A 71,286-nucleotide genomic window follows, 5' to 3' on the forward strand; every position below is an offset into this window, starting at 1 on the left:
TATCGTGTGTACACTGCTGTAGGCAAAGGGAAAGTACACCTGGGTGAGTGGTAATACTGTAGGTCGTCTTCAAACTGATTTTCCATGACTCATAACTTAAACTACTTAGGTGGCATTTCAATGTACACTAGATTGAGTTAAACATGAACTTGACCTCCTGTTGACCTTTAGAACTGCGGGGAAGGCAGAGCGACATGACTAGATCATACATGACATGGCTGATGCATATCGTGGGTCAGCATTAAATCAAAATGGTCTTAAACAGATACAATTAAATCAATTTATTATAAATGTAAATCATGTCACCCTGTAAAGCAGACAATTTACATGCTTTAATAATACCGAACGTTTTGCACATTATTGACAGATAAAAAAAAAAAATCTTTCAAAACAAATGTCAACAGAAATGCCATTGGTGAATTTTCCCCAAAATAACCCATCTCTTTTTAACACTTGAATTATCCAATCCTAGAAATACAGGTATTGCAAACCCTGTAAGACAAAATATACACTACAATATAAATATACACTATTTAACAGTCTTAAATGTTTGAGTGAGGATAGATGGTATAAGACAACATCTTATGTTTTAGTGTGATAACACAAAATGAGAAAATATACCCCAGATTATTTATATACAAGCAAGGAAACAAGACTTTGCCATAACATAGGCTGATAACCAGAAGCCCCAAAACAGCCTTTAATTTCCTTTAAACTTATAATATTTAGATATTGTTTTTTATTTTACTGTGCCACATCATCTTTGATTGTAGGTCAATATTGGAGACCATGTCCGGTTTTAAGATGAATATAATTTGTGATACAGCTTGAATACACGATATAACCAGTCACCCATAACCTTTCAAAATGACAGTCAATGAAAATGACAAAAGGAGACACCGTAAATCCTGCCATGCTATTTAAAATACACATCTTAGCCAAAAACTATGGTACAATAATACAACGAAAGGTTCATAAAACCAAGACACAAGAGTATTTACAGTTCGCATCTGAAAAAGAATTGTGCTTCAAGCTTTCTGTAAGAGCTGGGTGCGTTGTGGTTTTAACAGCCATACAAGTCCATGCTTGTGCTTAAATCAACAAGTTATGTTGATATGTATGATTCCTTCCCCTGTTACCAAACATAAAAGTATAATAAATAAAATTATATTGGGGGTTATTTCAACAAGACGCTACTATATAACCTGCTGACAGTTCCTGATAAGAATATGAAGTTGTCATTATTTCTCTGGATTTTAAACAGAATAACAGCAACAAATGTACATTTTTCCAGGAAAATGCCCAACATTAATGATATAGTCCTGTTCTGTGTCTACGAAACCAGGTCCCCTTGAGTTGGTACCAAACGGTTGGGGGGAGGTGGGGGGGAGGAAATGAAACTGATATCACGAGACATAGGTGTGTTCTAACTTCCTCAGTTATGACTTACACAAAGAGCAATGACAGTTTGTGAGGTCTTGTGACGCACAAGAATAAAAGAAACTGAAACTGATTTGGTCATGTGCTGTTAAAAGCCACGCATCCATGACTGTTACCAAGCTCACATACATCCACAACATCCTGTTTGAACTCATGAGTAACTTATCAGTTCAAACTTTGACAGTAAACACACATGATTTATCAAGTAGCGTGACTGAATTTAAAATGATGAATTGTTGGTCGGTCCACTTGGGTTGTGAACAACAGGGAGAATCCGAATACAAGTTGTAGGAAAACAAACAAGTTCGAGTGCAACTACAAAAGTACTGTAGTGTTCCTACAGTTAAAAAAAATACAGCATTTTTAAGGAGAAATGAAAGGCCCTCTAAAAGGTGAACCTCTCCACCAAGGTGGTAGTATCGACCCGTGACAGATATGGATGGTCAGAGAAAGGGAATGAAAGCTTTAAAAGGCAAGTGAGGGTAAACAAAGATCACATTTCAAGAGTACGGATTTCCGAGTGATAGCTCCTTATACGTGTGAAGCCTTCTTTCTGAAGTCTTTGTTAGCACACTTCTCTACTCGGGGGTTCAGATTCTGTTTCCAGTTCTTATGCAATCACACCAACAGTCTTGTCAAGTTCACGGTGAAAGATGCAAAAGCCTGATTGTCGTTTTTTTCTGAGGTCTAGATAAATGGATACACACAGCAGTAACAAAACTCAACCAACACAGACCACAAACGTTCTGCATTGCATTTCACACAGCACCTGTCAACACACAAACCCCACGCTAAGCCGTCCAAGAGTCCATAAAAAAGTATAAAAGTGAACAAACAAAGCCTTTAGATCAGTCTCGTCAACACTCAACTGAAAGAGGCGTGCTTGTTTGAGCTTGTTGTGGAGCACATGTGCCACCAGTCCACCAGGAGCACATGTGCCACCAGTCCACCAGGAGCACATGTGCCACCAGTCCACCAGGAACAGAGTCACACTGAGCTGCTGGGAGCACAGTCACTGGGTTTGCGGATGACGAGCTGGACGGGGCCTTCGCTGGCGGCCTTGATGACGTTCCAGGCGTCGTAGTGCATGAGCCCCTGTAGAGACCGGCCGTTGATGGCCAGGACTTCGTCCCCCACGTCGATCACCCTCGACAGCTCTGCAGCGCCGCCTACAGCACAGGAGGACAGGGTTGAATAAGAGCTCCAAATAATAATATATTGATTGATATATTGAGTAGATAGTCAACACTGGATATTCATAAAAAAGCAAAACTTTCAGGGTTCTGCTGTATTCAATCTTTTTTTGTTTGTTGGTAATGAACCATTTTATAAAGAAAATCTTTGGGGAAAATCTAGTATCAAACCTGATTACACATTTTCAACTTAGTATGGAAATTAATTGTTTTCTTGGGGAGGGTACAGTATTCCATTATGTGCTGATGATCCAGGGGGCGGGGTAGGAGATGAACTCCCTGACCTCAAGCAGCTTCAAACATCACTCCGGTAAATGCTGCCCTCTAGAGGTCATAAGACAGTACTGCAGTCCTATTGCTGTGTGTGTGTTTGTGTGTGTGTGTGTGTGTGTGAATGCACGAGTTATTTTTTGATATACACTCAGTTGTGTGTATCGTTGTGTTTCACAGACAGATGTGGTGCAACACAACAGCAATTGTGTACAGTCTGTGCTGTTTGTATAACACAGTCTGTGCTGTTTGTATAACACAGTCTGTGCTGTTTGTATAACACAGTCTGTGCTGTTTGTATAACACAGTCTGTGCTGTTTGTATAACACAGTCTGTGCTGTTTGTATAACACAGTCTGAGTATCCCTCTCACCGTTGAAGATGCGTTTGACGTGGAGCGGCCGGTCCCCCAGGGCGGATGCTTTCCCCCCCTCCAGGCTGAAGCCCAGCCCAGCCGAGGTCTTCTGCAGCTCCACCCTCACGGCTCCGTCTGGGCCCACCTCCACCCCTGGAGGCACAAGGGTCAGGAGAGAAAGATCATTTAAGAATGAAACTCATATAAGCTGCTGGATCGACGTGTCGCACCCATCTATGATGAACCCTGCGCCTCTGTGAGACTCTACACTGATTCTCCTGCTGCACTTACAAAGTGCTAAACTTGAAATACTGACACACATGAACCTAACTCTGCTTATGGCTTCACTTACCTCCTGTGGTGTCCAGGGCGTTGTTCTTGGGGCAGGTGTGTCCTGGGTGGCTGGACAGGTGTCGTCTAGGAGACAGGTGAGCTTCCCATTCCTTGCTTCTGCGGGTCACCACCAGGGCCTGCGTCTTCAGCCGGGCCTGGTGCAGGTAGGACAGGGCCTCTCCGTGGGTCGTCCCCTCCAGACTGGAGCCGTTTATGGACAGGACGTAATCCCCCCGCTGAATGGTACCTTCCGTTCCAGCGACCCCCGTGAGGAACACACGATGGACCTGCACCACATGTCATAAAGGACAGAGGAGTTTCAGTGAACGTTTTTTTGAAAGATATATTTTGGGGAGTTGAGGTAAAGCCAGTCTAGGAACATGCACTCATCTGGTGAGCTGAAGAGTTTGTGTATCGTCACACTGCGAGAGAAATGCCTGGAGGTTAGGACACCTATGTGAGTAATTCTAGAAATGTTGTGTAGCTACTGTAGCAGAGAGCTGAGGGCCAGGGGTCCGACAGGATTGGAACGTGGTGCTGTAGAACGCTCACCGTGACGGCCTTCTGCTCCAGGTCCATCCCTCCGGCAATGCTGAAGCCCAGCCCTGAGCCCTCCTCCTTGGTGAACACCACAAAGTGAGTATCATCTTTCACCTGGAGACAGAGAACAGATGCATCGTTTTGACACAGTGAGGGTCAAGGACAAAAGTGTCTTTAATTCAATCCACTTTGCTTTACTGACATGGATGTTCAGGTTCAATAATGTTCTCAAAGCAGAGCACAGTGAGGGAATACCACATGTAATTATTAACACATCCCAGAATTATCATCAACCACAAACAATTACAATAATGCCAACTTACATGTAAGAATATAGATAAGCTTTTAATATGAGCTTTAAACACATGACAAAAGTAGAAGTCTGCACAATATCACGCATTCAGTCACTGATATTCTTTCACCGTGGCCTGTTCTAGGACTTGCAGATGTAATGACACCAGAGGGTGGTTACCTCAGAGAGAGCCTTGGCTTCTTGGAGCAAGACCAGCACATCTGATTTGGTCGTCAGAGTGGCCAGGACAGCTTGCAGCCTGCTCTGGTTCACAGGGGAGCTAGCCAGCTCCTTCAAACTGCAAGAGAGGAACACCCATGTCAAGTTTATGACTGACTTATGAATCGACACAGTATTATCATTTATTATTTTAAAATTATTATTTAGTATTACATAGGCAGGATTATTTTTGTGTGGTAGAATTTCTGTATATCTTATGCATGAGGCGATTACATTGAAAACAGAAGACAAATTGAATGTATTTTATTTAATTTTGTTTTGGCCATTAAGACAAACAAAAATGTTAAATATGTTGATGTCGTTTCCCATTCCTCACCTGATGGACCAGCTATGTTGGTCTGTTTGTGGTCCGTTGGTTTTCCCCTGGAGGGAGCGCCCGTCTGCCTCCGCCTCTCCCCGGGTCGACCTGCCCAGGGGAGCTGCAGACTGCAGGCTGCTCTCTGTGGAGGCCAGCTCGGAGCTCCTGGTGGGGTGAATCTCCAGATGGGTTTTAAACGTGACTGTCTCTGGATCGCTGGCAAAGTCCTCCGTACAAAGCTTATCCAGCTCAGGCATGCTGAGAGCCCTCAGTTCTCTCAGCCTGGAGCGGGAGAGGCCGGCGTGGCCCCCCGCATGGCCCCCGGCGTGGCCCCTGGCCTGCCTGCTTCTCAACACCGGAGGCGTCTGGGGTGGAGGCGGGGACGCCTCAGGGAACGCTTTTGGCATCTCGAGAGCGTTGTCACCGGGCGGGGGGGCTCTGGGCTGGCAGCTCTGGGCTGGCAGCTCGAGGGTTATGAGCACCAGGCTCGATGGAGGTGACGCGGGCGGAGGCGACGCGGGCGGAGGCGACGCGGGCGGAGGCGACGCGGGCGGAGGCGACGCGGGCGGAGGCGACGCGGGAGCGGCCGGGTTGAAGTTGTCCATGCAGGAGCTGAAGCTCCGGCGTAGAGAGCGAGAGTCGACGGAGATGACCGAGCCAGGGATGTAACCCGACAGCCTTCGGCTGAGCGGGGGCTTGGACGGCGAGCCGTACGACTGGACCTCGAAGCACCTGACCACCGGCTTATCAAAGCTGGCCAGGTTCTCAAAGGATTTGATCCGTTGCCGGACAGAAAAGGGGTTGTGGTCCGCTGGCGCGCCGGTTTCTGAGGAGAAACTACGACGCTCCATCGTCTTAGAACAGAGTTTGGATCGGTTCGATTTGACGCTCGTAGCGGTCTCTGTTGTGCTTGAGTTTTTCAACGGCCCGTTGTTTGTGGAAAGATTGGTCTCAGGGACTGGTTCTACGGATGTCGCCTGTGCATAGCTTGTGGTGCCGTTTGTGTTTTCTGGTTGAGGTGTGGAACTGGGAGCATTAGGGGATGAACAGGGATTAGTGCTGGCGTTTACATCGTTGTGCAGTGTAACACCCAGAGCTTTTGAGTCCTTTGAATTCACGGTTTCCTTCCGCGGCAAAACAGGAGTCAACGAAGATGAGAGTCGTACCTCGATGAAAGTCCTCTGGGTGGTTGAGGTCTCCACTCTCTCCTTCTGCAGGTAGACCACCTGGGTCTCCTGATGCTCTGTACTGGGACCAGGATCGTCTTTTGTCTTGGTTGACTGAGTTGTTTTTAAGGATGTGGCGTTGGTCTTGGTCTTATCAGGGCAGCGTTTCGGTGATGCCAGGCTGTTGTTCTTATCGAGCTGTTTACCCGTCTTAACCCCACTGGTCAAAGCAACCTTCTTGGGTTGTAGTTTGGGGGACTGGACTGGGGAAGCGGTGGGCCTTCTAAGAATCGGACTTTCAGCTCTCACTGGTTTTGGAGAAAGCTGCTCCTGATGGTTGGATTTACTCTTGATAGTGAGGCCCTTCAGTTTGGGCGTGGTGCTCGATCTTGGTGTTTTGTCCTGTAGTTTGAGCCTGGAGCCAGAGGGGGGCGCTGCGCCGCCACTGAGAGGGTTAGCTGCTGCCCTGAGAGAAGGACTCGCAGGGGGGTTCTGCACTGTTCTAGTTTCATGAGACACTACGACTTTCTCTCTCTCCTTGTCTCTCTGCGTTAGCGGAGCGGGCGATCTGACGCCTGATTTCCCCTCGCTGCAGTTGGAAGACTTGGGCTCAGCCGAGAAGAGGGATGACGGTGCGTTGTGTGATCTCCCTGGAGCAGAGTTCAGTGAAGCGTTACAGTTCAGCCTCCCTCTCCTGTCCTGCCTCAGAGACGTGATGCTGAGGGCTCCCGGCGTGGGGGAGGGGCCCGGCGTGGGGGAGGGGCCCGGCGTGGGGGAGGGGCCCGGCGTGGGGGACGGGCTACAGACACTCAGCCGTACCTGAGCGGATGCAGCAGGTGCCACAACGCTGTCGCTGGGGGCCTTGGCACCATTAACCCGGCACTGTGTAAGCCCAGCAGCCGGCACCCTGTTCTCATCCTTAGAAGACTCCTCCCTCCCCTCAGAGGAGGACTCCTCCCTCCTCTCAGGGAAGGAGGAAGCTTCCGGCTCAGCGGGCAGCGAGGCACCTGAGGGCTGACTGTCACGCGGAGCCGCAGAGAGGAGAGGGGTGTGGCCTTTGTTCTGGATGGAGACAGCGGCAAAGTCTCGTACCACATCAAAGAGGCCGGGGTCCTTCGTGTCGAGGCTGCCGGAGGTGAGGGGAGGCTGGGGAGACAATGCCTCGTCTGTCGGCCCTCCCGGGGGGCTGGGATGCTGATCTTCACTGTAACAGAGCTCCACTTCCTCCTCGTCAGAGTCAGTCTCCTGGGGCTGGAGGCCCGGCCTTGCCGTGTTGTCCGTGGTGGTGGAGTCGCTTTCAGAGTCGCTGTCCTGGGCCATGTCGTACATGTGCTGGGTCCCAACGCCCAGCCCCTCGGGGCCCACGCCGTTAGAGAAGCCCGCCCCCTCTCCTGTGAGGGGATGGAAGTTTCTGGAGTAATTGTTTAAGAATGTTTTGCCCACTGGCAGGAGGGGAGGTTTGTTTTCTGTGTCTAAAATAGAGAAATTCAGCAGATTGGGACGCGTCGGAGCCTGAGTGGTGGTGTGGTCGTGTCCTGGCAGGCTGATGCTGTCTGAGGCCGTAGTGTCGGTTGGGAGTTTGGCAGACGTGCTTTTATCAGGGGAGGAGATGAGCTCGCTAATGACATCGTCTATGTTGGTGACGGGGATCTCGCTGCTGTGGTCGGTTTGGGCTGCAGGTGTGAGTTTGGTCTCAGGTGAGTCGCTGCTTCCCAGAGCGCTGGGCCCCTCTGGAGCTCTGGAGGGCCCCTCACACCCGCCTGACGACATCATCAGACTGGATAATCGATCTACAGCTAGGGACAGAGAGGATTTCAAACTATTCATATGTATTTTGGGGCATTTTTTCATGCTTTGTTGGACAGTGTGTAAATGAAGTGAAACGAGAGAGAGACGCAGAGAGGGAGAGGCAGAGGCAGAGGCAGAGGCAGAGGCAGAGAGAGAGAGAGAGAGAGAGAGAGAGAGAGAGAGAGAGAGAGAGAGAGAGAGAGAGAGAGAAAGAAAGAGAGAGAAAGAGAGAGAAAGAGAGAGAAAGAGAGAGGGCGGGGCGGGGTGACATGCAGGGCCCAGGGTGGATTCTAACCCGCTGCAGGAAGGCCTCAGCCTATATGGTCCACACACTTATCTGGTTAGCTACCAGAGCGCCCCCAGAGTGTTTTTAGGGCTTGTCCCCCAAAACATCTTTCATACATGTCACAAAGGAGAGGACACCATAATTGATCAAAATCATGTGATTAAATAATCCTTCACATTTGATGACAATGTGGATTCGTTACTAACAGCAGCTTTCCTGCTCTCTTCAGAAGCCTCACAGGGAGCCTGGTTGCGTCATGGCAACAGCGCAAGTGAACCAGTGAGTAAAGGAGTGCGATCCCGTAACCAAATCCACCACTAATATCAAGTTGAAAATCTGGTGAAGAAATCAACATTCCAGCGTCATAGCTTCCCCTGGTGCTTTTGTTCTGTCTAGTAACCCTCACTCTTGGATCCAACCAAACAATCCTCCGCTTCTGCCTTCAATGAAAACTTACAAACTCCAAGTCCCCCTCGGCTGCCTCTGCTGCCTCTGAATTCTGCCCTGCCTCGTGTTCCCAGACACCAGCCTGTGTATCATGCTGGAAAAGGTCAGCATCTTCAGATATTTCCCGTTTGAGAGCTTTAACCAGCTTCTCAGAATGAGGCCGAGTGCAGTGAAAGGCCCAAATATAGAAATCGATGGTGTTTTGTAAGTATTGTTATACAGTCATGAACAGAACCATTAGAGACAGATGATAAACCAGGCTCAGTTACTTTCATTCAGATGAATGCTCAGGGTGGTCGCTGTTAGTGCTTCTCTACAGGTTACTGACTAAGCCAGTTGATTGTAAAACTCAATCAGTCTTATTACATAAATCAACTTAATTAGCAGTGTGTTGGGTAGGTTGGAGACTTCCTAGTTTTTTTCATCTGTACCAGACTTCCAGCAGGGTCGGAACTTTCTGTCTCGACTCAACCGTGGATCGATCGCACCAGGTCACCACCAAAGCAGGAGTACAACATCATTTTATGTTCCGATATGACCAATGTTTTTGTCTTTATGGGGTAAAAACACATTCTGAAACTCACAACAATCATACATACACCCCCCCCCCCACTTAAGAATCTCTATAAACAGAAGCACTATGCAGATCTACTAGCAAGCCATCTACAGCTACAGAAGCTACGGCTCAGCAAGCTAACGCACGAGGAGGGGACAAGTGTTTCTACAGAGACTACGGTTAGCTACTGTAGTTAAATGAATCAATAGTCACCATGGATACAAAGCCAGCTGGCTGCGAGGCCCTGGGAGGTGAAGGGTACTGCCAAGGGGAGGGTAGTCCTACGTCTTAAGGCAGCGTTGGGGGAGAGACAGACTGGTCTCTTTAATGAATGCCCAGCATCGTGTGTGAGGAAGTGAGGTGAGGGAGGACAGCAGACTACTGGAACTCATGTCACTGGAATATTTTGTTTTATCTTGAGAAACTGCTGGACATGACCTAGACAGCATGTGGAATCATCTGGAGTATTGGTTGTTAGTTTGGTCAGGTTAAAGGTCATTCATACAACGACGTCAAGATAGTGTTGACAAATACGTTAAGTGTGTGAATGAATGATGTATGGATCACTGACACCCACAAAACAAACCTCTGCATTAACACCTAGTCATCTCATAGGCAGCTGACTGGAGCAGGGAATTCTCAACTAACAAGCAACATCTAAGTCTGACCCAGATTCAGACGAGGGGCGTCGGTGACTCACCTGAAACTGGTCTCCTGACTTCCAGGATGAGCGTGACAGGAAGGTTGTTCATGAGCTCACAGATCTCCTGATGACTGGAGGAGCACAGGAGATGCTCCCCGATCGCCACGATCTCGTCTCCCACGGCCATCTTACCCTGGGACTCCTGGAGGAACAGTGAACAGGCAGAAATCACATTGTCAAACGCAAACTTCCCAGTATTATAAAACTGTGGTCATGCTAATTACTTAAATTAACTCACTAGATGAGCCATTTGTAATAAGCAAGTGTGACTAGATAAAGCCCTACCCTCTGGTAACAAGTGTGACTAGATAAAGCCCTACCCTCTGGGCAGCCCCTCCTGGCCTCAGTCCCGTCACCAGCACCTGGACAGGAGAAGCCTTGATCTCCAGGTCCAGACCAAACGACTCATCCTCGCTCCTCCTCAGTACCACCGTGTCGGTGCTCCAGTTCCCAGGCTCCCCCCCGGCCTCTCCCTTCCTGCCCTGCTGGGCCCTGGGGAGGGAGCCCCTGGGCTGGGGGCCCTGGGGCTGTGGAGAGACCTGGGACAGCTCCTCAGGTTTCCCTCTCTGCTGAGGCGAGTTGGGCGCCTCGATGCTCATCATGCTCTTCACCCGGGTCACGGCCTTGTGCTCCAGTTTGGGCGAGCGCTTTGACTCCAGCTGGCCCCCCGCCTCCCGGGGGCGTTGTGGCTCCTTTACGCCCAGATTGCTGGACACGCCCCCGCCGCACGCCTCCTGGTCGAAGTGGCGAATCGGCATGAAGGGGGAGTCAGCACCCGGGGGCAAGCCCTCGTCCGACTCCAGGGAGCTGTCCCTCGCCCCCCCGCGCCTGTCGTCCTGGCTGTCCTCGTCTACCTCCACGGACGATGTGGCGATGACGACCCCGGAGTCGTTCTCCGGGAAGCGGGAGCGACGGGCGTCACCTGGTACGGCGGCCCTGCGGAACGCGGTTGCCGAGGCGCCGGCGTTGTCGTCGTCGTCGCTGGGCTCGTCGTCGTAGCAGATGACGCGGCGCTGGCGGAGGAGGGGGCTGTGGAGGGAGGACCTGCTGAGCTGGCGGGGGGGCTGGGCCTCCCCTGGGGGGGGCGCCGGGCCCCCGTCTGCTACCAGGCTGGACACATCTTTGAACACTGTGCAGGACAGACACACGGTGTGTGAGATACGTGGAGTTTCTCTTCATTTATCATGATGATGTCATTAACCATCCTCATTCCTCTGAGTTTCCGGTTACAGACATTCACATTTAAACTGCTGTACATGGTGTTACTCTTGTCAACACCAAAGATAATATGGCATAGGTTAGTGGTATAACTAAATAACCCGTAGCTGTTCGTAGCATTCGATAAAAGCGTTGGAGAAATATGAATGAATATACAGTCTGGATATCCAGTACCGTGTTGCTGGGCAGAGGGCTCCTCCAATGAGACGCTTCTGCAGCAGGCCCGCTGGTGAAGACCCTCCTCCTCGCTGGAGCCCATCGCCATGGTTTCCGCCTGACAGGAAGTGCTGGGGGCTTCCTGTGAGAAGTACTGAGACAGCTCCGCCTCCGAACTCAGGGACCCCTGCTGCATCAGGAGAAGCAGTATTAAAAAACACAGGGACACAATTTGGCACAGTATTAAATGTGGGCATGTGAGTTGAGTGGTGATATGTAGTGCCGTGGTAGTGGAGTGTGCAGTTCCGTGTTGATGTTGAGTGGTGATATGTAGTTCTTGATGTGACAGTGTTGTGTTTACCCTGCTGGCCGGCTCCAGGAACCTCTTCATGGTCCAGCTGAGGCCAGGAGAGCCCTCTCCCTGCCTGGCCTTCACCGTGGGGGACGGGCTCTTGGAGGGGGGACCTGGGGGGAGACGGCAGGAGGGGGCAGAGGTCACAGCAAATGTGGGAGCCTGAGAACGTTTACTAGGAAATAAACGGTCTTAAAACATGATGAGTTATTACTGGTGTACGAGCAGGACTGACCCAGAGACTGAGAGGCTGGGCCCTCCTTGCTGACACTGTGAATGGAGCGCACGATCACGTCATCCATCTCCTGCTCCGACATCTACAAACAAGACACAACATGCAGGAAAGTTCAGCCATATCCTTCACAGCTCCTGAAACTGCACCTTCCAACTGGGCCAGGCTTTGGACAGCTGTCACCACTAGGGGGCGATGGACTTGAGGTGCTTACTATTGACACTGACCAAGAATAAGAATGATTTTAAGAAACCTTTTATTTACTGTTTCTTGGCACTGAACACGGTAATACTATTTGAGCTGTGCATTTCATGCATGTTTTTTTGAATAAAAGCATTTGATAAATACTGTAAGCTATGCACTTCTGGAAATCATTTCCTTGATGTATGAACCTGGTGTCCCCCTCCCTCCCTCCCTCCCTCCCTCCCTCCCTCCCTCCCTCCCTCCCTCCCTCCCTCCCTCCCTCCCTCCCTCCCTCCCTCCCTCCCTCCCTCCCTCCCTCCCTCCCTCCCTCCCTCCCTCCCTCCCTCCCTCCCTCCCTCCCTCCCTCCCTCCCTCCCTCCCTCCTGTTGGTCATTTATACACCCTGCTCATCCATCTACTGTTGGCAGAAGTTACCAATAAAGGAACATAATCACCATGTCATGCATCTTTAGACATCACATTACACTGAGCAGAGCTAGCAGCATGTGCCGTAATGACAGAGTGCTGCCAGGGCTGATGCAGAGATAGTGTGTTATCTTCTTCCAAATGTGCTGTTCAAAGCTGGCTGTTCCCAGCGTTTGATTGCGTTGATAGCAAGCCGAAAAACATGAAGCCTCTTTACTGCTGTGGCTGGAAGCAATTCCCTCTCTCTCTCCTCTCCCCTCACTCTCCCTCACTCTCTCTACTCACTCTCCTTCACTCTCTCTCCCCTCTCTCCCCTCTCTCTCCCTTTCTTTGGGGTTCTCCCTCAGCAGATCCTCCACTTCCTCTCCAATTCAAATCCTTCCCGCTTCCTTTGGTCAGCTGACACACACAGCCAATCAGGCAGCAGATGATACCACGCCCCCTCTCTCCTCTCCCCCCCTCCACCCTCACCTCTGTCTGGCTGGATTGTTCATGCTGGTAACTGTCTTGGATGAGGAACTAGCTTCATTAAAGAGCCAGCGTCAAATCAAGTCACAACGAAATTCAAGCCTGTTACACAATTAAGATGACCTTCGACCTTCCTGTGTTGCCGTGTCTGGTGTGACTTCCTGAGCAGGTCATGACATGAGAACCGTACCTTCATAACGCAGGGTCTGCTGCAATATCAGACAGTCTACAGAAGTAACCCAACTCTGCATACGTGTTATCATTTACCAGTCTGGAAGATTTACTGACATGCCTCTGACACTTCCCAGACACTCAGAGAGATGAATGGGGTGTTAGGTTGTTGAGAGTCATTTTCTATCGAGCTTAAAAGGTTAAAAAAACAAAACCTGAGTGGCCCTGCAGGGAAAGTAAAGCTAATATTACACTTCCTGTCTGGGAAATGCTGGGGACCTTCAGAAGGCAAGAACATTACGGTAGTGACACGTGGAGGAAACGTGTGGAATTCCTTCATTAGAAGATGACCAGAATGGGGCCATCAAAGACGCATCTAGTCATCTGAGAAGAAGGAAGGTACGTAGTCTCTCTTCCTCCAATCTATCTCTCCTCTCCACTCTTTCTTCATAACTCTCTTCCTTCCTTGGTGTAAATGTATTTAGTGCATTTGGGAGAGAAGATTTTGTAAGGATTGTACAGTGTGTGTTACATGGGGGTTAGTGTGTGTGTGTGTGTGTGTGTGGTACCTTGGGGTTGGGGTGTCTGCTGATGATGAGACTGACCGGTCCTGGTCCACACTCACTCAGGATGGCGTGGGCCTCGCTCAGCGCAGCGTGACGCAAGCTCTCAGAGTCCACCTCCAGGACCTGGTCTCCACGGCTACAGACACACACACACGTACACACACAAGCTTATCACACACACACATATAAAATCATATCTTCAGGAACTTGTTTATGAAATGTTCTGCTGCATACTTGACAACACCCGCATTACACGGAAGATGCAATGACATGACTTGACATGTTTGAAACCAAAACAAACACGCTATCAGAACGTTCCTTCAGCGGGAGAATAGCTAACCCTGCATCACAGAACCCCAACCAGAGCAGCTTGACGTCGCACTTTTCCAAAAGGAAAACTTGGCAGAAGATGTATCCACAACCACCCACCAGGCTGAGCTATGTGCTGATCTGCAGGGGATTCCAACATTCCCCACGTTGGCCCCTGTGTTCTCCAGGGCTCACGGTTCCTGCCTCTCCCTTCCTCAATTACAGCTAATGGGCTGCAGCAGACAGCCACGAGAGAGGCGTATGAGCGTGCCTGTGTGTGTTTGTGTGTGTGTCTGTGTGTGAGGCCAGACAGACCGTCACAGGAGAAGCTACAGCACAGAGGAGGGAGAGCATCATTTGAGAACTGATGAGAACTTTGTTACAGGCAAGGAACCAACTAGTGTACTGTTCCAGGGTCGAGGTTGACAGAGGTTGGTGTGGAGGCTGGCGTGGAGGCTCTTCCTACCTGAGTCTGCCGTCCATCTTGGCCACAGAGCCAGGGGCCAAGCTGTGGATGTAGATGCCAGGAGCAGAGTTCTCCAGGGTCAGACAGCACGCACCGATACCCAGCCCCACCCCCAGCTCTGCACACACACACACAAAGGAGAGACATATTAGACATTCGGATAGCAGGCTGTGCTTGAAAATGAAATCAACAGAGAGACAACAAAGGAACCCAGGTTGGATTCAAACCCAGGCAGCTGTGGTGAGCTGCCACAGTGCCCCCCTGCATGTCAAACGAACCCAAAGAGAGCAAGCACCTTTGTTGAGCGTGACCTCCATGATGATGCGGTCCTTGGGGCCCGGGCCAGGGGGCCCGGTGGGGGCCCTGCGGTCGGCCTCTTCGGGGGCGGGGGGGACGGGCGTGCCCCCGCTGGAGTTGGGGGAGCCGGCACGGCTCAGCAGGGTGGGGGTGGGGCAGGGCGTCAGGCTGGGGCTGCGGAGACGAGTCCTCACCGTCAGGGTGACCACGCCTTTCTTCAGCTGCTGCAAGGGGGGGGGGGGGGGGGGGGGGACAGGCTGAACCCTCACAATTCAACGTAGAAAACACCTCAACTTATCAATGCTAAACTATAGAGTTGGACAAAGCATGACTGTTTGACTCCGATTCTTCTTTGTAATTTATGATCAACAAGACCAGGAGCAGCGCAGAGAGGTGAAGGTCTCTGAGGAGGCGTGCTTACCTTGAAGGTCTGGATGGCCTGCTGGTGGGTAAGGCCCAGCAGAGACTCTCCATTCACCTCCAGGATCTCATCTCCTGGTGGAGGAACAGGAGGGGGAGAGAGAGAGCAGAGAGAGATGAGAAAGGTGAGGGAGGAGAACAGTTAAAGAAAGCAGATTATGACACACCAAGTTGCCCTCCCTCCCTCCACCCACCCTCCCTCCACCCGCCCTCTCTCCACCCTCCACCCCCTCTCCCTCCCTCCGCCCTCCGCTCTCTCTCCACCCTCTACCCCCTCTCCCTTCCTCCGCCCTCTCTCCACCCTTCACCCCCTCTCCCTCCCTCCGCCCTCCACCCCCTCTCCCTTCCTCCGCTCTCTCTCCACCCTCCCCCCCCTCTCCCGGAGGCTGGACCGTTAGCACCCTCCCTCTCACCTTCTTTCAGTCGGCCGTCGGCCACAGCAGCTCCGTTTGGGAAGATGGTCTTGACAAAGATCCCCATCCGGCCCCGAGCAGAGTCCTGCCCTCCCACGATGCTGAAGCCCAGGCCCTGGAACCACGGCAACACAGCGTCAGGTTCACATCGTCATAGCAGCAGCATTACAGTCTGTCTGTGTGTGTGTGTGTGTTTCCACTGCTCACCTTGCCCTGTCCTTTCATCAGGACGATATTGGAGATAATGGAAGGTTGGGCCAGTCGCCATGGTGATTCCACTTGAACTGTGCTGAGCGAACGAGCCGACTTCTTCACAATCTGATACTCCTGAAAACAGACAACGCTGACTTCAACAACCTCCGGTTGTCAAGAAACGAGATCTCTTCAACAATCACTAATCTGAAGTCTATCACATCAAAACCAAATAAAACTTTATTCATATAGAACAGACATTCCCGACCTTTTCCACTTTGCGGCCCACTTGCATAGCTCAAATATTTTTGTGGCCGACCAACACATCTGTTGCGCTTATCACACGTTTAACAACACCAGGAGGCAAACAGCGGCCAACTTGGAGTACCCTGCCACACCACTAGTCGGCCGCGGCCCGCGGGTTGTGAACCGCTGATATAGAGCATTTCATACCAAGAGGCAATGCAAGAGTTGTTACTGTTTTGCATGAGCGTTAGCATCAATGTTGCTAACAATGTAGCCCAGCAACATTGAAAACATGCAGTACTCGTACTGTACTTGTATCTGGCACAGGTGATTGTAGGTATATTTCCATCATGCTTTCAAGGGAAATACCATTTTCAGCCAGCTGGGAGGTTTCTTGCATTATTTATCTGAGTAGATAAATTTATCTCCCTGTGCTGACAGAGGGACAGACAGACTCAGAACCACGAGTGTTTCTGCTGCCAGAAAACACCCTTACCCACTAAGCTGCAGTCCTGCAGCGGTTACCCCAACCACTCCCAAAACCTTCTGTCCTCGTCACCACCCCTCTTTCTGACCCACACGCCAAAAGACACGTCGAAAAACCCTCACAGCTAACAAACCAGCCTTCTCCCCCAACCACCCGTCACGTAACACCGGCAGAGTTCGATACCGACCTGGCGGACTCCGGCCGAGTCCAGCTGCTGAGGGAGGGAGTGTTTGCGGCCGCTACGCGTCGGCTTGTCGGCCATCTCTCCACCCGCCTCAGCCCTCTCCACCATCAGCTCATCGTCCTCGCCCACAGACTCCAGACGACTGCTTCCGCCTGGGGAGAGACGGCACGCAGCATCAGCCAGCTGAGGTCCACAGAGAGAGAACGCTCATGTCTAGAACACGGAAGACTCGCATCTAGAACACGGAACGCTCGCATCTAGAACATAGGGCACAGTTCCAATCCCAGAGAACACCCTGGGACACTGTACTGAGGGAACTCAAAGTGGAAAAGATCCTATCATTCAAAATAAATAAGAACATGAGTTTGGTTCAATAATTAATGATAATGTTTTCATTCAGCTGACGCGTTATTTTCTCTTTTTTGTTTGTTTGTTCATTTCTGCTTTAATAGACAGTTTGTAAGTGAAGTGTGACAGGAAAGGCAGAGAGAGAGAGAGAGAGAGAGAGAGAGAGAGAGAGAGAGAGAGAACGACAGAGAGAGAGAACGAGAGACAGAGAGAGAGACAGAGAGAGAGAAAACGAGGGAGAGAGAGAGAAAGAAAGAGAGAGAGAGAAAGAGAGATGCAGCAAAGGTTTAAAGACATTCTAACCCAGGTCTTTGTGGCCTCCATGATACAGTTATCTGGTGGTCTTTTTTTAGTAATTGTAACTTAACCTTTTTTTTCGATTTTCTTTTTCCCCCCCAATTTTTTTTAAAAACTACTTAACTTAGAAATTATATTTTCCCAACCTCAACTTTTTTCAAAAATATTTTTTCTTAAATACAGTGAAAGGAGAGAAGAGAGGAGGAGATACATTATAACATATGTTACTTAAATAATAAATGACTTTGTTTTTATTTAGCCAAAGGACACACAGGGGAGGGATTTGAGGTGTTTGCTTTCAAGAGGAGCGATTAAACAGCCAAGCGTGAATGATGAAGGGAACGCTTCACAACAACATCAGGGAGCTGTCTACCTCTGTCTGAGGAGTGTGTGTGTGTGTCTATACATACACACACACACACACACACACACAACATATGTGTGTATGGCCGAGGTTTCTCACCTTGTGACCGGCTGCGAAATTTCATGGGTGTTGGACTTCTGCAGCAGCCTTTAGACCCTTCCCCCCGGCCTTTATCCTCACCCAGTCCTCTCTCTTCCCCCTGGCCTTTATCCTCCAGCTTCTCCTGCTCCGTCAACTGTAGAAGAGGAACACTGATTAGTGTGTGCTGACATCGTATTAATATGGACATCCCCTAGACCTGTCCCTGGTGGACCTGTCCCTGGTGGACCTGTCCCTGGTGGACCTGTCCCTGGTGGACCTGTCCCTGGTGGACCTGTCCCTGGTGGACCTGTCCCTGGTGGACCTGTCCCTGGTGGACCTGTCCCTGGTGGACCTGTCCCTGGTGGACCTGTCCCTGGTGGACCGTGAGGACTGAGTGGCGGTTTCACTGGAACACAGCATGTCTGGTGTGTGTGGGTACCATGTGCTGTGTTTACCTCTCACAGGTCAGACACTTGGTAATGGCTCGTTGAATGTAACATTCCTCCACGACTGACCCATGTCCTGACCCCACATGGGGGAGGGGGGCAGAGAGTAAGACAGAGAGACACAGACAGAGACACAGACAGAGAGACACAGACAGAGACACAGACAGAGAGACACAGACAGAGACACAGACAGAGAGACACAGACAGAGAGACACAGACAGAGAGACACAGACAGAGAGACACAGACAGAGAGACACAGACAGAGCGAGACACAGACAGAGAGACACAGACAGAGCGAGACACAGACAGAGCGAGACACAGACAGAGAGACACAGACAGAGAGACACAGACAGAGAGACACAGACAGAGAGACACAGACAGAGAGACACAGACAGAGAGACACAGACAGAGAGACACAGACAGAGAGACACAGACAGAGAGACACAGACAGAGCGAGACACAGACAGAGCGAGACACAGACAGAGAGACACAGACAGAGAGACACAGACAGAGAGACACAGACAGAGCGAGACACAGACAGAGCGAGACACAGACAGAGAGACACAGACAGAGAGACACAGACAGAGAGACACAGACAGAGAGACACAGACAGAGAGACACAGACAGAGAGACACAGACAGAGAGACACAGACAGAGCGAGACACAGACAGAGAGACACAGACAGAGCGAGACACAGACAGAGAGACACAGACAGAGGGACACAGACAGAGCGACACAGACAGAGAGACACAGACAGAGCGAGACACAGACAGAGAGACACAGACAGAGAGACACAGACAGAGCGAGACACAGACAGAGCGACACAGACAGAGCGAGACACAGACAGAGCGACACAGACAGAGAGACACAGACAGAGAGACACAGACAGAGCGACACAGACAGAGCGACACAGACAGAGCGACACAGACAGAGCGAGACACAGACAGAGAGAGAAATAGAGGGTTTGATGCTAGGGAAAGAGAGAGACAGAAAGAATGTTGGGGAAAAAAACCTTGCAGGCCCTAAGGTAAATGTCCCCTCCCTGTCCAAACTTTGCTCAGGGCACCATGGCAACCCCTGAGCGCTGAAAACACAAACACAGCATGAAGCTTATCTTCGGAGTTTGGGTCCATCAGATCTTTCAGTTCACAGGCTCGCCATAAATCGATTCTGAAAATTCCTCCTAAACCTTTTAGTCCTTTCAAAGCGTCTTGTGTTGACACGGTCCTAGACTCTTAGACATGGTCTCTGCTCCACATCACCAGCATCTGTTACTGCATCAGCCCACATGACAGCTTTCAGATCCTAAACTAGGGCTGTAAATCAGGACATATTACCATATCGTACTGTCTGACTCAATGTATTTCCGTATAAATATACACACACACCCTATCTTAAAGAAGTGGTTTGCATCCACCCTTACAGAAGCTCAGCACTCTCATGCTCATACGTCGTACTGTGCTCCTCATGGAGACACACAGAACTGAGGAAATACTTCCAAGTGAGATTGACATGTCAGATTACAGGAGTGAAGTGACCAGTGATCCCGTGGTGAAACCCACATCACCAAGCCCTCACATACACTGAAGGGAGCTCTTCCAACCAGCAGGAAGTGAGCAGTTAAATAACAGAAACACCCTCTGTCTCCTTGCAACAGCAGCCAGCAGAGCGTACCCTCTAATGAGTTTACATAATCGTGGGGGAAGTCTAAACTCTGCATTTGAATATGGAACAATGTTGTTGAGCTGGTGGTTAATGAGGGATGCGTCATGTGCTGGTGGTCTGTCCCCTGGCTGTCAGGCTGCCATGGAGACCAAGCCTGGAGAGGCTGTGACACACCAAGAACCATCTCAAGACATGGTCACACGGTCATGATCGATGTAACCATGCAGAGTGAGAGGACAGCAGGTCAGGGGTGAGGCTGCATGCTCTACTGAGGAGACAGAGGCTCGAGGGGCTGGGGGAGGCTAGAGGAGGCCGGGGGAGGCCGGGGGAACTGCTCATGTCATCTCTCCTAACTTGGCAGCACTTTGTTGTGACTCAGGAGGGAGAGATGGGGGGAGAGGCAGAGAGGGGACAGAAAGGGGGAGAGAGGGAAAGAGAGAAACAGAGACTGAGCAAGCAAGAGAAAAAGAGAGAGAGAAGAGAGCTTGTTGTGGGGCGAGTGACCCACTTACACAGCGCTAACAGACCCCCTCCCCTTCCCAACCCATCACATCACATCCTTCCCAGTTCCTTCAGACTCTTAATACACACACTATTGAAACCCAATAGCCAGAGGGACTTCCTGGACTGAATGTGTAATCTATGACATGCACATGGCCACCACTGCTAAGAGAACAGTCAAGAGACCCTGCCTGATCGACTGTTCACACTAATGAAGAACGACATTTTGGAGGGAAGCTCATTGGTGGGTAGCAAGCGGATGAATAATTTCACATCCGCTCTTAAAGCAAGGCTGCATCAGCCAAGTGAATGTGAGGGGATCTGTGTGTGCGTGTGTGTGCGTGTGTGTGCGTGTGTGTGCAAGTGTGCCATTAACAGGAGAGAGAGAGAGACACACAGACTGAGTGACAGAGAGAGAGAGAGAGAGAGAGAGCACGAGCGGGAGGGAGGGAGAGAGGGAGGGGGACACAGACAGACAGACAGAGAGGGAGAGAAAGAGACAGGTAGTCTGGGACGTACAGAGTCATGGCTGGGAAGAGAGTCCTCCCTGGTGGCCTCCAGGCCCTCACCCCCCTGGCCCTCCTTGGGGAAGGGCTCCTTAGCGATGTCCCTGGAGGAGGCTAGCCCTGGAGGGCAGGCGGCGGCGCAGGTGCTGACCAGGTCTGGCAGGCTGGTGGACGGATACCTGTGGAAGTCCACCTCCGACTCCTCCTGGAGGGAGAGGGGGGGCAGGTGTGTGTTTGAGAGATGCAGAGAGACACTGGTTACACTGTACCACCAGCCTTGAGGATGGTACAGTAGAGTGAGTGAGTGAGTGAGTGAGTGAGTGAGTGAGTGAGGGGAAGGAAAGATGATGGGGCATTAAGCATGACTGTATGAGTGTGACAGAGAGTAACTGTGTTTCTTTCTGGAAGACGACGCATCTCTCTACAAGCCCTCTAAAAACTCTCCTGTTTAATTTTTCAGACCCTTCCTGACCAGACTGGAGTCTCAGTCCACAGAATGCTCCAGAAACACCGCAGCAACAACGGAGGAAACACAGCACTGAGTCAGGGTTGTCAGAGCGACACTTCCTCAAACAAGCTAAGCGGCTGTAGTCTAGCCAGGGCATTAGAGCAGGGAGCAGTCCAGGACCAGGGAGACTGAGTACAGAAGGATTATTCACAATTCCTCTTTTGTTACATTTAAACAGGGTGAGCGTGTGTGTGTGTGTGTGTGTGTGTGTGTGTGTGTGTGTGTGTGTGTGTGGGGAGCCTCACCCTGCTGGCCACCACCAGCTGCACCAGGCCCTCTGTGGCCCTCAGGATGACCACGGCCTCTTGGTGGGACAGGCCAACCAGAGACTGACCGTTGATCATCAGCAGTTCATCACCTGACCTCAGACGACCGTCCCTGCAACACACACACACACACACACACACACACACACACACACACACACACACACACACACACCTCTTTAATATACTTTTTAACAGGCGTTGCAACCATTGCTTCAGTTCTGGTGGCAGACGGCTCCTTTCCGTTTCGTTAACTGAAGCCATCAAAGGTCGGCCTCTGGACTAGAAACATTTCTCGTTTAGCCTCAAACCTTCACCTTGGGGGCGGGTGAGAGAGATGTTGTTCCAGCCCGGGTGCTGACCTGGGACCAGATGAGTAGCGTGGTCGAGGGAGAGGGAGCGTGTTTGCATGCAGGCTTTGGACGAGTGTTATTGTTTTGCTTTCCACTCTCCAGACTTTCTGCCGACTTTTAATAGAGAGAAGTGAGTCACATCCTTTGGGTTTGTCTCTTGCAGGAGTGTAAAGGGGGGGGGTCTGTGTTAGTGAGGGGGGGGGGTCTGTGTTAGTGAGGGGGGGTGTCTGTGTTAGTGAGGGGGGGGGGGTGTCTGTGTTAGTGAGGGGGGGGGGGGTGTCTGTGTTAGTGAGGGGGGGGGGGGGTGTCTGTGTTAGTGAGGGGGGGGGTGTCTGTGTTAGTGAGGGGGGGTGTCTGTGTTAGTGAGGGGGGGTGTCTGTGTTAGTGAGGGGGGGGGGGTGTCTGTGTTAGTGAGGGGGGGGGGGGGTGTCTGTGTTAGTGAGGGGGGGGGGGGTGTCTGTGTTAGTGAGGGGGGGGGGGTGTCTGTGTTAGTGAGGGGGGGGGGGGGTGTCTGTGTTAGTGAGGGGGGGGGGTGTCTGTGTTAGTGAGGGGGGGTGTCTGTGTTAGTGAGGGGGGGGGGTGTCTGTGTTAGTGAGGGGGGGGGGGGTGTCTGTGTTAGTGAGGGGGGGGGGGGGTGTCTGTGTTAGTGAGGGGGGGGGGTGTCTGTGTTAGTGAGGGGGGGGGGGTGTCTGTGTTAGTGAGGGGGGGGTGTCTGTGTTAGTGAGGGGGGGGTGTCTGTGTTAGTGAGGGGGGGGGTGTCTGTGTTAGTGAGGGGGGGGGTGTCTGTGTTAGTGAGGGGGGGGGGTGTCTGTGTTAGTGAGGGGGGGGGGTGTCTGTGTTAGTGAGGGGGGGGGTGTCTGTGTTAGTGAGGGGGGGGTGTCTGTGTTAGTGAGGGGGGGGGGTGTCTGTGTTAGTGAGGGGGAGGGGGGTGTCTGTGTTAGTGAGGGGGGGGGGGTGTCTGTGTTAGTGAGGGGGGGGGGGTGTCTGTGTTAGTGAGGGGGGGGGGGTGTCTGTGTTAGTGAGGGGGGGTGTCTGTGTTAGTGAGGGGGGGGTGTCTGTGTTAGTGAGGGGGGGGGAGGGGTGTCTGTGTTAGTGAGTGAATGTGTTGGGACAAGTCTGGTGTTTTGGGGATATTTTCTGACAGTGCATTTATAAGATCAGTATAAGCTCCACATTAATGCTTGTGATATTGAAATGAGATGTCTGGTAAGGAGGTGTCATCTTCAGATGTCGAGCCGCTACGAGGCAAAGCTACTGGAGAGTCCTACAGAGCAAGTGGTCACGGCTCAGCATGCTATTGGACGAGGCCAGGACACGAGAGAAGCTTTGAAGCTGATTGCGGCTGCTTGAGAGCGCTCAGTTACCTCAGACGGGCGCATATGCATGAGGAGACACTGACCACACACACACACACACACACACAGTACCCTGCACATAACAGTATTAATGTACCGCTCACCTCTGGGTGGCGCCACCGTCCTCCACGCGGGCGACCACGATGCCGTGCGGCGAGCGCTTGGAGCCCCGCCCCCCCGTGATCTGGATGCCTAGCCCCTCCTGACCCTTCACCATGTGCATCTTCCAGATGTGGCTGCTCTCCCTGGGCTGCGGGCAGACACACAGAGGACACGTGAGAGTGTCCTCTGGGAGGACTAGCAGAGAGACAGAGAGGACTAGCAGAGAGACAGAGAGGACTAGCAGAGAGACAGAGAGGACTAGCAGAGAGACAGAGAGGACTAGCAGAGAGACAGAGAGGACTAGCAGAGAGACAGAGAGGACTAGCAGAGACACAGAGAGGACTAGCAGAGACACAGAGAGGACTAGCAGAGACACAGAGAGGACTAGCAGAGACACAGAGAGGACTAGCAGAGACACAGAGAGGACTAGCAGAGACACAGAGAGGACTAGCAGAGACACAGAGAGGACTAGCAGAGACACAGAGAGGACTAGCAGAGACACAGAGAGGACTAGCAGAGACACAGAGAGGACTAGCAGAGACACAGAGAGAACTAGCAGAGACACAGAGAGGACTAGCAGAGACACAGAGAGGACTAGCAGAGACACAGTTAAGCCATGTGGAGAAAAAAAAACAATGTAGAAATACACAAAAGTAAGAAATAGACAAATGTAGAAATAGACAATAGTGTCCTGTCTCACCACACCTAGAGTGAGTGTGTGTGTAAGAGAATACACAAAGATTGTTCTAAATAAAGTTTCATAATTCAAAGGGCCTTGGAGGTTTGTCTCCTACTTGGATGAGAAGGGTTTAGATCCAGCCTCTCTCCTCAGGGGGAGTCTATAAATAACGAGTGATGCCCACCTGTGTGTGACAGCTTTAGCTTGACAGAACGCCACACACACACACACACACAACCACAGTATACAGATTTGTGCACAATTAACAACTTAACAATAATCTATAGACAAATATATATTTGACTAATTAAAGAATGAAATACAATAAAAACTAAAACATGTAATGCTACATTTAAAAACACTTCCTGCTATTTTTTCGTATCAAGAGAAACTGCAACTTTAAGCTCCAAAACCATCCACTTCACTGAGACAATGGACCAGGGACACAAAGACATCCTGCAGAAACCCAGAAGAAGCTGAAACATGTTCTGATCCGGTCCTCACAGGAGGATGTCACTGACACACTGGAGCCCTCGCACACATCACATCCCCGAGCCAAAACAACCTGCAGCAGCTGGCATGGGTTCGACATCACTTCCAGCTGAAAGTCACAACACAGAATACCACAACCACCACCTCCCTAAAGAAAACAAGCCTGTCGGCCTGTAGGCCTGTGATAAGGGATGGGACTCATTATATATTAGAACACTACCTGATGTTCAGCATGACAGAACACAGATAATACTGCTGCTGCTAAGTCCTGAGACGTCTGTGTGAGGGAAGTGACCAGGGACCCCAACATCTGTCCCCTGGGAAACCCAGGTGACACGTGTTTAGGGTAAAACAATGTCACAGATATTGAGCGCCAACCTTACAAACCATAACTCCCCATGTAGAACACAGTATTGTTTTTAACAGTGCGTTCAGACAATATAGCTATCAAGCTGTTATTCACACAGTAAGTTTAAGTTTAATTTCCACTTCTCTCTACACCCAGTACAAGTTCAAACGACCATCCAGCACAACCAACACACGACACTGCTTAGTACGGCTGTGTTGTGCCTTCGGTGCTTTACGACGTGAAGGGACACGACCAAAACGGGATTTCACTGAGAGATACTAAAGTCGTAGAGCCTCACAAGGTTTACTGTATCCTGATGAGGTGACATGTCCGGCTGTCATCACCACCATATGATGAGCAGGAGGGCCTCTCTCCGCCGCTGTGTTGATTACAAAACCCCCTCGTCCGGCCACAATAGAGCTCTGAGCTCATGAATACAACATGCAGGGCCTCTCCATTCTGATGCTGATGAGCCCAGATCAAAAGTGTTCAATTAGACGACTATCTAGGTAAGAGGGAAGGGGGAGGGGGGTAAGCAGGTTTGAAAACAGTGCCTCCTCCCTCTCAAGAAGAGAGGGAGAAGAAGAGAGGAGGAGGAGAGAGGAGGAGGAGAAGGTCTAAAATTAGAAAGTGTGGGAGATTTTTGGAACAGTGAATACCAGGTTCCCAGCCCTGGCAACAATCACAGGTTGGTGTCTGGAGTATGTGGCACATAATAAATAAGAGTTATACACTTCTTTTATTTTATTATGAATAAAAACGTTTGACGTCTCCTCTAGATGTCATCCTAACATGTACTCTTCTCATGAAAAAGACCAAGATGTCATCCTAACATGTACTCTTCTCATGAAAAAGACCGAGATGTCAACCGAACATTAACGTCTTCACAGTAGAAAGGATTTCCACCACGTGTGTTTACGAGCTTTGTTTCTTGGGCATCTTTGGGTTAACCAGTAAAACAGCTCCAAGACAAAAGGTAAGCAGGTGTTTGGTGTGAGCTGCAGGGCGGAGACCTGGCTGCCTGTCCAGGCTGGTCTCTCTCCTGTCGAGGCTGGTCTCTCTCCTGTCAGAGGCTGGGGCGAGGGAGGACACACGCAAACATCCCAAAAGGGGGAGCTCCTTCAACTCAGAACCCTCACGTTATGAGTCCTGCAAGATGGCTGGGCTGGCTTGCAGACCAACACGATTATTTTACGAGTTTTTTCCGCTTTGACCCCTGAGGGGACGAGATCCTGGTGGTGTCTGTAAATGAATCCTCTCTCTGTGGCTACAGGCTGAGACTTGAAAGACTTTTAATTCCTATGTTCTCGTTCTCACGGTACGTTATGCTACCGTTTTTGACTAGCTCCAAATAGAAATAGTCTTGGTTGTGCTGTTAAAAATCAAGGTACTAATTAGCTGGCTGGGTTTTGTGCATGCTTGGCTATCACTGGTCCCTGATGGCAGACAGGTGACTGGAAGCTTCTCAAACACTCATTTGGTGTTCTGGATATTCAGATGTATCCACACGTGAATAAAGGCGAAGTTAAGGCGAAAGCCATGCCATCGATCTGGCCTCCATCTTTGTTTTGGCAAGCGGTGAGTCACCACCAATGACTCATGAATGGGAGTGAAGGACAATGTGTGAAGGATTAACATGTTTTTATAAGATCTTTTATAAGATCTTTTATAAGATCTTTCGGGTCCCTGGCAGATATTATGTGTAGTTTGTGTAGTTCACCCAAAAATTGTGAGATTTATTCTTGGCAAACACAGCTGTAGCTTTGCATTCCATGGTTTGACTTTCCTAAAAGGTGTGGGAAAGCTACAAAAACATTCAGATGTTGTAGTAAGTTTGTAAGAGGAGAAACAGTGGACAACTTGCATCATAGCTGAACTCCATTGAAAGAACAATGAAATGTATGTAAAATATTAACTCATACGTCCCATAAACTCTGAATGTCACTAGAAGATTATGGCCACAGTATAACAGGATGAGTAAGTGGGTCATTCTACTTCTGCTATAATCTGTGGTTGACTTCTTTATGGCAAAGATGGGACACTAACCCCAGCACTTTAAAGCGAGCGTGTCTGTTTTGCAGATGCCTGTATCACCAAGCCAGCAGGGGCACACAAACACACATCTAACACGACCAATCAAACTGAACCCACAGGTCTACATTAGAACCAAATCCATCACCAGTTAACAACACAATGCAGCATCCATATAGCTCTTGAAGGGTCAGTGTTGTTGCTGTCAGATTCTATATCAATATTATGATTCTGATTACCTGGCTAGCTGTTTCACAGCTGGGCTATCATTATTATGATTCTGACTTACCTGGCTAGCTGTGTCACAGCTGGGCGATTCAGCTGGGCAGTTCTCTGACAGGCGGGCGTGGGAGCGAGTAGGAAGGGTCGCTGTTCCTCCGTTCTGCAGGTGCTGGGGAACCCTTCCCCCTTGGGGTACTCCTCCCCCTGGGGTCAGCCCCACCCCTTCCACCCGCCCCTTCCCCGTGGGCGTGTCCACCGCCAAACCCCGCCCACCCGGCCCGTCCTGCGATGGCAAGGAGTCACCAGAGGGCGCGGGGGAAAACCCGTTCTCCAGCTCCCGGCCCCCGTCGTCACGGATCCCGTCGTCATGGCCCCCATCGTCGCGTGAGACAGAGGCGCGGGACGTGACCCCGAACTTGCGCGTCCGCTTGCCGTTGAGGGCGGGGCTTCCGGGGGCGTCGGAGGAGGTGCTGCCACGGCGCTCGCTCGCTCGGCCTGTCACGCCGTTGCCCCCGGAAACCCCGTTACCGTTGCACGGAGGGGGCGGGGCCTTGCGTTTGATCCTTCGCAGCATGATCAGGAAGACCACGCCACCATTCCAGCACTGGTCTGCCAGGTAACTGTGGAGCACAGAGGAGACACATCACATGCTGAAGGGCTGGACACAAGCACATGGAGGAAAACAGAATAGGAAATAAACAAAATATTAATTCAATTCTTCATACTTAGCAGGTAAGATAAACAACTGGAGAAACGTCTGCTAAATCAGCCCTGGCTGTCAGCTTCGGCAAGTCAATCATAACCACCCTGCAGAGTCCTGCTGCTTCACGCCTTGCTGCAAATGCTTGTAATTCAAAGGGGAATCTGCATACACGTCTTTATTTTAAGCTACAAATTAAACTTATGAGTTCCTCACTGTAAATCAGTTCTGCAAAGTGCAAGCTCATTTAAAGGCTGATTTGTGTCAGGTCAGCAAAACAACCTGTTTAAACAGGTACAATTTGGTCGTGGTTTCAGAATAGATCTCGTAGCACATCTGCTGATACCATATCAAGAGGTATATTTGATTGTTTTCAGCAAGCTAATAAATTCTAGTGGTCATCTTACTAACTTGCAAACCAGCTTGACTAACTACTATGGAAAGTGGTTCCATGTAATGTAACTTAGATTGTGACAGTAGCAGAATGCATGCTTCATTCACACACCTTACTTTTAAGAAAGATGCGTTCAGTAAAGTACTGCAAGAGGACATCATTAAAATGACAAAGGTAAATTCCCTTTCACAACACGCAGTGCACGATCAGGAGGAAGCTAGTTCCACTTTCAACCCCACACAAAATCATAACATGCTAAATAGGGACAACGATATTGAACTACAGATGTGTTCACGCACAATCACACTTAAACAAGGAGAGATAAAAATCACACGATTCCGACAATGAAGACGCACAAATACAGAAAGTCTAACAGGAGATCTGCACACCTTGAAATGGCACAGAACTACTCAGGGATCCAGTTCAGTCAGAGTGATTTCCCCAAACACGAGAGTACCCTCCCCAAACATCCTTCTGAGTGACACTTGACAGCAGAACACGGTTCCCTCCTTGCACACCAGCCGGCCCTGGTAGCTGGGACTACTCCACAGTGACGCTGAGAGCATGTTTCCCACAGTTGGTGAGGCATCCCGCCAGAACAAAAGCCCTTGAAGGCTATTCTCCACAGCACGCCAATATCCTGACTCGCTACTTTGACAGCCGCTGATGCAACCAGTTCAGACAAAGCATTTGCTTACATCCCCTGAAAGGGTTGACAGACAATGGTTGACAGAGGCAAAAGCTCTCTTTTCGAAAAAACTTTTTTTGTAGGAGATAGAAAACTAGAATAAACAGTTCTGTAGCTGCTGGAGAATTATTTGTGAAAGTCTGTCGATAAACATCCTTTTGGAAAAAAACACCTTAAAGGAGTCATACTAAACCAGAGTGAGTGATATTATTATTCATCGTGATTTGATCAGTCTCCTCTCGTTGAGGATCAATAAAACCTCAAAATTACTTCCAGCCAGTTTATAAATGAGATCTTCCATTATAACAGTAGAGGAACGTATTCATCATGAAGAACCTAAAGTTCATTTCATAACATGTAGGACTATGTTTAGCTTGTGTTCTGCTCCTCTCTCTCACCCACCATCTCTAGAGGAGGGGATCCCTCTCTGAATTGCTCCTCCCAAGGTTTCTTCCATTTTTTTCTCCCGTTGGGAGTTTTTCTGGGAGTCTTTCCTTGTCTTCCTTGAGGGTTTAGGTTGGTTGAGGGGCAGTTCTATGGGCGTATGTGAAGCCCTCTGTGACATGCTTGCGTGTAAGAAGGGCTACAAACACATTTGATAACAAAAAAGGGGCATTTCACCAGTTCATCCATTCATCTTTAAATCTTTCATTGAATACTTAAAAAGTACAAAAGGTAGACAGAAACTAAGATTCGGATTATAAATATTGCACAAACACTGCATACCAACAGTAAGCCGTCACAATATCCATCTCAGACACGAAGAAGAGAAGCTTTGTGATGATTCACCGCAGGTCTCTTAGTGGGAGCAAGACTGTGTGATGATTGCTAAATGACTGGACAGACAGCTCAATTTAAAGAATACTTTAGTTGATAATGACAGGGGTAGGAGGTTGATAAGGGGTAGTTTCAGAGCAACATCTGCCCTCAAAGGCAGTGTCAAACTCAAATTCTTCAAAATTGTTACGGCATGAAAATAGCAAAGCAGGTAGGGCAAATAAGTCATAATATTAAACGCTAGAGATTTCTTCCCAGACAGTTACCTAAACACAAGTCTTATTTCCAGTGAGCATAAAATGGATGATGCAGAAGACAAATGATGTGATGAAGGCCAGATCATCTAACTAAAATCTATGTTGTTCTGTGCAAGAATGTAGAGATTGTACCTATGGCAACTGTGCTCAATGTCTGTGGAGAGATGGAAGAACATTTGAAACAAAAATGCCTTTTTTTTTTTTACAAGTTCTACCTCCTGCAACAATATCTCGCCTCCACTTCAGATGGAGGATATGACTGTGCCACTCATCCTCCCATCTTCTGTCTTTAATGATGGCAGACACTAGAAGGCACTCATTACTGATTTGAAATAAATCAAGAATCACATGAACTGCCTTTTGCTGCTTCAATATACTTTTCGCTTTGCCTGTCACTGCATGGTTTGCCTGTCACTGCATGGTTTGCCTGTCACTGCATGGTTTGCCTGTCACTGCATGGTTTGCCTGTCACTGCATGGTTTGCCTGTCACTGCATGGTTTGCCTGTCACTGCATGGTTTGCCTGTCACTGCATGGTTTGCCTGTCACTGCATGGTTTCTGGGTTTTTATTAAGAACAGAAGGACTCTTTTTGTTGCTCGTCATTTCATATCTTTGTGATGGAATTTACTGACCCACTTCTGCCATCCCTCCACTTTCTGCTTCCAGTTTTGAGAGCACAGGCCCAGGCTGTTACACACTCTCCTGGCATGGCTTGTTTCCTGACAGTTTTGTCGGGGGAAACTAACATTGTCTGTATGACACATCCAGAGAGACGTCTAGCAATTTCAGTTGAAGTCATTTTGTTTCACCACTCTTCCAATATGAGGAACCTACTACGTAAACTCCAGGGTGTTAAAGAATACCGGAAACTTCAAGGCAAACTCGTAATCTGATCGGAGAATGACAGTCAACAATATGGTCCCCATTTCCTGCAACTGAACGGGGATCCTGAAGGTCTCTGGGTGGACTATCCCTGAGACAGAATGCCTATACGCTGACTCTTGAGCTTTGCATTCTTAAAAGGTTAGTATTTCCCCTGTGGTATTCAGAAATTAAGCAAGAATGCTTTCAACCATCTCGCTCCATCCTTCCCTCCCTTCCTGCATGGATGTTTCCCTGCTTCAGTTCTGCCAACGAGGGACCCCAGTTTTCGTCTCAGAGACCGAATGAGACTTTCATCCAACAAATCTCAAAAGTATAACATAACACACTGAGGATAGTGACAGTTGGAATATGAATTCCCTTTACTCTCAACAGCAAGTGTGAAACCGTGCAAAGAATAAGATGTACTGTAAGCAAAACCATGTCAGACACAGTGAGGTAGTTTATCAATTAACTGATCATTATAAACTAACAATGTTATTAATACAACAAAGCAAATCATGAAAAAAAGTTGCAATCACAAATGATGCTGTCCAAACAGAAACCAAGAGAACGCAGCATGAGACCACCCAACGGGGGGTGGGGGGGGGGGCTAATCCACAACATCTCCCAGCACATTCAGAGGAGAGCAGTGTTGATCTCTACACAATAAACTCCCAGGATCAGGGGAGGGCAGCATAATGCCTCAGCCTGTCTATGCCCATGTGTTCGCTACACAAATCTACATCTGATAAAGACCAAACAAGAAGAAAAACAAGTCCTCATCTCAGCGCTGGCAAGCAGACAAGGAATTCATCTGCTGTAAAAGCTAATGGGCCATAGTAAAAAGGCAAACTGCAGACTGAGGAGGCCTGATGCTCTCAGTCTGATTCCAGACGTGGAGGGTAAGAATATGAACATACAAAATTAGCTTTCTTATCAAGTTTAGTTTTTAAAACATTCTTTTGGAGTTTACACGTTGGTAATGTAACCATGGACAAGAAAACTGTTTGGTTTCAAAGAGAGTAAATAAACACAATGAGAAATCTGTGTTGAGACTTAATTTGATACACAAACTGCTCTTTAGCAGGAAACTCATAGCTATCAATCATCCTACCCACATGCTGCAGATTTTAGTCCTGAATGAGCCACAATAAACATGTGAAGTGTACTTGGCCTCAGGTTCAGACCATGGGGGGTAAACAGCTGGATGATAAAATACATCGACCTCTCCACTTTCCAGAGCGCCGATCGACAGTCCTGAATAGAGGAGAGAAAACAGTGGCAGCCGGCCCAGGAGATAGTTCAGTTTGAAAGCAGATGTTAGTGTTCCTGCCAGAGAAGGGGGAGTGGAACAGGAGTTTGTTTGCTCAGGAATAAAAAGGAACCTTCTCTCATCTCAGCACATGATAACCACAACTGGACAGACTGCTGACTTACAAAGCCAGGATGCCAACACCGTACGTAGGGCTTTTAACACGCAGCAAACACATGGAAGATGTTATGGGTTGCTGGTAACAGAGGGGTGAAGTCTGACTCTGCACCATCGGTCTGTTGACCTTAGGACACGTAGCAGGTGGGTTCACTGAAGCTCTGAGGTTAAACACATTCTCACAAGCTTTTTTGTGACAGAAAAATATCAGATTATATATTCCAAGGTCGGTTCTCATACTTGCTCCTACATTACACAAGAAGTCCTAGAAAAATAGAGGCTTTGGATTTGCTTAAGTGCATTATAGTATACAGCGCATGGTATAAACATGAGTGGAAACAAGGTAATCTTCTTAAATTTGACGAATTAACAAAACAAATACTTCATTTTGACATTTCCCACATTGCACAAACTCCTAAATCTGGTTCAAGTTGGTGAAATGCTGTGCAGTTGACCTGGTGTATCTTCACTAACACATTTCATTTCATACTAGTTCTTATAAACCTACAATTATTTTACTCAAGGTATTGTAAACTTGGTGCAGCCAAATCTTTATCCATCTTTTTTTTTTTTGGGGGGGGGGGGGGCGGATCAATTATTTATTGTTTGTATAAACAAAAGAAGCACCATCACAAAACCAACACAGAACAAACCCACCAAGTGTGACACGACCTCAACGACTGTTGGGAATGATTCATCACCTAAGCACGGAGGTAGCAGCAGGCTCACCTAAAGCTAAGGAAGACTTCCGTCAACACGACATTCAGTGAAAGGCTGTCCTGGCAGACTGTAGTTTCCATCTTAAAGACATTCTTGGGAAGTATAAAGCCAACTTTATATACCACTGAGTTCATTGTCTGAAGGAAAGGCTCAGAAAGGGAATACAAAATGACAAGATCACGAGTTCAGATGAAGTACTGAGTACACAGACTCCCATAACAAACGTTGATCAGGGATGAGGGGAAACTGCATAAATGAATGCAGGAGATTATAGCTTAAAATACTGAACAGCTCTTAGCAATAATCTTCCCCTTAAAACCATTCAAAACAATGCTGGGGAAACGTTTGAATGTAAAAAAGTGTCTAGTATCTCAATAATGTCATTTCAGGATATTCCAGTGAGACATTGCAGTGACCTGAATAGATATGGCATGACTCTGAATTCCAATACAGAAGCTATTAAGCAGCCTGCATGAGGCTACATTTCACCAGAGAAACCCTTCAGTACACCTGCAGGAAATTCTGAGAATATCAACATCACTCCTTCCTCCAGACTCCATTTGCTAAACATATGGGCACCCTGCCCTGATTGGTTCCACCAGTAAAGACATTCCACAGTGTGGTTAGGAACCAAGTACAGGAACTAGTATGCTCAGCACTTTCAAACAAGCTTGGAGGCAAGGAGGGGGGGGGGGGAAACGTTACCCACTGCAGAACCCTTCAGAAATGCAATTACAGCCCCAAAAATTACTGACGCTAAATACTTTTAAGACAACAAACTTGTTTGTGTTTCAGGACAGTCAGAGTCCTTCCTTATCCCTGAGGCGAGCGCGCTCAGTCTGAGGAACTGTGGGCAGGCATGGACCAGCTCCAGACAGTACTTCTAGAAGGCTCCGCCTGTTAGAGTGACCTATGCTTGGTGGGTGGGATCGCATTAACATTTGGATATCTATAGGGGGCTTCTTAATCAGTGACAGGGGGGGCATCTCCCCAGGGAACAGCTGTCTGCATCCAGCATCCTGCATCCTGCCAGAGATCCATACATCTCTGGGTCCCTCGGTTTGCATTTGACTCGCAGGTCCTCAACCTATGAAACGACTCTTGATCATGAGCATTTACAATCTATTTACAAATAATCACAAGTCACTGAGTGGTCATGGGAACCTTGCTTCTCTGGCCAAAGAGCCTCAAATAGACCACAAGCAGGTATATCTAGAACCAGGTAGTGTGTGTGAGGGCAGGTTAAGACGGATTAGCCTCAATTACCTCACCATGGGCAACCATAAGTGTGTCATACAGCGCAGAGGATACGAATAGTCCCTGCATGTAGGAGAACATGGATGGCTGTCTCTCATTAGCACCTGCCTTTATAAATCGAAGGGCAATAACAGGAAACAGTCTTCACATGCCAGAACTACAAAAATACTCGATCAACTTCCCTGGGGTTCTCAAACATCTGATTGGTGCCTCAACCTTCGGGATAACAGTGAAGAAAAAAAAATATATAGACGTCTTTTTCAGCTACTTCTGAACATTTATCAGGAACACATCAGGAAGCCAATGTTCCTGGTAAAATATGACGTGACTTGAATAGAACCTCTAACTTCTTAAAAGAACGTAAATAGATAATGACTGTAGCCGTCAGCGACTCGCGTGTGAAATGACTGGGCGCTTACAAATCTACATTAATGTCATGATCAACACGTAAGTGTATCAAAAGCAGTACACCCATTAGATTAATGGGGACTGTGTAGGCTACCAAAAATGTTTTTCACTATATGAAAATATACCTGCGCTATTTTTAACGTTTTACAATTAACCATGTGTCGGAAACTTGACAGTAGCTAAGTGGTTAGCTGACATGCAGGTAAAACTGTTGCAAAAAAGCATACTAAAAGTAAAAGTCGACCCTACCTGAAAAAAATCTTATTTGGACCACATCCTGTAGTCCCAGGTTCCCCGCTGCAGTCCTGCGGTGACAGCCAGTAGGCAAGAGGCTAATCCGAGATGAGAGTTCGGAATCACATGAGTTCGATAATAGCTTTAATCACCAGAAGACAATCAAAATAGTGGAACCATGTACACCCAAACACCGTATCCAAGCCATAACGTCTTTAAGATTACTTCATTTAGCCAGTCAAAAGTATGTGCGGTCTCGCAATTTATAGGCGTTTATCCAGGACGCAGTAATAGTCTCTTATCTTGCTCGACCGAACTATTCTTCGGAAGGTGAATCAAGTCGGAGCATGTTGAGAGCCGAAAGTCGTTAAGCGTTGGCATGAAGTCATCCAAAACAATAGTTAGGCGTATGGGCATTGCGGCTTTTCATTTTCAGTCGCTGCAAACCGTTTTCCCGTGTATCCTGGCTAGACTGAGATGAGTAGCGCTGAGCGGTTTTTAACGTTCCGCCTCCTCTCGCGTCTTCAATCACTGGCAGCCTAATGTAAAACTCGCTCTCCCTCTCTTCTTCCAGGACACTTAGACTAAACATCCAAAAATATGGTAGAGATCGATGGCGCTTTAAAACTGTGAGGTTGTTGGATTATAATAATCTACAAACCAATTTAACCTAACCATTATTTTATGTTGGAATTGGGCTGAAGATATGTTACACATGGGTAGGCTACTACTACTGTATATAAGATGTTTTTACATGCAGTTATAAATTAAAGTTCTTAGAATTACATAGGAAAGGCTACATTAATAGCAGGCTGTTCAATCATCCATAGACTAGATGTTACACAAGCAGTCAACGTCAAGCCACAACATTTGACCACACTGTCATACCATGCTACTTAACCCAGAACATCTACAGGAATAATCCACTGATGGGTAAAACTATCTCCATGGGAATCATTGGTTGCAGTCATACTGCCCTCATCCCAGCATAATACGGCACAGCACTCTGTCACACTAAATGACACAAAGTGCCCTGAGCTGAAACTAACTGGTTTGTCATCACGCTGGACCTTGTTCTTAGTAAATAACTGCAGACAGATGTCTTGACAACGTGATCCTGGAGATTCACAACAGCTTGACCTGTCTCATGGTCTGGGTGCTCAAAGCACTTCAGTGATGTGTGTTTTGTCAACTTTCACTCTCACAGCCCTGTCAAACGAGGGACCTAAAGAAGTACAGCTCATATGAACATCGTAAACAAAGAAAGTTACATTCCAAACCCAGGATAACTTGTGTCTCAAGCAATCCCTGATGGTTATAATAATTCATAATGTATCACAAATGGGTTTTGGTTTATTTATCACTCTTATTGAAGGACGGTCAACAACCATCTATTCTGGACATGTTTTATCCAGGCATCCTCCATACGTCTTGTCTACATAACAAACATGTTTGATGTAATCCATTCAAAATCACGTTCAGTAACCTGACACTCGCCTCAAAATAATCACAGCAGCGCTTCACTCCACATTGTGTTTGAACCTCTTACTTAATAATAAAACATTACCATGCTGACCTACACAAATAAGTCAATAAGACTTTTTTAATCAGAAGTTTTCTCTTTCTGCTTGGGCATACTGTTCTGAGAAAGGTAAAATCATAACATTACGGTATACAATTCTCATGTTAATTACACCTACATTCATAGAGATGTTGTATTCTACCAACCGACTGATTATCTTCCTTATTCGGAACAGTAGCCACAGTGACCAGCGAGTGTGGCATTCCACACATTTCAGGAAACATGTCCAAGAGGAGTACACAGGCATCCTTCATAACTCCCCACACAGTCAGCAGAAACAAATATGCATGTCACATGTCAGAGCCATGTATAAATATACAGTGACCAAAATATTTGACAGTATTGAGAAGATGCAGTTTCTGCTTGTATTGATACAGGAGGGTTGAGTGTTTTAGTATAAGCTGATTTCTGGAGTAATTGTTTTGTGAGTGGAGATGAAGAGGCAGTCTTCTTTGTTGGTTTGTTTGTGTACATGTCTGATAGTGTAAGTGAGGTCCAGGGGTCAGAATGGGTGATGCTATCCTCTGTTGCCATCTAGTGGCCACAGCTGAAACACAACAGTTCTGTCTGGCAACATCCTAGAATATTATACATCCCTGCAACTTTGAGGATGTTTATTGGCATGGAGTGACGATACGTGATGTCTTTATTTTCTATTTCTTTGTACAAAGATAGTATGTTGGAGAACAGGGATTTCAATGCTTTGATATGTAACATTTAGTTTGGTCAGGCGGTGCTTGTACATAATGGTGGCATTTCTGCTTCTACAAGTCATTGTGGTTCTTGGTGAAGTTCATGATGTGTGTGTTGGAGTGTTTCCAAAAGGAGAAGAAAACAAGAAGTGACATGTCATATAGCTGGACTTGTGGTAGATTAGTCAGATTATAATGTGTGTGTGTGTGTGTGTAAAAAGAGTCTGTCTTTGAATCATACACAGTTGCAGTGTTTGGTGAATACAGTGCCTGGCTTGTGCTGAATACTTCAGTAAGAAATAAGCGACTGTAAAACAAATGTAAATTCGTAAATTCAATCTGAACACCAAGTTCCACAAATTCCATACAGATTTAGCACAAAGAGAGAAAGAGAGAGAGAGAGAGAGAGAGAGAGAGAAACCAACCCAGCTTGATGACCCAGTCTGACCCTCTAAGTACCAGTCTAGGCCAAACATCTTACCATAACTGCACTTTTCACCGGCTTCATTCACAACCACCTCCTCACAGATTAACATTCAGTATTCCACACAAACCATCTAAACCTCAACCCCAGCCCTACACACAGACTTCTCACTTTCCTGGGCAGAGACTAAAGAACCTCCCCCTGAACCCAGCCCAGAAACCTACGTACAAAGGAATTTAATTTGGGCAAAAATAACAAAATATAACTGGGTGCTTCAGCATCCAGACACAATAATACCTGGCAATCCGGATTGCACCAGTATAATCCATGTCCATCTGTAGGGCTTTGGGAGGACCTGGGGGGCGGGGGGGGACCAGCATGGTGATGAGACCCCCACGCAAGCTGTTATCTGGGGCTTAGAGAGGGGGAGCGAGGAGGCCGGGGTGATGGGGGCCTTAAGAAGTCTGCGTGTGATGGGGGACTGTACGGTCATATCTGATCTGAAGCGGGTGACAGTGAGGGGGGGTGGAGGTGGAAAGGGTGTCAGTGGTGATGCAATGAGCCATGAACAGGAACAAACTATGAATCCCTCTCTTGAGTTATGGTCACCATCGGCATTAAAATATCTTTTTAACTTCCTTCCCTTGCTCTCTCCCTCTCCTCTCTCTCTCCCTCTCCTCTCTCCCTCTCCCCTCCCTCCCTCCCTCCCTCCCCTCTCTCCCTCCCCTCTCTCCCTCCCCTCTTCTCCCTCCCCTCTTCTCCCTCCCCTCTTCTCTCTCCCTCTTCTTTCTCCCTCTTCTTTCTCCCTCTAACTGTCTACTCTCCCTCTGTCTTGGTTCCCTTCCTCAGTTGAGGTATTCTCCCTGTAGCCAGCCCCCCCCCTCACCCTCCCTCCATCTCTCTGAAACAGCAGCTAACTGGCCGGGGAAGGGCTACTTCTGATGGGGGAGGTATCAGGTTCTAAGACAACACCAGGTACAAGAGCCCAGACACAGAGCAGCTTTGATGCCTCACCCCGACAGAGCAGCACAGAGGGACTGCTTGGGATGTTGGTGGTTAGAGGCACAGAGTTGGAGCCCTGCTATACGATTCACAGCCTTTTAAGAGATCATGTGGGACTGAAGTCAAACCACTTGGCTGCACATCCAAAAAGAATTTGGTGGGAATTATGTTCACACAGAACAAAACATTATTTAATACTTTACTTTCATTTCTTTTCTTTTTTTTCCTTCAAATGTATCTTGATACATTTTGTCATTGTCTTACTGTGGAAAATGTTGGCAATAGTTAAGGTAGGCCACTCCAAACACTAGTTTAAAGTTAGTCTTTGACCTTGTAAAAGCTGGCAGCCACCCTCCTGGTCACCACACGTCACACTCCTCAGAGAACCAGCCACCAGACGTCTTATGTTTGCTCAGAGAGCCAGGGGAGCCAAGATCCAACACAGAGGAGTGTTCAGAGGAAAAAGGCCAGACGCAATAGGGATGTCTTGCGGTCAGAGACTTGACCAGAAGTGTTTCACGGTGAGATTACATGTAAAGTCAATTCAAATCCCGCCTCAAATTTGCGGTATTTGCGTCTTTCGCTGGAGTTGAAAATTGCTCCTAGCGATTTGCGCGAATAAACACAAATGAACGCATAGCTCAAATTTGCTTAATTAGTGCGAATAATTCGCTTCGCATTTGGTGCGATTAGCCTTTCAATCACAGAAAAAGTATACAAGACCCACTAGCCAGGTCTCAAACCACCTCATATGGCCCTGGTTTAGTAGGACACAAGTACTTCACAAACCCAAACATTTCATCCTCCAAAAAAGGGGGTTAAGCTGCTTTAACCCTCCAGGAACCCAAAAGCCTTCTCATCAAGGTTCCTTCCTGTCTTCTACCCAGTAACCATGTCTTTAATCACTGTATAAGCTACTGCTGTTCTGGTTATTTTGAGTACCGTTCCTCCCAAGAGATATATATATATATAATACAGCACAGAAGTTATATGGTCACACGTGTGTGTGTGTGTGACCATATAACTTCTGTGCCGTATCATGTTTACAGATATGCATGAGTTGAAAAGGGAATGCTGCAAGAAGAGGCCTGAGATAATAACACATCTGTCAAGTCGTATTCAGATCTTGGGGAAGAGACCAACAGACTCACACACACACACACACACACACACACACGTCCCCAGCGCTCAGAAGACACAAGGCTGTGCTGTTCCCAGGCCAGCTGTGCCTGGATGTGTCACTCAGAACAGGTGCTGCAACATGGACTAGCAACAGCAGGAGCCTGCACTCCACTGGAGTCTATAGATGACCCTCAGGGGACGAGTGTGTGTGTGTGTGTGTGTGTGTGTGTGTTCATTTATTAGCCGACAAATTGTAAGTGATTTATGGTCAGGACAGCTTTAGGCTGGAACTGACCTCTGTATGTCCCCAGCTACGCTGAGTGAGTTGGAGGGCAGCAAGTGATTTCACAACTAATGACGAGTGTTTCTTCCTCGAACCAACCAATGAGAAGTTCTTCTGTACCAACCAACCAATGAGGAGAGTCATACCTGGCCCCCGTCACATCCACGCCCACCATCAGCTGGCCGTTGAGTGACAGCAGCTCGTCCCGGAGCTTAAGCTTCCCGCAGCGTGCAGCTGGGCTCCCCTTCCTCACCTCCGTCACCCAGATACACCCCACGTCCAGCAGGGGGCCCTGGTCGCCCCTCCTCCCCCTCCTCATCCTCCTCCTCTTCCCCTCCGGATCCCCGAAGATGGGGATGTTCCCGAAGGTGAGGCCAAACTCCGCCCTGTCGCCCGGCCCCTTGGTGAGGCACACAGCCCTCACCACCGAGTCCAGCCTCTCCTGGAGGGGGGGCAGGGTGGGGGGCAGGGTGGGGGTTGGGGGCAGGGGGCTGTCGCCCTCCACAAAGTTCATCTGGATGTACTCCACCAGCTTAGTGACGGCAGCCTGGCAGAGGGACAGGTCTCTGCTGGAGGTGCTGCTGGCGTCGTCACTCTCCCCCTCCTGATACGAGTCCTGGTCTCCCTCCTGGGGGAGGACAGGGGGAGGAGGAGGGAACATAGAGAGCAAAGAATTAGATAATAGGCTTTAGCATGAAAGAGAAGATTTTTGATGACAAAATAAAAGTGTTTCCCTACGGGGATGTTGCCATGGAGCTGGTCTCTGGTCTGGGTCTGGAGCCAGTCCTCCAGCAGACCCAGGTGGTCCTGGGCGTTCTCCTGAGTGATGGGCATCCTGGGTGAACCTGGCTGAAGCACCCTGCATCCTGGGCTGGGAGACCCCTCTACCAACACCGGGGCAGGGGCAGGGGCAGGGGCTGGGGCAGGGGCTGAGGCAGAGGCTGGGGCTGGGTCAGGGGCAGAGGCTGGGGCAGAGGCTGGGGCTGGGTCAGGGGCAGAGGCTGGGGCAGAGGCTGGAGCAGAGGCTGGGGCTGGGGCAGAGGCTGGGGCAGAGGCTGGGGTTGGGGCAGGGGCAGAGGCTGGGGTTGGGGCTGGTTGATCCTAGCACAGACACAGGGAGCGTTGTGGTGGGCTGGCGTGCGTGGCTCCATCTATAGAAGGTTCCAGCGAGCACTGAGCCCCCTGGACGTCAGACGCTGAGCTGCAGCCTCCGAGACCGCCGTCACGCTTCGCACACACCCGGCCATGATGTCGCCCGGCAAGAACAGTGAGAGCTGTCAGAGGAGTGTGTGTGTGTGTGTGTGTGTGAGAGGAAGATAGAGTGTGAGTATAATGTGTGTGTGTGTTAAAGAGAATGGACTCCACTCACGGCAGGGGTAACTAGAGTGCAGTTTGCTGCTTCAGTGAGAGAATTCCAAGCCAGTTGGGCTGGAAAATATATCTGATAACTTGGAGAGGAGACTGTGTGTGTGTGTGTGTGTGTGTGTGTGTGGATGTGGTTCCTATAAAACGTCAGACATTCACCTAAAAAGAAGAAAAAAAGAAAGAAGACAAAAAAAAATCCACATCAGAGAGTGCAGAAGGGCCTGCCTGCCTTCAGGTCTGGTGAGTGTGGTCTGGGCTTCGACCATCTTCCATCTCACACATGGTTCCACAGTCAAGATCATGCATCATTAACCGTAAAGCTAACCACAAGAGGAGATGTTGGAGGACCGCCTTCAGGACTGTGTCGCACTATAGGGTGGAAGAGTTCAGCCTGACTTCTAATTTTCCCATGTCTAGTGCGGAGGGGTTACACCCCAATAACCATTTCAACCAATTATTGTACCAACCAGCAGCCAGGTGGTTATGGAGACATGGACCGCAGATGACGTGAAGGCGGTCAGGATCACATCAATGTACGCTGGCGATTAGTGATTATTAGCCTAAATGTTGAAAACCACTTGAGATACGCACCTATATGTAACGCAACACAAATGTCCTCTACGAAAGGATTAACTGTGGATATTAAGACAGTAAGCCACAAAGACTACAAACGATAGTTTTAAACGTCACATTTGGATGCACTGTACCAGAATAGCTTCAAGATCATTCACACAATCTTAACAAGGTTGAGAACTAGTGTACTGCACAATATCCTGTCCAGGTCTGCCAGCTATGCTGGGCTGCAGCACAACCAAAACATCTGCCTGCTTCTGCCCAAACAAAAGCCTCCCGAGTGAAATCATCTGCTCACTCAGGAACCCTGATGAGTCATTGGTGTATTTTAGAATACATCACAGCATTCCTCACAGAACACGTCCTTAATACCTCACTTCAGAAGACCTGTTAGTCCTGTTAGCTGGTGACAGCTTCCTGTTAGCTGGTGACAGCTTCCTGTTAGCTGGTGACAGCTTCCTGTTAGCTGGTGACAGCTTCCTGTCCTGAGGACCTGGGGGAACAGCAGCAGACACTTTTGCTTCAATGAAGATGATGTCTGAAGCGGAAATCTTACAAATGTTTCAATCTAATCAGAGGTGATAAAGTTGGTCAGACTGTCAGGGTTGACCTGCTGAACCCTGGACAGAGTGCTCGGTTCCCCTGGCAGATACTGATACACGCAGGGCAGCAGGCCAACAATCAAATTACAACTCAGAGCTGGAGCTCCGAAATACATTTGAGGCTTTGTGGTCCCATCTTTCTTCAGTGCTGTTGAGAGCTGAGACACACTACTTCGAAAATAAACCCATTTCTAAAGCTTCCACCACATCCCACATGTGTGCTTGACTGGAACCTGACAGCCTTCAGACACTGTGTTTTCCATGCTCAATGCAAACAAGCCACAAAGTCCGTGACAAAGAACACATCCAAACACATACCTTATATTTCCAACATGTTGGTTTCTCATCGCTAGCAGGTGGCTAGGCTACGACCGAACAGCGTCAGCAGGGATAGCTCCACATCCAGACACTACACTGACCTACATCGTGACCAGCGTGAAGGCATGGGGGTTGGTTAAAAACTGCTCATCTGAGCATGTAACCTTAATTTATCCATCAAAGAGAAATCAAGGCTGGCAGGTCCAGAACCAAACTATTTCTCATTCCTTCTTACTGTCCTTGATGAACTCTACAGTCTAGGCCTTCCTTGATAAAAAAAACACACACACACTGTCCTTCTTTGGCTTTCTCCTCTTTGTGTTCTCTGGTTTGAGGAGACACTGTCTGGGTAGAACATGAGACTGAAGGGCATCTCTCTCTCTCTCTCTCTCTCTCTCTCTCTCTCTCTCTCTCTCTCTCTCTCTGTCTCTCTCTCTCTCTCTCTCTCTCTCTCTCTCTCTCTCTCTCTCTCTCTCTCTCTCTCTCTCTCTCATACACACTCACTCCCTCTCTGTGTGTCTCCTCTAACCCTAACCCTAAACCCATTCCAGTCCTATAAACGATGGCAGGATGGAAGGATGAGGGTTAAGGGTCACACTTGCATGTATTTGTTTAGCAGAAACTTTTAACCAAAGCAACGTATCAAAAGTGCAGAAAGACAGCAGACTGGGACTTGCACTGTGTGTGTGTGTGTCTGTGTGTGTGCGTCTGTGTGTGTGTCAATGCAGAAAGCTGGTGCCAACAACAACATCCCCCTCAGTACTGATAGTGCTGGCTGCAGTTGTCACTGACCCCAGAGGGAGGAAGCCCCAGAACAGGGATTAGTGCCCCAGTCTGCCCTTCCTCCTGCCCCCCCAGTCTGCCCCTCCTCCTCCTGCCCCCCCAATCTACCCCTCCTCCTCCTGCCCCCCCAGTCTGCCCTTCCTCCTCCTGCCCCTCCTCCTCCTGCCCCCCCAGTCTGCCCCACCTCCTCCTACCCCCCCAGTCTGCCCCTCCTCCTCCTGCCTCCTCCAGTCTGCCCCTCCTCCTCCTGCCCCCCCAGTCTGCCCCTCCTCCTCCTGCCTCCTCCTCCTGCCCCTCCTCCTCCTGCCCCTCCTCCTCCTGCCCCCCCAGTCTGCCCCACCTCCTCCTACCCCCCCAGTCTGCCCCTCCTCCTCCTGCCTCCTCCAGTCTGCCCCTCCTCCTCCTGCCCCCCCAGTCTGCCCCTCCTCCTCCTGCCTCCTCCTCCTGCCCCTCCTCCTCCTGCCCCTCCTCCTCCTGCCTCCTCCAGTCTGCCCCTCCTCCTCCTGCCCCCCCAGTCTGCCCCTCCTCCTCCTGCCCCCCCTCCTCCTGCCCCCCCTCCTCCTGCCCCCCCAGTCTGCCCCTCCTCCTCCTGCCTCCTCCAGTCTGCCCCTCCTCCTCCTGCCCCCCCAGTCTGCCCCTCCTCCGGCCCCCCCAGTCTGCCCCTCCTCCGGCCCCCCCAGTCTTCCCCTCCTCCTCCTCCTGCCCCAGGGAGCTGCGTTAACGACAAACCCCATCTCCTGTGGGATGGTGTCTGACTCAGACCAGCACACAGCAGCCCTACCCTCATGACGGGTTAGGAACAGTGACAGAGGCAACAGAGGAAATAAATGTAGAACTAAATCACTGGATTAATTGTGTCTGTGTTTCAGGGATTTTTACACTCCTGTTCTTACAGAGTTAGGTTGTGTCTGTGTGCTGATGCTGACAACTCCTCCTGAAACCCTGGCCAACGATCACACTGTGGTGAGGCTTCAGGCGTATCACTGTCATTCAGCAGATGCTTCTGATCCTTCGATGGAAACGTCCCACAAGAGAGAGACTCAGCAAAGAAGCACAACTGTATTTCAGAAGTGTAGTTTTAGAGTATTTAGTTCACCTCAACTGCCGGCCCAATTACAGCCAGTTCTTTAGAGAGAGGCTTGTATCAGGCATTCATGATGTTCAGAGGGTTATGGGTGGGAAAATGTTTGTAGAAACAACAGGGTCTATTGTTTAGCTGTGAATCCATCTATCCTTTGGTTCTAAAACAACAGAGTCGTTTCCATTGTTTGGCTGTGAATCCATCTATCCACAGTACCCACACGGTGCGGGTGCAGCAGGAATTGCCTGGGGGGGGGAAACATGGAGGAATGCTGCAGCGCCTCAGGTTACAACCCTGCATGACGCCTTGCACCACCCTGAACGTACTCACTGCAGCTTCAAGACATCCGCAGATTTCACTCATATAACTGAAGCGATGACTCCAACTGTATCAGCAAGACCATTTCACAGAAAACTATGATATCAAGTTTGTCAAATGCATCCATGAAGGATTTGAAAGACGGTATGAATGTAGATTACATGAAAGCTTGGTATGCTTGTCAAGTGTTTCATTGTGAGAGAAATCAAGCGTTGACAATCATGTCTCTTTCTACCAACCACTTCCTCTCTGGTAAATTAAATTAAACGTTATAGGTCTGACTGGATTCTAACCTATTTAAAAAGTGAACAACCAAATCTTTCACATGACTAAGAATCAAGCCTGTCAAGTCTTAATACCTGGCTCCCCACATCTCTGATTAGAACAAAAGGCAACATTGAGCCACATCTTTATTGAATTTCCTTACTAAAAATACTCTTCCATCAGTCTGCCCCTGAAACCTTGTGTTCACAAGGCCTGCACACTAAGCACTGGGAAAGACGCCGGCTGGAAAACATGAGCTACAGATTTTCAAAAAGAGAATATCGATCAGCAGTGAAGTACTTCCAAACAGCCTGTCATCATTCTTAGACGGTCCACTGAAGCATTTAGGAAGCCTGTCCCCCACACGCACTCTTTATGGCTGTACTGATTTATGGCTATTCATGTTATATTCCAACAAATATTTTGTACACATTTCGACCCGGAGGAGAACCATGTAGAACCGTCTAGAGGAGAACCATGTAGAACCATCTAGAGGAGAACCATGTAGAGGAGAACCATGTAGAACCATCTAGAGGAGAACCATGTAGAACCATCTAGAGGAGATCCATCTAGAGGAGAACCATGTAGAACCATCTAGAGGAGAACCATGTAGAACCATCTAGAGGAGAACCGAGAGGCCCGTCTCCCCGCCCACACAGCCTCTCCTACGGACCGCCTGTTCACCACTAACAGACATGCTTATTACATGGGTGGATCAAAAACTAGGGTTTCAGTTTGAACTGTCAAGCTCCATCTGTTAAAGAGCTGATCTGCTGAGCATCTTATCTCTGCCCTTACACAAGTTATACATTAGATTTGTTTTGATATAAATCCATGTAGCTGATCTTTAGGCTACAAGTCACCCCTGTGTCAAATGTTTAGATTCATCCATCTGTTCCCAGTCTGGAGCCTACTCTGTGTCATGCTAAATTGCATAGTAGCATTGCTTTTTCTAAATCTGAATTTCACAAGTATGTTGAATCAGCGCTGTGTCTTCACGCAGTTAGGAAGTTCATGTGACCTGGTTCCCACGAGGATGCTAAAAGTGACAATGAATGGGCTGGAACAAACCCTGGTTGACAGAAAGACAAATGAGAGTTTTGGCACATTTCCCAAAATAAGGTTGATGACTCCACCCACAATTACCGGCTCTATGATACAGGATCAAATTAGGGACAAATATATTTAGCATCTTTAGAAAAGTGAAAACGTTTTGTACATGAAAATATTTTTACCAAAACTTTAAAGATGCAAAACGTTTCTACAGATGGGGGGAAAAAAAAGTTCACATGCTGAATATATTTGGTCCATATTTGATCCCATCCTTTGAATCCATCCAGGACATCAGGTCTGCTGCAGAACAAGGCTTAGTGTGCATCAACTACAGTATCTGGAATACAGCCATAGCTGATGAAATACAGACAGGTCATGTGATCATAATTCCATCTACAAATCTCCTGTGTGATATCTGTGTCAATATCAGAGGGCAGAGCTTCCCAGCAGGGAAAGCCCATCTTCTTCTTCTGAGTGTGTGTGTGTGTGTGTGTGTTCACAAAAGCCTCCTGCTACAGATGGCCAGGGAGAGGAAGACAAGCTGTTCAGGGGACAGGGGCCGTTAATCTTATTTTGTGTGTCAGTAAACTGGGGCCTCCAGGCCTCAGAGCAGAGGACTGCAGAGAGGGTACCTGCCAGTGTGCTTGGAGTGTATGCTACAGTGTGTGTGTGCAGTGTGCAGTGTGTGTACAGTGTGTGTGTGTACAGTGTGTGCACAGTGTGTGTACAGTGTGTGTGTGTGCACTAACCATAACAAATACAGACCCTCTACTTGTCTCAGCCATCCAGAAGCTTCCTGGACAGAAGCATTCAGCAGCTCTAACTGCTCACACTGCTTCTTTTTTCTAATCTGTGTATCGAAATTTAAAGATGATTCAAATTCATGCTACAGTACTTACAGTACTTCATGCTACAGTACTTACAAGCTTTCTGTGATAACTGGCAGTGCTATACATTTCGAAGCACAAATCTTCAAAGTTTTACAGACACGATTCACTTGACCTTTCTGTAAGCACAGCCAATCATTTCGTTGACAGACTTCCCCTGTTAACTTTCAACATTCACCTACTGACACCATCAACATTCTACTGACAGCATCACGTCCACTTAACAATCCCCACAGCTCACATCACCAGCTTGGGTTAGGGTTAGACACATTTCTCACCTTGTAATCAGTTCCTTTCTCAAATCTGGGTCGTGAAGGCATTGTGTTACAGATCACCTTGACAAGCATGTGGCCAAGTGTGTAGGCCTGAGCTCTTCCTGTTTCTGTTTTGGCGCCAAAACACGAAATGAATTTGTGAATAAGAGGCCATCGTATAATATACAGTGAAGATTGAATGTTTACCCACAATATCTGTTTCATCAAACAGATCAAAAGCTCTTCTTAACCTTCATTTGGGAGCCCTTTGAAATAAGAGTACTTAACTAGTTGAGAGGCAGAACTGGGTCAGATCATATTAGGAAGGGTCAATCTGGATAACAACAGTAGAAAGAAAACGAAGGCTGGAAAAGTGTGACAGTGCCACAACCAACATCCCATCAGGCCTTGTTGCCTGAGGAGGAAAGGTTAGGGTCATGTCAGCAGATTATCTCCCACTCAACAGAACCCCAGTCAACGATTCCCTCTGAATTAAAAGCTCCAGGGTCCAACTAACTTTTCGAGTGCAATCCGTCCGGTCTAATCTGGATGGATTAGAGAATGTAGGTTGGTGGAGACAAAACAATGATGTCAAACTCCCAAAAAGACACCAGACACTGGTGACTATCATGGCCAGCTTTAAGGCATTCCTCACTCCAAGTCACACCCTGGATGGGACCTTCCATGTTTGTTTTTGGTGTTTGCTAGATGCTGCATTGTGTCTGGTACTATGTACTAAAACATGCTCTTAAAATCAACCTGCAAAATAAAGGTTAAAATAATGATACAAGCCTTCATTCTTCTGTTTAAAACACTAGCAAGTACTGACATCCTGACCCCTCCCTCTAGTCCACCAGCCCTCCACGTCGGTCACCTCAACAAGGGAAACATCTTGACATCACCCAGGCAACTTCTGGTTCTGTTCAATGCATAAGACCAGGAGCCTTTAAACCTAAAGCATACTTCACTCCTAGCAATCCCAAAGGTAGGGAAAAAGTCCAAACAAAGCACAATTGGCTTTCAATTTGGTTGATGCAAGCCAGATGTAGGACCAGGGTTAGGCCAGGATCCTGAGAGAGAGGTGTCTGACCAGGAAATTAAACTCTGCTTGTTCATAGTTAACCATGGAGATGTTGGATGAAACCAGGCCCAGGTGGTCTTAAGACGTGTTGCGATGGGGGGAAGGGGGGCTTCAACCTTGATGTTGAAGCTGTAGAGATTTGTTCGGCAGCCTTTTGTTTTCTATTTTGGGGAGTGTCTACAGTGTCCACGCCCCACTCAAACCCCCCTGAGCCCCCCCCCCCCCTGCCACCGTTCAGGGGCCATATGTTCACAGCCTAGTCCTGTTTCAGAGGGTCCCAAATGCCACTCATCTGGAGAAGAAGAGACGAGCGTCAAAGTGTGGACGCTGTCGTCAGCAGGAGACGTCCTCCTCATCAGGGCCCCTGCTGCCTGCTGCACTTTGACTGTCAAACACAACATGCTCTTCCTGCCTTTTAATCCTAATCTTTACATCAAAAGATTAGTAGATGTTTTTGAACAAAACCCTTTAAAACACATAACATAGCATGGATCGCTGATGGCCAATGGCGCTCTTTGTCCGAGAAGCTGTTTGCTGTCCCCAGACTCTCTCCAGAACAGAAGCTATATTAAGAGGAGAACTTCTTCCAATGGCTTAAGGGTGACCACTCCACACAGCACTCCATGCCTGCTCATCACAGAGGAAGTCTTCCTGTAGGAAGTTAGGCTGAAGGAGACAAGGATGTTTGTGCAACCCAGAGAAGCATTGGACACCAGCCCAGTCTTAAACTGGCCACTGGTAGGGTTGAAAGAAAAGAAAAAACTGCCTGTCGTTAAAAGAAATGCCAATGCGAGATTTCTACCGCCTTGCAACCCATTCTGACATTCAACAAAGAAAACCAAAGTCCAAGGCTTGGTTTAAAGGCTTTCTTAAGTATAAACACATGAGGCAACAGCTAATGTGCATCCACAGCCGTCACTAGCTGCAAACTGTGGGAAGTGTTTTATACTCTGCTAGGAGGGACAACAGTGTTGTAGACACTCTGGGGTGACAGGACTGTGACAGTTCTCCCTCCATAGTGAAAAGACAATTATCCACACACACACACACACACACACACACACACACACACACACACACACACACACACACACACACACACACACACACACACACACACACACACACACACACACACACACACACACACACACACACACACACACACACACACACACACACAGCAGGGGCCTTCACATGCTAACGCAGATCTCAGCCGGCCAGCCAACACAATACCTGGCTTCCTCCGACACCTTTGTGACATCAGGGTTCTATGGAGCCCTACAGGAAGCAGCGTATCCAGCTGCTCATTCATTCCCATTTCCACCGCATTTACATTCCTTTCATTTGTACATCAAGAAGCCCCTTGAATCCAAAGCAACGTGCACATACTATGAGCCGAATACTCCGACAGAGCATCTATGAAGGAGATGTGGGTTAAAGTCCCCAATGATGATTCAGTTCACATATAAACTGTCATCTTTCACATGCTAGTTGTTCCTTATTACTGATATTACTGTAGATCTCCATCTGTGCTTTCGTTATGCTGACTAGGTAGAAAGATCCTGTATTGAAGGTTTATTGCGTCATTATTGCGTCTAGTTTCCAGCAACATGACGCATAAAAGATAGAAAAGTGTCAGCAGAGATCTAACAGGACATCATGGAGGGTTTGGTGTATCTCCTGAGCCTGGGTGGTGTGGGGGTGTGGAGGTGTGGGGTGTGGAGGTGTGGACCCCGGGTAACAGAAGCCCAGGCCAGCATGCATGGAATCCCTGCAGACCTCATCACACTTGGAGAGGCCCGGTCCAGCCCAGCACATTCCAACAGCCTGAATCCTTTGTTTCATTAGGTACCAGTAGGTGCATGTGCGTGTGTGTGTGTGTGTGTGTGTGTGTGTGTGTGTGTGTGTTCCTAGTGTGATCTAGGACGTTTGGTATGACTACCTAACCCTGTGTGCCCAGTGGTGAGGGGTTTGACCTGGTGTGACTGTGGTCCAGCTGTGGACCGGCATCTTCTACCCTGACTGCTGCTCACGCCAAGACAGCTCGAAATCCTTTTCTGAACGACGGTCTTGTGGCGCCGCGTGGCACACGTTTTGCTTTACTCTTATTTGAATCCAAACAAAAATAAACCACAAAAGATTGTCAATCAGCAATTGCCTCTGAGCTGCACAACACAAATGTTCAGTTGGCAGCTTTTGTACAGAAACTAAACTCCAACCCAAACAATTCAAAACAAAAGAATCACAGACTCGATGATAAAGATTCTTCTAGTTAAATCTTCACAGATACCTGCAGCCGTCTGTGAGGACCTGGAGAGACAACTCTTAATGAACTCACTCAGATTATTGACTGGAGGAAACCATTTTAAGAGTGATTATACAATGACTAACCTTCAAAAGCTAACAGCCGATCCACATTTAAGACCCCCACCATCCACTAATGAAGACTTAAAGTGCACCCTTATCCTATTACCCAAGACTGCTGCTGAGTGGTCATCCAACACTGCTCTTTAAAAGGAAAGGGGAACGTAGCCATATTGGTCATTCAAAGACGCTCAATTTCCACACTCTATTTTCAGCATTAGGACACTGAGAGGATCCCAATGGGACGTGTAGATGTGGAAATAATACTTATGAAAAGCGTTACAATAAGACCCGTTCTACATTCTTCAGCTTTGCAGTCTGTGAGATCACCGAAAAAGAGCAGAAAATACTTGGCAGCACAGAGAGGCTCCCTCAATACGCTGACAAGAGAAGAAACTGTTCTGCATTTTATGCTAGAAAATGGACCGTATCGTTGATTATTCCCATCAGTGATGACACCATCTTCTGATATGCAAACCAACAACCTCTGTCTCACCAATCGCAAACCTCAACTGCCAAAATATCACAAATATGCTTGAGACCAGAATATACCCAGATGCAATATCTATTGTGTTGTATATCTAGGTCAGGTATAGGAAGTTGCCTAGACAATGTGCCATTTACAGTGCGACAAGCTTTATTAGACTTGGGGAATAACGAAAGAAAATAAAGCCAGCTGAAACATGTGTTCTAGTTTGACATTTTTAAACAATAATAATTAAACTATTTAAACTAAATTAAATCTTAAATAAGGAACGTTTTATTGGTTTAGAGTAATTTAACTGGGGAAAGCTTCTGACGGGTCAGATAAGCAATGTTGCAGCTTATTACTGTCATCAGACTAAGCTAATAAAAAACATTCCTAATTTAGGCTTTTATAACTCTGACAGGGATGAAGTGAGGGCAAGCCAGGGAGTTCACACTGTCTCAGTCAGGCCATAATGAAATGATGTACAGTACTATCTACAGCCTCAATAAACCCCTCCACAACCTGAACTTGAAACACCCCAATGCCCCAAAGCTGTCCCCTCGTAGTAGATGCAGCGTGTCAGAGAAAACTCACACCCACAGAGACCTCACATTTACAGGGAATAAACAGACCCAGCAGAAAGGTCAGGCATCCAAACAAACTTGAGTTCCAGTCAGCGTTGCTGCCAGTGCCTCCCTCCAGCTGGGCTCCTCGCCCCGTCCCCTCCTCAGTCAGGCCGCTGCCAGCGAGCAGGGAGGAGTGCTCTGGTTAGCGGTCTGCGAAGAGGTGGTGATTTTCTAAACGGACACAGGGCCTCAAGTCAAGCAAACAGCCCAAAAAAAGCTTCTAGTCTGCTCTCCTCTGGCCCAGCACACGCTCGACAGCAACAGGGGAATGAGAAACTAGCCTTCTATCCTTCCACCTACACACATTCTGACATCTGTTTTCCTAGGGCTTGTTGTGGCATACTCATCTCCTTCATTTTTTCCGGAACAAACTGAGAGGAATCAGGTTTTCCCTTGATGCTTGCTAGCCACTGAGTATTTTGAACTGAGCTGTTTGTGTATGACAGCAAGGTAATGGTAAAACAATGATGTCTTTGGAAAAAAAAGGTTGTGTGGACTTGGGACTGTGGAGTTTAGTGAAAAGTATTTCTCTGAAGTTAAATCTAAAAGATACGGTCTTCTCTCTGAGATTATGGTAACTCGTGAGTCTCCAAATATGGTGCTGTATCGCTTAATTGAAGCCACACAAACAATTACATGACAAACCATTCTCAGAAAGCTACCTTTAGAAATACCATAAAGGTAATCGGGTTAGATATTCTTCTGAGAGAACATTTTCTTTTTTCATTGAGGACAACAATTTATGATTTAATTATGATTTAGTAAAGCAATGCTTCTTAGAAGAGCCAGACATTTATGGGGAACACATTACCATTACATTTTCTTGGGAATAATTCACCAACAAATGAAAAAGCTTGCAACTATTAACAGGATTATAATAAAACAGTCTATTGATACAGTAGCCAAACCCTCATACCTAGATCAACAATAGCTATGATCAAACGAGAAAGTATCTGGGGAGGTGTGTGAACAGCAACATGAATCTGGTAAACACAAACAGACATGCCCTCAAGGATTTACTGACACGTAGAGAGAACACATGTTGTAGTCCACATGAAGTGTGTAACTAATGCACATTCAGTGAATTGCAAACATTCAGAATCAGTTCTCATTAAATCAGATTCTTCGAGCACAACCATAATTGATAACTTTAAAGTTAAGTAAATGCAGGAGGACTAGATGGTGTTAGACTTATTTAAATCAGCTGTTAGTCATTGCCTCCATGGTATGCTTTTTAGTCATGAAAATGCGGCGTCATCCTTGAAGGGTTGAGGCTTCAACACCAAACGCAAACCATCAATTTTGAAAATTTAACCCAATTTGCAGGCTAACCGATCACAGTCAATTTTGTGCAAACTTACAATATTATAGCCTATAGGCCAGTTTGCATCGACGTTAGAGTGAACTTCCATTCATTGCCTTTTCGCTCCGATACGCTAGACACGATGGAACTAAACCAAACACTCTAAAGAATAGTAATCTAGAAAAAAGTATACATCTACAACAACTTACCAATGGTTTCTCAACGTTGTAGGCTATATATTCCATGTCTTTGTTTCCAAACGTCTGTTTAATGTTCTTGCATACGAAGAAAATTACATCCGAAACAAAAGTTACGGGGTAGAATTACCCGGGAAATACAATCAAAATCAAACAGAAAAAGTCCTTTAATCGTGCAAGACCATGGGATAAATATACCGAAGTCTTAACGTAGCCAATTCCGTTTAGTGCGAGTAAAATAGTCTAGCGTTGTGCGGTTGTGTTCATCACTTAAAGCGTTGCTTGAGGCATAATTTCCATGCGCTGCTTCATGTATAAACAGGACCAGGGGCGGAGTCATCCGCACAGATTTATCACTTATTTGGCCAATCAGATAGAGGTTGACCGCTGCCTGCGGGAGACTGCACTGTCCTGGATCCAATCACCTCCGGACGAGCGTTAAAATGTTGTGGAAGTGATTAGGTTTATAAACTACACTACGTATCTTGGGGAGATGTTGAAGCTTGTCTGGATCACTACCAAAAAAGTGTTTTTTCCATGTAGAAAAAAAGTCACACAATTCCTATCCGCGTCTTCAATAATTGCAATAGATTCTGTGAATCAGCCTCTCTGTCTATCCAGCTTCAAACTTTGAGACTCGTTAAATGCACTTCAACACATGACTCTAATACACTCCAGTCAGCATTCAAAGAAAATACTAGGCTACTTGTGTTCCCTCAGTTACTAACAAAAATCGTACTTAACTCAATTGGGAATGTTTCAGACTTCCTAAATTCCACCTTTTATGGGGTAGCCGTAAGGCCACAATGACGACATAGGCCGCCTTCATCATTAGATAATGCATACCAAATGTTACTTCTTTCACTTCCAATTCTAGTCTATCCATAGATGACAGGGTGCAGCTACCAAACAAGCATCCGTTTTCAAACAAATGCACAGCAAAGGGAACTTCAGATCAAATCGTTTGAGACTATACATTTGGTGGGAAGACCACAGAAAAATTGGTTGGCATTTAAAAAGCAGTTTTGTCATCAGTGAGATTTCAAATTGTGTTTTTGATTAGGCAAGACATTTGAATTCTCTCTTGTCTACATGGACACACAAGACGTTGGTAGTTTGTTATTGTTGCTCTGTCAACATGACTCCCCTTCCATGGTCCACCCCCATGTGTGTTTGAAAGCGAGAGAAGTAGAAGAGGTAGAATGAGAGAGAGAAATATACAATGAGACTTATTTTTGACCATATGAATTTGATTGAGTGCATATGTTCTGTATATCCCAGAATTAAATTATTCTTATTGTACATTGATGGGACTAGTATGAGTAACCAGAGTAAGTTTCATGCATGTGGCACCTTCCTAGTCAGAGTGCCTTTAAAAAAAAAAGAAACTGTTTGAAATAATCTTTTTAACCTTTCAAAACTTTTAGTTCAAAACTGTTTTTCCAAAAACATTGTTCAACCTTTTTTTTTGTTTTATCTTTATTATTTTTTCTAGCTTTCAAAACTTTATTCGAATTTTTTTTTTTCAACCTTTGCAAAAAGATTTCCATACATCATCTTTTGTCTTCAATCTACAAACTTAGTCCCCTAACATGCGTCTGACCCCAAACGTCTAACAAATAAATACCTTTGAACTACAGTGGCTTTGCTGCTATATTTAAACAGATGTCCAACTTCCTCTGTGTGTAATGTATAGTACAATAACAAGGCTTTGTGGGGCCCTAAGAGTTTGTACCGTGTTTGTGTGTGTGTGTGTGTGTATGTGGCTGTGCGTGTGTTTGTGTGTGTGACTTGTCAGTATGGCCAAACAAAGCTTCACATTCTCAAAAAATGTGTCACAAGTTACAAACTCTCCATATTAGATATACAGAGGATAACATGACGTGGAGCAGTATCTCTCGTTCAAAAACAAGATTAGATAAGCTTGTTTTGTTTCCTGAATTTACAGGCTAAAGACAATCCCAGGAACCCCTATTTATCATCTTACAATATGGAAGGAATTAAGAATGGGTTGAAGATGTATTTGAAATCTGGTAAACACCTCAAATGAAGTTGTAATTTTTATCCACAAACTTTAAGGACTCAAATGAGAACTTTGTCCAAAATGAAATGATAAAAAAATATATATATACATTTACCTAGTAAAGTCATGACCAGCCAGTGACAACACGCTATCTCCCCCCTCTAGTGTATTCTAAGCATGACACAGTCTACTCGATATTTCTACAGGGGCCAAGACGGCTCGTCTCTACATGAATGCAGGGCAGGTCTGCTAACAGGAATCAGCTGTGTGGGCCAACGTGCTTGTGTCCTTCCACTGACTGTGTGTCCTGTCCTGTACAGAGACAGAAACACGTCTGCCCCTCTCATCTGGCCAGCAGGTGTGACATCACATCAGGCTCGTCCTAACAGTCACATCAACCCGCGGAGGACAAGTCCACTCGAGGTAAACCTGGAACAGACCGATTAAAACAACCTTTGGTATTCGTGCCGTAAACTTGGCCGATTACAGGGTTTGTCCATACTATTGCCTCTCTGTATGTCTGCATCAGAACCTTCTTATGTGAATTTCAGATGTTTATCAGAAGTACTTTGTATTTTATTCACTTATGTATATTATCCCTGTTGGCTACAGTCAAAACAAAAAAACACAAAAAGAAAATGCTCACTCTCCTTTTCTCACGTGCACGCTTGAACATACACACTCACAACTTCAAGGGATAGAGAGAGAAGTGAAATGGTGTCTGTCATTTGAAGCAGTTCACCTAATTTATGCAGGACAAAAAGTATATTAACTTTGTTAGCTCGCTGTTCTGGGAGCCACAATCTGTATCATGTCTCTGAACTGAACTGTAGCCTGAGGGCACTAAAAAATCTGCATGGAATTACTATGCCGTTCAAGTCACACGACAACTGTGCATGACCTGACATGATACACCCAGTCTGAAATCACCCGAGTAAGGATCCAAACTGATTATATGCAGCGGCATGGAGAGACAGGCTAGGTTGAAACACGTTACATAAATTCCTCGACATATGTCTGAAATCTGCTCATTATGTGTATTTCATGTTATCTTCTTTCCTTCTCTCCTCTCCTAAAATTTGACTAGCATTTTCTTCATGTTCAAATTTGGATCACTAGGGGGCAGTTTTATCAACCTTTTCAGACCAAGTGAGAATTTTCAATGTCACGACTGTAGTTCACTTCTTAAGAGGGTAGGTTACCATGGTAACTCATGCTGCACACCTAACCTGGTCCGGAGCAGGTTGTGTTAGAGATAATTTGAGGATCTGGTAGACTTGTCCATGTTTTCTATTGGTCATTTGAAGTTAACACAGCCCCTGTTGCCTGATTGGGAAAACCAGGGTTTAGTTAACAAGTTTACCTCTACAAACAACCCTTTATTGCTATGTACCAATAAGGCATTTACTTTTAAGCCACCTGTTGCTTGTAAATCCTTCCAGTCAATTATGTTCCATCAATCCTGTTCCAGAGAATTGTTGTGTTAACCCTGTCAATCAAACTCGATTGAAGTTTTAACCATGGCACCTTGAATATACTGTAGCCTTTGTAGATCATTTTTCTGGGAAAAAATGATGAACCCGGGAAACAAACCCCATACCAGTCTTATCAGATCAGACATCAACTTTTGCATATTTGCATGTACGTTCTCTTGTGAGTATATCTGAAAATGAACGCGTGCTAACAAAGCTTTCAGATAATCCTAGTTATAATATTATTGATTCATCCATGAAGGTTTTTCACCTTTGCCTGAGCTGTTGGAACAACACTGTCAAAAACAAGATGCTGACCTGCATTTCCATGGTAACATTTTGGCCAGTTTGCCATCCAATCAGAAAAGTAAACCCCTCCTGTATTTCAGATATTTTGTTTAAAGTTGTCAGGTTCCTAAGCCCCAGAGGGCCAGTCTCAGTGATCTGTATGTTATACCTCTCACACTGTACGTCAGGGTGATAGGTATCTAAAAAAACAAAACATTGAGGCTTTAACTAAACTAAATTAACTAAACCAACTAGGATTTGTTGCCTCTAATGCGAACCTTCTAAAACTACGACCACAACAAACATGAACATGCTCCCACATGGGGCAACCGTTTACAACTGCCACCAAAATGTGTCAGACACCTGACATCTATCCTGCAATCTTAATAATGTTAAACTATTTGATGGATTACTTCATTAGGTTAGAGACCAGGCTGACAGGGGAAGGATAAGCCCTCAAGGGTGGTTATCAATACTGGTCAACAAAGGACACAAAAGGCGTTTGTTTCAGGGCATGTTCTGGTTCTTCTGGTGGGACCGCCTCGACCTGAAGGGTCAGTACGTAGAGCTTGGCTTTCTTGGCGGACTGACTAATCCTGGTCCTCAATCACACAGTCGAATGTGTCTCTCAGATCACACACCCCATTAGGCAATGTTGCAAGTATTGTCTCTGAGTGTTTCGAGGAATGTGAGGTAAGCAATACTGAAAACGAAAGTGCGTGTGTGCACATTTCATCAAAACTGTCAAACCTTTGTTGATGATGATTGTCTGAACAACATTCTTCAAATCATCCTCAGAGATAAGATACTAACCATCAGATACAATAGCAGCTTACCATCAAAACCGAAAGGTAAACCTATACTGTATTCTAGACATTATTTCTACAGTTTGCAAGCATGTAAGACAGATGTCCTAAAGTGGCCTTTCCAATCATCAACTGCACTTGTAAATATATATATTTTAGGGCATTGCTGCTTTAGTTGGATAGACAGTGAGAGAAGATTGACAGGAAATTTAGTGAGACAGAGGGGAGGACATGATGGAAATGGTCCAGGCCAGAAAAAAAGCCTGTTTATGAGCACTTGATCAGTGAGCTACTGGGACGCCCTCATCTGCACTTTTTAATAAAGAACTGCAGCCATGGACAAATCATACTTTTCCAAGGAGGGCATTTTGGTCCTCCATCCATGCTTCTTTCACTTGCTGTCTCGTTCTCGTTCTCTCCTAAATTCTTCTTGAACTGCTAGAGCTATGATATTTATGTCTCAACTGACTTGTCACAACTGTGTGCGATCACCATTGGTGTCAGTTTCCCAAGACTGTCTATGTTGTATTTTGAATAAAACATATATAGAAAACATAAAAATGTATTCAAACAATGATGAAGAAATCATTGTTTTCTGGACACACATTCGAAGGTTTCTTTTAAATTACAAGTTTGTCTCTGTCTAATGTTTAAAAACTACAGGTTATTTTATGGCATGTCTTGGGTCTGTGGATCACAAAGCAACATGAGTCGCCAAACAGCAGATAAGTAACCATGAGATTTTTGATGTGTTTGATTTTCAGTTTGTAAATGGGATGTAATAAAGATCTTCCTTTCCTGGTTGGAACAGGACAGAACCAGTCAAACATGTCAAACACTGAGAGTGACATTTCTTTGTTCCGCGGTTCCATATAAATGCAGATAATGCAGGAAAAAATACTTTCATCATCGAGACCTCCTCAGGTGCAGTATGCTTTTCTTCTGCTATTGCAACAGCGACCCTCTTATTCACAAAATAAATTAATAAACTTCTGTCTATTCATTAATCACAGGATTGTTTATTACTCTCTCTCTCTCAGATATATTGATCATGCTGTCCCTGGTAGCATTAGTCTCTCTCATTATCCCCATCTTGGACAACGGGGTACTTGGATTCCAGATGTTTTCTAAAGACGGCTCCAAGGGTCACTATGCCATCACAGAGGAGGCAGTGTTAGAGACCACTCTGCAGGTGTGCATCGACGTTGCCAACACTGAGGGACAAAATGTCATTCCACCGGTAAGATTAAAATACTAGAATTAAGGATGTTGTGCATTTCTGGAATAACCAGAAACAACGAAATCTAAAAAGCCACATATTTATGGAATAATTTTAGACAGCTAATTACAATTTCAGCAGTTTTTTAACTTGTTTCCAAACAGACAGAAGGGTATAAATTCAAAATGCATGAGAGAGGGAGAACTATAGGGCCGGATCCAAGGGCTGGGGTGGGGGGGCTGGGGTGGGGGGGCTGGGGTGGGCTGCGCCCCCCCAGATTTCTGCCGCGCCCCCCCAAGCTTTTTAGATTAGAGCTCCGCATCCACGTTTGCCGATAAAAGTGAAATCAACCTCGAAATCCTTGCCTCTCACTTGTTCTAAAAGTTATTGTATATCGGTCTTTAGTGGAGGGCTTTTGACAAATAGTAAAGTGAAGCATTGGTATTTAATGTTAGACCCTGGAATTTCATACTTCTGTTTCATTTGTAATCTTTATTTGTTTTCATAGAAGATACACGGGTTAAAGACGTTAACAGTAGAAGTAAAAACCTTTTATCATCCATTGATTTCTGATCCCCAAACCATCTACTACTGCTCCTGCAACAAGGGATATTAAAATCATTCTCCAGCCAGAGCGTGCTGGTCCTAAAGGAAGCACTTCCCTGTCTCTCGGTACCAACGTTACCGCTGCTGTGGGTGAAGGCGAGCATGGTTTGAATGACAGCAATCCAATGCAGCCTGTTCTGCAAACGTACCCCATGCGTATTTTCAGCCAAGGTCCAATAGGCATCGCTCTCAAACTTGGTTTGAGTACTCAGCCAAGCTACATGTTTCTGCTTCCCCTGTCGACAATTTGGAGTCAGAAATTATAAAGACATCACCTTCAATAGACAATGTTTTTACCAATTGGAAAACGGCGGCGGTTTATTTTACATAGAGCTCAAAAAAACTATTTTGCGCTCAAATGAATGCCCCAAAATTTCGCTCGCGAGCTGTGCGCGTGATTGCACTGTGGAGGATCCTATCCAGCATCACATCAACCCCAGGATATGTCATGGGTTTGGGTTAAGCCCCGAATGTGTGGGGGGAATCTGGCTCCGCGCCCGATTAACACTCAGATGGTTAAGCAGACAAAAAAATGATAACATAATGGTTATATAAAAAGTTATACGACCCTCTTCCGTAATCATGATGCCCCCCCAGAAATGTTCACTGCCCCCCCCCCCAGTCAAAGCAGGCTGCATCCGGCCCTGGAGAACTAGAACTCTCAAAGTACCGTACAGTTTGAGTGATTACTCTATACATGTGATCATTTGCTTTTTTGTTTAAAGTCAATTACTATATTCAAATGTAAATACAATATACAAAAGTAAGTTACTATATAAAAATATGGAAAAAATATTATACTGAAGCAAATTCCTGGATTTCTGGAAATCTTTCCAACTTCAAAGATGAAAGTTAATAATTTTAGATCAGTGGCAATGTATGCTTTCTGAGTGAGAATTGTGGCCGGTGTTATGGTCAAACAAGCAAATTGAGCATTGGGACATGTATAGTGTTTTGGCAGTTTTAGTGAGTTTTGGAGGTGAGAATAACTGTTTGGTCAAGATGTATGTTTTTAATGCAAACTGTGAATAGTTTTGAAACAATGGCTTCAGTATTGACAAATGCATGTAAGCAAAAAAAAAAAAGTTTCAATATGTTTTTGTAAAGACAATGTGTGTGTGTGTGTGTGTGTGTGTGAAGCCCAAACCTCTGACTACTGAGAGTGTTGCACGAGCCTGCTCCTCATCAGGATCTAATAGTTTTCATCGTGCCAAAAGAGACCTGAAAAGGACAAATGTAGAGGTGGACGTGATCCATTTATTCAATCCCGAGTATCACTTTGACAATGAAGAGTTTGTGAGGGGAAAAAAGGTGATTACTGATGGCCTGGCTGTTGTCAAATACAAGCTCAAACAAGGAAACCTTGAAGATGCAAGAGAGAAACTAGGAAGTATCATGCACACTGTGCAGGTCTGTTCTGCGAATACAAATAATTACACATGAGTCTGTAAATGTTGAAATATTTTTAAAAATTTGTTTGAAATGCTTCAATATTTGAGTTTCTGTTTGATTTAATTGCATGTTTATTGCATCTGTCTTTAATTTCATACCCAAAAGGATTTCTATAGTCACAGTAACTGGATTGAATTAGGAAACAAGCTTCCCCATTTCAGTCTTATCAGATCAGACCTTTCGTTTGGCAATGTTGCAGGTATGTCCTCTGAGTGAATGTTTTGAGAAATGTAAGGTGAGCAATACTGAAAATGAAACGTAATAATGCATGGTTTATGTATCCATTATCTTTTCATCAGATAAGTCCACACCCACCTGTCAAAGCTGTGTCGATGATGATTGCCACAACAACATTCTCCAAAACATCCTCCGAGATAACATACTAATCACTGGTTACTTTGGTCAAAAGTCCAAACCAATGGGTAAACCTCTACTGTATCCCAGACATGGCTTTTGCAGTCTCTGCAAACATGTAAGACTGGAGCATCAAAGTTTCCTTTCCAATCATCAGCTGCACCTTTAAAGATATATTTTAGGGCATTGCAGCTTTAATTGGACAGACATTTAAGATTGACAGGAAATGTAGTGAGACAGAGGGGAGGACATGCAGGAAATGGTCTCGGCAGGATTCAAACCCTCAGCCTAGGTTGTATGAGCACTTGACCGGCCCTCAACTGCACTTGTTCACAGGAAAGTGCAGCCATGGAGGTTTAGCTGACTGGAGCAGCCAAATAGAGCCTACAGGGGGAATCAACAAAGACGACCTGACGTCCAGCCACGGCTTTCTACATGCGACCGCAACGGATGTGGCGAAAGCTGCGACCAGACAGCTGCTGGAGGACGTCCGAGGTTTTGCCGGGGACAGAACCTTCCTACGGTATCAAGAGTGCACAATGCTGTATAACTCTGTCTAGTACTCGCTCTCTCTCTCTCCTAATCTCTTCTCAATGCCTCTCTCTCTTTGTTTCTCTCTGTCTAGTACTCGCTCTCTCTCTCTCCTAATCTCTTCTCAATGCCTCTCTCTCTTTGTTTCTGCCAGGATGATGGGGATCTCCCGTCAATCCAAGGCTATGTGTTTCGTGATCGACACCTCATTCAGCATGTCTGAAGACATTGCTGAGGTCAAGAGGGTGGCCTCAGTCATCATTGACAGCAGGAGGGGGACAGCAAATGAGCCCTCATACTACATCCTTGTCCCCTTCAACGATCCAGGTGGGACATTCTCATTGGTCAATTATTACTTGGTGCATGCAAGTTTTTACTTTGGCCTTTCAAACCTGCAACCAGTGCAGTATGTATAGAGTTTATCAACAAAAAATCCTAAATGTATTTGCAATTTTCTGTGTAACCAGACTTCGGGCCATTAACAAAAACAACAGATCCAGACATCTTCAAAGCCCAGATAAACGGCCTTACAGCTGGAGGTGGTGGAGACTTCCCTGAGATGAGTCTGTCAGGACTCCAGGTGACACCAACAGTTAAAACAGTCACATTTCTGAAAAGGTTTTCACCAGGTCCACACTAACTCTGTGGTATTTCCCTGGTGTGTTGTGTAGCTGGCGCTAAGCAGTGCTCCTCCCTCCTCTGAGATCTTCCTCTTCACTGACTCCGTGGCCAAAGATCCACACCTGGCCGGCACGGCGCTGGCACTGATAGAGCAACGCAAGTCAGTGGTGAGTCGATCCTGCTTTTTACATTACATTCACATTTAGCAGAAGCTCTTATCCAGAGCGATTTACAGTCAGTACAGGGACATTCTACCCCGAAGCAAGTAGGGTGAAGTGCCTTGCTCAAGGACACAACGTCATTTTACACGGCTGGGAATCAAACCGGCAACTTTCTGATTACTAGCCCAATTCCCTAACCGCTCAGCCACCCGACTCTCATTTTAGGGCAAAAAAAAAAACCATTATCAGGAGGCACAGGTTGGTTTGGGCCCAGGTGCAGACACAGAGACGTCGAATCAGATGGAGAAGGGAACCCAGGTTTTACGATGTAAAAATGTATCCAACACAGGTGACAGTAGTAGTAGGGTTGGAACCTACCTGGAGCCTGGGCATTTCCTTGTTTGTGGCCTCAGCTTAGTAAACGGCCCAGTGCGTGTCTGGCACAAACAATGACTCAAGTGGAGTAATTCCTGATGATGTAAATACCTGCCAATCTCCTCTCTCTTTTACTGCTACATTCAGGTGCACTTCCTACTCACTGGGTCGTTCAGGGCGAGGAGAAGGCGCAGTGGTGAGCAAGACCAGGCCTCTCAGATGGGCGCGTTGGACCCCCAGCTGTACAGGAACCTGGCCCAGGCCTCCGGGGGACTGGCCATCCAGGTCACCAAGGCCCAGCTACCCGAGGCCACCAGCGTCATCTTAGACTCCACCAGCTCCAACCTGGTACCACAGAGATTATGATCCACAGATCCACCTGACAGTCATAGTTGGCGTCTCATGTCTCATCTCTGCGACATCTCTCCTTTTTCTCAGGTGACTCTTCTGCAGGCTGTCAGGAACCCTGGAAAAGCAGATCATTTCTCTTTTTTGGTGGATGAATCTGTGACAAGTGTGACCATGTACGTCACAGGGTCATCGCCCTCCTTCACTCTCATCAGTCCCTCAGGTGACAACAGTCTTGAAGCAGTTGAATTACCCCTCATGTAGTAACCATTTTTGCAGATAATTGAATGATCCGGTTCAGTTTGTGTTTCTGCTGAATAAGCATGTACTCAGTATCTTTGGAAACCAACATTTAACCTTGCTGTTGCGTCCACAGGTGTGTCCCAGAATAATCTTGTTGTCAGTGGTTCACTGGCAACAGTCAAATCTGTGGGAAACCTAAACACAGTGAACATGATTACACAAGTGGGGCTGTGGGCAATCAGAATCAACTCTAGCGAGCTCTACCATCTGAAAGTTGTCGGTGAGAAAGATCTGACTAAAACTTTACTTGAAAGGCACATTGAGCATAACAATATTTAACATAAATATATCCATGGATATAACTTTACTAGATATTTCCTGTTCCAGGTCAGAGTGTCATAAACCTCCTATTTGATTTTGTGGAGGAGAGTCAAGGCCCTGATCTGGGATTGTCCGTTTTAAACACCCGCCCAACATCTGGTGAGATATAAATGATCTAGCAACACAAAGTGTTAATTCGACCATTAACTGCTGTTAGCTGACATCAAGTTACTACTTTGCATTCAAATATTATGGAAAAGCTGTGTATCTTGTAGCTATATTTCCTGTTTGGACTTTCCTCAACTGACAGAAGCTTTGACCACAGATTGAGGTCTCCCAGTTCCTTACCCTCTCTGTTCACATCCTCCCAGCCAGCAATACCACCATGATGATCACGGTAACGGGCAGCGACTCTCTGGAGGTGACGGAGGTGGCGTTGGTGGAGTCTTCAGGGGCGCAGGAGGTCAACGGCAGCGTGGAGCCCCTGGGTGGGGGGACCTTCCTGGTGAGGCTGGGCAGGGTTCCTGTGGGCGACTACTGGGTGCGTCTGAGTGGAGTGAACAGCAGCAGAGTCCAGGCTGCACCGATCGTCTTCCGGAGACAGTCCTCCACTGGGGTCCGAATCTCCGATTTCACGGTCATGGTAAGCCTTCGGGTCAGCCAGATATTACTTATCCACAGCTCCTCCACCAGCTCTCCATCCAGAGAGACACATCTGATGGTTACGGTATTTGTGAATCATCTGACTTGTCACAATTGTGTGTGATTTGCCATTGTGTGGTGTCAGTTACCAAGACTATTTTGCATTTTGATTGGTCAGGCTGTAGTGACCTGCAATAGTGACCTGAGCCCAGAAGAGCCCCTCTCCGTTTTCTTCACCGTGTCAACCAATGGGATGGGAGGACACGTCACCATCCAAGCCACCAATGACAGGGGGTTCACTTCCTCCTTTCCGACCAGCCTACTTCTGGAGACAGGGACGAGCGCTAAAGGAACTGTCCTGTTCACAGCACCCGCCAACACGCCTACCGGCAGTGACGTCACCTTGATCGTCGAGGTTGCGGCCCCGGGTGCTGCAGACTCGAACTACGCCGTGCTGCGCCTCTCCAGCGCAGCAGAGAGACTGCTAGGTCTGTCGTCTGCTTTGTGTCTCACTGCTGTTGCCTGTCTGATAATGGACTATAGCTAGTCTGTGTGAGACGCATGATAACGCAACTGCTAGTTCGATATATCGACGGATGCCATTAGATAATTGAGTAAACGTCAGGTGATTTGGGGGACTTTCTGAAACTTTCTTGTATTATCGTATTCTAAAGTATGTCTGTATTTGGAAGTGCCAATGTTTTGTATGTCACTTAGAATAAATCTATTTAAAACACTGTGGTTTGACTCTTGATTTGTGCCTGCTTTTTGGACCATAATAAATGTCCCATTGCGGAAGACATTCGATTTTTTGTGTGCTTATGTTAATCACAATCACTGGGGCACGTGCCCCGGTAAAAAGGGTCTAACGACGCCCCTGGTCTGAACTGGGCATTTTTATGTTGAGCTGTTTGTTAAACTCTCTTTCCAATCTGCAGATTGCTAAACCCAGTTAGTCACAATATTTCTGAAGAGATGGTCAAAACTCTTAATCACCGTGAACTTTAAATAATGTGTCACAGAAACTGAACACTTCTATTCAGAGACCGAACACAACTCAGGTCACCGTTTTTCAAGCTGACAGTCCAACGTTGGTTACAGGAAAACGGTTGTGTCAAAGATAGGCCACATTTCAAGGTCAGGGAAGAGCTACTAAACACGCTTTTGTGACTGTTTACTAGTCTAATTGTTAGCCTTTTTTTTACCGCAGCATTTCGTCTAACGTCTCAAATTCAATAACAATAAACCGGGCGTTTGTGGCCAAACCCCGGCAGGACTGCAGAACTTCGTAAGGACCTGACAGGCGGTGATGGCTACCATGTGTGGTAGCATGGCGGGGCTTGGTCGACGAGTGATTTTACCCTCATAATTCAAACATCCTCTCTACTTTGAAAACTTGTTGAGCTGGCGGTTAAATTGAATACAGAAACAACATTTGCTCCAATAGAATGTTGGGTAGGAGATTATCAAAATAACGAAGGGTGTACATTGCATGATTTTTGGCTAATCGGACCGTAAAATTCAGCTCAGAATGGGACTCATTTGCAGGTGTAGCTTGATCCCAATCAAAACTCGGTTGCGGGGACGGCAGGTGAGTCAGGAATCATTGTGTTGTTGCGCCACCTAGCGATGAATCCACTTTCTCTAATGTTCCCGGTGGAAATACACGCCGGATTTAGAGGGGTGTCTAGTATTAAATGTTTGGCAGATAAATTACTTCCCATAGCAGTCACGACATTGTTAAATCTACTTTTGAATCAAAAGCATAAAACCAACAATTGATGTGAGACGACAAAAATATCACCCATGCAAGAATGCGCACACGTCAAATAAAACAAAATAATGAACTGTGAAATGTTATTCAGGCACTTCCAAGATCTTAGTTTATTTTATGGTGAAATAAAAGTATACAGATTAGAGGTCCCTTTATTATGAAATCTACAGATTCAGCCCATGTTCTAAGTCCGCACCTCATTATAGAGCTGCAGTCTGACGCGCTAACTTCTGCATCACTGCCCAGAAACACCGCTGATACGACGCAGTCTTCGCTACATACATTACATGAAGGTAGCTAGCTTCTAAGCAATGCCATTACCAAGATACATGGATTTGAAAACAAAAAGCAAAAAGAATGTAGTAACAAAAGTTATTGCATTTTAAATGAATACAAATAAGCATCTGAGAAGACAAAAAAAGAACGTTTCAGAATCATGCAACGTAAAAATAAGAGCAAGATATGGTGATTGGTCCAAAGGCTTTCTTGTCATTTACACACACAAATTCCAGGGGGGGGGGGGGGGGTGCACCAGTAGACTAACCCCCCAATGTCCAGATCAACACCCGCTCCAGAGAAAATATATAAATGCAGACATGTTTTGCTCAAGAGTCCAAGCTAACCAAACCAGTCAGAGAAGGGTTGTGCGAGTCTTTATATAGAAAGAACTGGAATGTGAACCCCCATTCTTTGATTGTTTTATTCAGACCTTGGTATGCACACAAACTACCACATTCGCTGGATTTTATTGAATTATTTTCAAATGTCTTGATTATTTTAAAGTTAAAAAAATAAACCGATTATAGATTTTTGAAAGCATTATGAGAAAGCAAAGCGCAAGACACAATCCTTGCACACACTGAAAAATCACATTTATAAATGGAAAACTGGGCAGATGGCGCCTTTATATTACCAAATTAACGGGCACATGGAGAAAACTGCAGAGGGGTTAAAGATCACTCTAATATAGATTTTTCCTTTAAACAGTTAAATCCCTGTTAGAAATACCTTCTCTAAACCCACATGTATATTGTTTTCTTTAGACCAAGCCAGGGGTGCACCCTCAGCGTAGAGGGCCTGACCGTGGAAGGTTCTTCTGTCTGAACAGGGAGGCCCACACCTGTCAGAAGGTTCCTCTGTCTGAACAGGGAGGAACACACCTGTCAGAAGGTTCCTCTGTCTGAACAGGGAGGAACACCTGTGACCCCGGTCTGACAAGCAGCTTTTAGAAACAAAGGTGAAAACGACAAAGACTTCCGATCATGTCATGTCTGACAGAGTAAATCAACTTCAAGACTTGTCAGGAGCATTTTCCATTCATATACTGCAGCTATGTTTGTACATGAAATGTGCATGTACACAGAAGAACAGAATTGTTGGATTAATATACTTTAGGATTTTTATATATATAAATGATATTCTATATATAAATGTGTGTTCAGGGAACACAGAGAACATGAATGGAGGCCTCTGATTCAGCCAGTCTGCTGTCCGTAACATTACCCAGTACTCAAACTCAAAGTTCAGAGTTTTATTTTAGTTTTTCTTCGGTTCATTTTCTTTTGAAAAAGTGAGCGATTAAATGACACATCTTGCAGAAAGAGGGAGGAGCATGAAGGAGAAGGGTGGGAGGATAGTTATCTACAGGTAAAGAAAGAAGAGGAACCAACAGGATGGGAGGGTGAGAAGGGTGGGGCAGCCTGGTCCTGAAGCCCAGATAGGAGGCGAGTCAGTCTGGTTCCTACCTAGCGGGCCAGCACTCTCTGCCCTCACCCCAATATCTCAATTTCCTGTCACCCACCCCCTCCTCCCCATCACAAACCCAAGACGTCGTTGCCAGGAAACCGGCGGCCTCATTTGGTGAAGGCGGCCACCACGGCCCACAGCAGCTCGTTGGCGTTGGGCTTGGCGCCCTCCCCCTCCGGCTCCAGGTCCAGCAGCTGCCTCACCCTCCTCATGGCCAGGTCGTACTGCTCGTCCAGCAGGGGGGCGAAGGCGTTCTCCAGCACGTCCGACGAGTGAGCCAGGAAGATGAGGGAGAGGAGGCGCTTGTCCATGCGCTGGGGGTCGTTCACCCATCTCTCCAGCACAGACTCCTGGACCTTCTTAATGAGCCGCTGCTTGATGTTGTTGTTGGTGAGCGGGTGGGTGGTCATGTCGAACAGCAGGAAGTTCTGCTTCTCCGTGGTCAGAACACCCTTCTCCACCAGGTTCTTGGCCAGACGCTCGCGGACGTTCCTCAGCTGGTAGTGCAGCTTCAGAGGGTTCCATGTCTCACCTGCAGGAACCACAGCACACACAGAGGAGAGTGAATATTGTGGAAATAAATGTTTTATTTATTTACCACACACCTCACTACACAAGTGTGTGAGGTGAGCAGGTGTGAGAGGTGTGCAGGTGTGTGAGGTGACCAGGTGTGTGAGGTGACCAGGTGTGTGAGGTGTGCAGGTGTGTGAGGTGACCAGGTGTGTGAGGTGACCAGGTGTGTGAGGTGACCAGGTGTGTGAGGTGACCAGGTGGGTGAGGTGACCAGGTGGGTGAGGTGACCAGGTGTGTGAGGTGACCAGGTGTGTGAGGTGTGCAGGTGTGAGAGGTGTGCAGGTGTGAGAGGTGTGCAGGTGTGTGAGGTGACCAGGTGTGTGAGGTGACCAGGTGTGTGAGGTGACCAGGTGTGTGAGGTGACCAGGTGGGTGAGGTGACCAGGTGTGTGAGGTGACCAGGTGACCAGGTGTGTGAGGTGACCAGGTGTGTGAGGTGACCAGGTGTGAGGTGACCAGGTGTGTGAGGTGTGCAGGTGTGTGAGGTGTGCAGGTGTGTGAGGTGTGCAGGTGTGTGAGGTGACCAGGTGTGTGAGGTGTGCAGGTGTGTGAGGTGACCAGGTGTGCGAGGTGACCAGGTGTGCAGGTGTGTGAGGTGACCAGGTGTGTGTCTCACCGCTGAGCAGCTCTATCCAGCTCTGCACAGTCTCAGGAGGTTGGGTCTCCTTGATATGTTTCAGGGCTTCGTCCAGCAGCACATCCCCCGTCGGGGCGTCCGACTTGCAGATCACCTGGAGACAAAACCACCAATCAGAACACACCACGCTGGGCGGCCCCGAGATCACCAGGACAGAGCCAGTACCATGTAGACAGAGGTCATACCGCTACAACAGGTTCCTGATGAAATAACTGATACTGGAAAGAACACTGGTTTATTCTGATGACTTTCTCAGTGTGATCTGGTGTGTACCTACAGAACAAACAATGCTCTTGAACAGTTATACATGTTTGATTTAAGCAATGGATATACTATGTGCAACAGCTCCCTCTAATGGCAAAAGCTTCACAACCAAGTCATGAGAAAGTGTGACTTCATGGTGACCTAACCCTGCACTGCCCAGCTCAGTCTGGCCTGGCTGTGTGTGGGAGTGGTAAAACACACTCCTGCTGTGACTTTGCTTAGCCTCATTGGCAAAGCTAACCCTGGCAGGAGCACACACACCTAAAGGATATTTGTTCCTGTGGGAAGCGGAGCTCTTGACAGGGTTATGACGCAGTTCGATGTGTGATCTTAACACAGATGCACACATTCACACACGGTGATGAGCCCAACGTACACACTGACAATCAAACTGTCCAGTTCAACACAGACACACAGTCGTACCCACACAGTCGTACACACACAGTCGTACCCAGACAGTCGTACCCACACAGTCGTACCCACACAGTCGTACCCACACAGTCATACCCACACAGTCGTACCCACACAGTCGTACCCACACAGTTGTACCCACACAGTCGTACCCACACAGTCGTACTCACACAGTCGTACCCACACAGTCGTACTCACACAGTCGTACCCACACACAGTCGTACCCACACAGTCGTACCCACACAGTCGTACCCACACAGTCGTACACAGCCACGTTCCCGCTCACCTTCCTGGCCAGCAGGCTCTTCCGCCGCATGCCGCATGCTTCCAGCTGCAGGCGTCCCCGCAGGGCCAGCTCTATGAGCATGCAGCCACGCAGCCCCGATGAGATGCAGTCGTTCCAGAAGGAGGTGTAGCCCTGGGGTTAAGAGGAGGCACGTTAGAAACCCCCCGCGGAACAAACACCATGCAGTGTCACTGCTTGTGAAAAGGAGACATGAACATACCGCGGATTTGATAGACATTTAATCATTTAGCAGACGCTCTTACCCAGAGCGACTTACAGTAAGTACAGGGACCCCCCCGAGACAAGTAAGGTGAAGTGCCTTGCCCAAGGACACAATGTAATTTGGCACGGCCGCAAATCGAAACGGCAACTTTCTGATTAACATCCCGACTCCCTAACTGCTCTGCCATCTGCTTAGCCATCTTTCCCAACAAACACGTAGGCGAATGAAAACAAAGCTAATCTGAAGTTTGCTCCTAGCGAAACGTTGATCCCAAACACA

General features: G+C 47.2%; 3 protein-coding genes across 3 annotated transcripts in view; 1 reads left to right on the top strand and 2 right to left on the bottom strand.

Annotated features, from left to right (window-relative positions):
• Nucleotides 1–266: 266 nt before the first annotated feature.
• On the bottom strand, nt 267–40,925 carry pdzd2 (PDZ domain containing 2). The gene is made up of 25 exons (XM_084694950.1): nt 40,830–40,925; nt 40,238–40,719; nt 27,325–27,877; nt 23,487–23,632; nt 21,654–21,786; nt 20,914–21,105; nt 17,801–17,936; nt 16,696–16,844; nt 15,791–15,910; nt 15,584–15,698; nt 15,172–15,245; nt 14,749–14,974; nt 14,454–14,571; nt 13,682–13,814; nt 11,868–11,949; nt 11,642–11,745; nt 11,299–11,470; nt 10,227–11,035; nt 9,904–10,048; nt 4,979–7,922; nt 4,603–4,720; nt 4,143–4,244; nt 3,610–3,877; nt 3,276–3,410; nt 267–2,609 (listed from the first exon to the last, which is right to left on the bottom strand). Exons 1-25 carry the CDS (start codon nt 40,923–40,925, stop codon nt 2,428–2,430), a joined length of 7,734 nt encoding a protein of 2,577 aa, XP_084551076.1. The 3' UTR covers nt 267–2,427.
• An 18,337-nt stretch (nt 40,926–59,262) lies between these two features.
• LOC146220127 (von Willebrand factor A domain-containing protein 7-like) lies at nt 59,263–65,724 on the top strand. Its single transcript, XM_084694890.1, has 14 exons — nt 59,263–59,461; nt 61,187–61,456; nt 61,604–61,697; nt 61,798–61,920; nt 62,189–62,375; nt 62,538–62,710; nt 62,851–62,963; nt 63,055–63,171; nt 63,688–63,888; nt 63,979–64,111; nt 64,265–64,411; nt 64,519–64,611; nt 64,824–65,095; nt 65,273–65,724. The coding sequence occupies exons 1-14, from the start codon at nt 59,273–59,275 to the stop codon at nt 65,639–65,641; spliced, it is 2,481 nt and encodes an 826-aa protein (XP_084551016.1). The 5' UTR covers nt 59,263–59,272; the 3' UTR covers nt 65,642–65,724.
• A 1,227-nt stretch (nt 65,725–66,951) lies between these two features.
• golph3a (golgi phosphoprotein 3a) overlaps nt 66,952–71,286 on the bottom strand; it is an 8,554-nt gene continuing 4,219 nt past the window's right edge. Inside the window, exons 2-4 of the mRNA XM_084694724.1 lie at nt 70,785–70,916; nt 69,803–69,917; nt 66,952–69,146 (exon numbers count right to left, since the gene is read on the bottom strand). Coding sequence (XP_084550850.1) covers nt 68,722–69,146; nt 69,803–69,917; nt 70,785–70,916 — 672 coding nt within the window. The 3' untranslated portion in view covers nt 66,952–68,721. The remainder of the gene's footprint in view (nt 69,147–69,802; nt 69,918–70,784; nt 70,917–71,286) is intronic.

The sequence above is a fragment of the Hypomesus nipponensis genome, chromosome 28 (genome assembly GCF_054491055.1).
Source record: "Hypomesus nipponensis isolate SF chromosome 28, ASM5449105v1, whole genome shotgun sequence".
Lineage (NCBI taxonomy): Eukaryota > Metazoa > Chordata > Actinopteri > Osmeriformes > Osmeridae > Hypomesus > Hypomesus nipponensis.

Bases quoted from the DNA above. Each gene is read 5' to 3' on its own strand.
- pdzd2 (XM_084694950.1), bottom strand. From the start codon at position 40,925: ATGCCCATCACTCAGGAGAACGCCCAGGACCACCTGGGTCTGCTGGAG. The intron at 15,699-15,790 runs GTGAGCAGTGGA...CCGTGGTTCCAG, and splicing joins TGATGAAAGGACAGGGCAAG to GGCCTGGGCTTCAGCATCGT. The intron at 10,049-10,226 runs GTAGGGCTTTAT...CTGTTCCTCCAG, and splicing joins CAGGAGGGGCTGCCCAGAGG to GAGTCCCAGGGTAAGATGGC.
- LOC146220127 (XM_084694890.1), top strand. From the start codon at position 59,273: ATGCTGTCCCTGGTAGCATTAGTCTCTCTCATTATCCCCATCTTGGAC. The intron at 62,711-62,850 runs GTGGGACATTCT...CTGTGTAACCAG, and splicing joins TGTCCCCTTCAACGATCCAG to ACTTCGGGCCATTAACAAAA. The intron at 65,096-65,272 runs GTAAGCCTTCGG...TTGATTGGTCAG, and splicing joins TCTCCGATTTCACGGTCATG to GCTGTAGTGACCTGCAATAG.